Source organism: Oryza glaberrima, chromosome 3 (assembly GCF_000147395.1).
Source record: "Oryza glaberrima chromosome 3, OglaRS2, whole genome shotgun sequence".
NCBI classification, from domain to species: Eukaryota; Viridiplantae; Streptophyta; class Magnoliopsida; order Poales; family Poaceae; genus Oryza; species Oryza glaberrima.
The window spans coordinates 29,900,364-29,969,967 of record NC_068328.1 but is presented as its reverse complement, the minus strand read 5'-3'; the positions used below and the strand labels follow the sequence as shown (position 1 = coordinate 29,969,967).

The 69,604-nt window shown below is 42.8% G+C and overlaps 7 protein-coding genes and 1 pseudogene across 11 annotated transcripts; 3 read left to right on the top strand and 5 right to left on the bottom strand.

The window, feature by feature from the left end:
• Positions 1-14,970: 14,970 nt before the first annotated feature.
• Positions 14,971-17,551, top strand: LOC127766188 (auxin-responsive protein IAA13). Its single transcript, XM_052291258.1, has 5 exons — positions 14,971-15,381; positions 16,465-16,730; positions 16,844-16,937; positions 17,062-17,123; positions 17,208-17,551. Exons 1-5 carry the CDS (start codon positions 15,131-15,133, stop codon positions 17,243-17,245), a joined length of 711 nt encoding a protein of 236 aa, XP_052147218.1. The 5' UTR covers positions 14,971-15,130; the 3' UTR covers positions 17,246-17,551.
• LOC127766187 (protein transport protein sec23-1) lies at positions 16,613-21,768 on the bottom strand. Of its 2 annotated transcripts, XR_008016214.1 has the most exons (3): positions 21,043-21,768; positions 18,252-20,197; positions 16,613-16,752 (listed from the first exon to the last, which is right to left on the bottom strand). XR_008016214.1 is itself a non-coding variant. In XM_052291257.1 (2 exons), exons 1-2 carry the CDS (start codon positions 21,661-21,663, stop codon positions 18,536-18,538), a joined length of 2,283 nt encoding a protein of 760 aa, XP_052147217.1. In that variant the 5' UTR covers positions 21,664-21,768; the 3' UTR covers positions 17,679-18,535. The 2 variants fall into 2 exon arrangements, 1 of the variants encoding a protein (XP_052147217.1); XM_052291257.1 differs by lacking the exon at positions 16,613-16,752 and having other exon boundaries at positions 17,679-20,197.
• Positions 21,769-31,650: 9,882 nt separating this feature from the next.
• On the top strand, positions 31,651-36,906 carry LOC127768099 (magnesium transporter MRS2-I). The gene is made up of 11 exons (XM_052293622.1): positions 31,651-32,178; positions 32,617-32,646; positions 33,137-33,251; positions 34,133-34,254; positions 35,007-35,081; positions 35,526-35,753; positions 35,829-35,873; positions 36,028-36,072; positions 36,153-36,182; positions 36,454-36,573; positions 36,661-36,906. The coding sequence occupies exons 1-11, from the start codon at positions 31,918-31,920 to the stop codon at positions 36,745-36,747; spliced, it is 1,158 nt and encodes a 385-aa protein (XP_052149582.1). The 5' UTR covers positions 31,651-31,917; the 3' UTR covers positions 36,748-36,906.
• Positions 36,907-37,621: 715 nt separating this feature from the next.
• LOC127768386 (two-component response regulator ORR41) lies at positions 37,622-39,325 on the bottom strand. Of its 2 annotated transcripts, XR_008016579.1 has the most exons (5): positions 39,140-39,325; positions 38,895-39,050; positions 38,634-38,753; positions 37,960-38,155; positions 37,622-37,863 (listed from the first exon to the last, which is right to left on the bottom strand). XR_008016579.1 is itself a non-coding variant. In XM_052293962.1 (4 exons), the coding sequence occupies exons 1-4, from the start codon at positions 39,191-39,193 to the stop codon at positions 38,102-38,104; spliced, it is 384 nt and encodes a 127-aa protein (XP_052149922.1). In that variant the 5' UTR covers positions 39,194-39,325; the 3' UTR covers positions 37,623-38,101. The 2 variants fall into 2 exon arrangements, 1 of the variants encoding a protein (XP_052149922.1); XM_052293962.1 differs by having other exon boundaries at positions 37,623-38,155.
• A 6,217-nt stretch (positions 39,326-45,542) lies between these two features.
• LOC127765512 (E3 ubiquitin protein ligase DRIP2-like) lies at positions 45,543-50,619 on the top strand. Of its 2 annotated transcripts, none has more exons than XM_052290423.1 (7): positions 45,543-45,881; positions 47,825-47,924; positions 48,325-48,661; positions 48,782-49,239; positions 49,328-49,378; positions 49,751-49,823; positions 50,163-50,619. In XM_052290423.1, exons 1-7 carry the CDS (start codon positions 45,758-45,760, stop codon positions 50,337-50,339), a joined length of 1,320 nt encoding a protein of 439 aa, XP_052146383.1. In that variant the 5' UTR covers positions 45,543-45,757; the 3' UTR covers positions 50,340-50,619. The 2 variants fall into 2 exon arrangements, with proteins under 2 accessions (XP_052146383.1, XP_052146384.1); XM_052290424.1 differs by lacking the exon at positions 50,163-50,619 and adding an exon at positions 49,952-50,156.
• A 1,745-nt stretch (positions 50,620-52,364) lies between these two features.
• Positions 52,365-54,208, bottom strand: LOC127765513 (PRA1 family protein E-like). Of its 2 annotated transcripts, none has more exons than XM_052290426.1 (2): positions 53,229-54,208; positions 52,365-52,472 (listed from the first exon to the last, which is right to left on the bottom strand). In XM_052290426.1, exon 1 carries the CDS (start codon positions 54,037-54,039, stop codon positions 53,242-53,244), a length of 798 nt encoding a protein of 265 aa, XP_052146386.1. In that variant the 5' UTR covers positions 54,040-54,208; the 3' UTR covers positions 52,365-52,472; positions 53,229-53,241. The 2 variants fall into 2 exon arrangements, with proteins under 2 accessions (XP_052146386.1, XP_052146387.1); XM_052290427.1 differs by having other exon boundaries at positions 52,440-52,551.
• A 3,505-nt stretch (positions 54,209-57,713) lies between these two features.
• LOC127766400 (premnaspirodiene oxygenase-like) lies at positions 57,714-59,378 on the bottom strand (annotated as a pseudogene).
• Positions 59,379-64,813: 5,435 nt separating this feature from the next.
• Positions 64,814-68,026, bottom strand: LOC127768181 (protein WRKY1-like). The gene is made up of 4 exons (XM_052293720.1): positions 67,861-68,026; positions 66,264-67,182; positions 66,050-66,175; positions 64,814-65,415 (listed from the first exon to the last, which is right to left on the bottom strand). The coding sequence occupies exons 2-4, from the start codon at positions 67,157-67,159 to the stop codon at positions 65,274-65,276; spliced, it is 1,164 nt and encodes a 387-aa protein (XP_052149680.1). The 5' UTR covers positions 67,160-67,182; positions 67,861-68,026; the 3' UTR covers positions 64,814-65,273.
• Between the last annotated feature and the right edge of the window lie 1,578 nt (positions 68,027-69,604).

Sequence of the window (69,604 nt, the reverse complement as noted above, 5' to 3'; positions counted from 1 at the left end):
AACCACCCTCTACAGGAGGCCATAACTAGCTGCCAGTGGCTGATCGACCTGTCACGGCAAAAATACCCACGACGCGCGCGGTGATCAGTAGCTCGATCGGCCTCTACGAGAGAGATGAGCAGCTTCCTTTCCTGCAGGGCCCTGGTTACGACTACTATCACGTTGATCCACGAGCATGGCGCTAGCTACCGTGTACTGCGTACGCACGTGCGGCACCTCACGCACCGGGACAGCATGCAGGGAAGCAGGCGAGCAGCGGGCCGGGGTTCCACTCCCACATGAGAATCCATCCTCGTACGTCGTCCGGTGGCGAACTGATGGCCGGCCACCATGCATGCGCCTCGGCTCATCCGTCGTCATCGACACACTGTCACACGTGGGCGGGGCCGCGCTCCCGCTCGAGCTCCATCTATCCCGTAATTTTGACAAATTGGCCCTTTCAAAAAACTTATTTTAAAAATAAACCGTGCCAAAAACTAATTTCAGAAATAGGCCGTGGCCTCAGCGCCATTGTCATTGGCGCTGAGCTAAAGCGTATCAGCGCCACTGCAGTTGGTGCTGAGATTTCATCTGCCGTGGTACAAACTCGTCTTCTATGGAGAGCTCAGCGCCACACTCCACGGCGCTGACCTCTGTATACCATAAAATCGCATGGGTGCTTCAAAAGCAAGAAGTGTAGATAGCCCAGTGGTGATGTCGCGTAGTAGCAATCCAAGGCACGAGAGTTTGATTCCTGTCCTCTTCATTTTATTTATTGTTTTTCTCAACTTGCTCTTTTTATGTGTTCTTTTGAATGTTCACGTGCCTTTTACAACTTCATTTTATTTTTAGACTTAGAGGGAACGAATATAAGAACCAAAATTATACGATTCAAGTTTAAAATTTTATATTTATAATTCTTTGGAAAAGAAATTAATAGGACAATAATTCGTGGAGGATAAGTAAAAGAAAAACTGAAAAGAAATACTACACTAACGAGGTTTGAACCCGTGACCTTCAAGTTCAAACTTGTCGATACTACTACCAGGCTAGCTTCACTTGTTTATCTAATGTGAGCTAAAACGTCCCAGCGCCACCGGCGTTGGCGCTGAGATTTTTGTCCACCATGACACGAGCTTAGCGCCAAATGGGTTGGCGCTGATATCAGTGTTAAAACCGTGGGCTGGCGCTGAGGCCACGGTCTATTCCTGAAATTAGTTTTTGGCACGGTTTATTTTTAAAATAAGTTTTTTGGAAGGGTCAATTTGTCAAAATTACGGCCATCTATCGATCCCCTTCGGCAAGGCACACTGCACGCATGCGCGCGCCCAACCGGCCACGCGTGTGGGCGTATGAGCAGCTGCGCGGTATCACGGACGCGCGCGACGGATGCATGGATGGATGGATGTACGTTGCCGTGTTGGATCCTGTGTGGTGTGGTGTAGCGACTTGTTTTTGCTCAACGCGCCAAAGTTAGGTCCAACATGATGGGATGGCGTCAATGATGTCGGCGATGTTCTTCTAGCTCCTGATGGAAGCTAAGTCACTAATGTGAAGGGAAACGGCGTTAACATTATTGGCGCCAAGTACCTATTTAATTTGTATTTCTTTAAAATATAGGATCTATTTATAATAATAATATATTTACAAATAGGTCATTGGCACTAGTGTTTTATTACAAATAGGTCCTTTTCTGCTACAAATATGTCATTTTTATTTTTTTTACAAAAAAGTCCTTGGCGCCAACGAGATATTAGTGACTTAGTTTTCACCTGGGGATGAGGGGGACGGCGCCAACGTTATTGACGTCAATAACGTTGGCGCCGCGAAAAAGGTTCATTACTAGAATAAGTTTTTTTTAGGGATCTATTTGTAGAATAAGTTTTTCAAAAGGTGAAAATCCAGCCAATGCGACAATGTGATGTGCATTCCTATTTCTCGATCGAAATATTTCAGATGGGTTTATAGATCGATCTACCGAAAGCAAGTTTTATTAGATTGAGCTAGCACAGCTAGCTCCCAAACATATGGCCATGTCGAGATCTAGGAAGGGAGATTTGGCCTAGCTAATGAAGGGTTTGGTGGTGTCTTTCCGTGCAGCTGAGCTAACGAGTTCCATTCTGATCATGAAGATATCAAGTGGGACACACTTGGATATATTCGTTGATAGTTTTTATTTTACTATTTCTATGAATCCGTCTCGACAATGGATTCATCCATTCGCTGGTGATTGTGAATAGAGGAAGCTTAGCACTTTGTCTTTGGTGGCTACACATCGCAGATTGTGCTCATTTAATCTAGATGGTGGCACGGAGTAATGGAGATAACTCCAGGGTGAAAAATCTAATCTCTAGTTTACCTGGATTCAGTAATATCGACGTTTATTTGTATTTTCTTCGCATGTGTCTTCTCGGGCTTCAGATAAAAATCTCATGTTTCTGATGGCAATGATAGATAAATGTTGCGTTTTTTCTTGAAGGAGTTGTTTTGGAGTAGATGTTAGGGACTTTATATTCTTGTCTCGATTGTTTTTGAGTAAATTGCTATAAGATAATATGATATGTTCATATTTAGCTTAGGTTTTCATTTTCTCTAAAAACATATATATGGCCATCTAAGCGTGTGAGAAGTGTGTGTCGGCAACAACTTAGTTTAATTACCTCCTAACTCATGTAGCAACTTAACCTTTCCGGTGCTGTTCCATCATCAGGAACATGATAAATCCAGGTTGATGGCACTAGCTATCTGTCGGCTACAAGATTCGCCCTAAAATGGCGTTAAAATATACCACTCGTAAGCAAATCTCCAAAAGACATATAAACAAGACACAAGCACAAGTGAGTAGTATTACACACAATATATCGTCCATCTCGTCCATTCATGCGAGTAAAGAGGATGTTTCACTCTCTTCACTTTATTTTAGTGATGGTACATGTATTTCCTCTCCTCTTAATATATATTGACCACCACAACTTACTGCACAGTGTAACAGTACGCACACATCAACATATTCCGTGATGGATCTAAAAAACAATATATGGAACTTATCTCCTTCCTTGTCCAGTCCCCCTTCTCATCTTACGTACTCTCCCTTATTTACCCCCCCTCTCTCTCTTTCTATCGATGGTGATCTAGTGAACTTGTAGGGGGACCCGAGTCTTCCATCACCCATGCTAGATTCACCCCTAAACATGCTACTCCCTCCGTTTCAGATTGTAAGACTTTCTAGCATTGCTTATATTCATTTAGAAGTTAATGAATCTAGACATATATATATATTCCTAGATTCATTAGCATCTATATAAATATAGACAATGTTAGAAAGTCTTACATTGTGAAACAGAGAAAGTAGCTGGCAACCATGATCGCGCCGCCGCGCGCAGTGGAGAGAAGGCAAAGCGCGACGTACGTACAGACGACGGAAAATCACATCGCGATGGAATTGAAGCAGCGCGAGTGTGGGCGCCGACGGCGACAGCACGGGCGTGGAAATTGAGTTGAGGCGGCCGGCCGGCTGCACGGCATTGCTCCCCTACAGCCATATCGCGCGTGCGTGCGCCCCATGCGTTCGTTCGTTCGTTCGCCGCCGTATCGTCCCCACACACGTGTATATATCGTGTACGTTTATAATTCGTTTTGTTAGCTAGCGCTCGTCGACTCGTCGCGTGATCGTGTCATCTCTATCGCTCTATCAGATATAGATTATCTCGACATATATCGATCGATCGATCGAAGGCTAGGAATAATGCTGCGAGTGTGACTGTGTGTGTGTGCAAGTGCGGCACTGTATGTGCATGGCATGGGCGCCAGGCCACGCCAGTGCGTGCGCGTCGTCTGCCGGGCATTTGGGGGTGTAGTATTGGCAGGCAGGCAGGTCGGCCATGCCAGCTTGCTTCCTCCACTCCGCTAGCCTTTTTTTTAGGTAATGAAATATATTTCAGTCTTTACTTCGAAGAAACTACAACCACTCGTTACAAATATCCGTTCAATAATAAAAAAAAGCACAAAATATTACTTACAAAGAGCAAAAAAAAAAAAAGGAAGTGAAACATAGACTAATGTCAACCACCAACACTCAACGAAGAATCAACATTGTTGACGAAAATCTGTATATCCGTTGTCTCTCTAGCTTAAGGCATGCAGTACGCATGAGTTTGTTGTTCTCGTCATGTATTTGTAATTGTGCTCAGAACCGCAGCCTTTACGTTGCCATAAAAAGTACCTACCCATAAGATTTAAATGGGGATTTATCAAAGACCATATCATTTCTACTAATTTAGAAAAACCCAACATGTAGCAGATGTTCCTACAAGGATTAGTTTCATTGTTTTTATATCAATACCCACAAGTCAATTCTCAAATATATATGATATACTACTAGGAGGATATTAGGAGGATATAGACCAAAAGAGAACTGTACCGATTTTTAGAAAAATTTAGCAAAGTGGCAATTAAAAAATAAATAATGTATCGTCTTACTTTTCATGCAAAAAAAGAATCTCAAACTCATGCCCTTCTAATTTCTTCTAGCCAAATTATCCTTAGTTATAGTACTACCTTTTAAATCAAATACCACATAAAAATCTTATTCCTAAGCATCATCTTAAGTTTCCACGTAACTTTGCTCTCCTCAATATGACCATTATTCCTCTTCACTCCGCTTGCTAGCTACCTTCACACTTTTGCTCTACTTAATTTGCTGGTGCTAGCCAAGCTACCAGTGCAGAAGCCTGAAGCTGAATTTTGCCGTCACGGCCTGGCCCGTCTCAATCTGATGCGTACGCTGCGTCGTCATTCGTCAATGCGTACGCTGAGTGTGTTTAGTTCACGTTAAAATTAGAAGTTTAGTTGAAATTGAAACGATGTGATAGAAAAGTTAGAAGTTTATGTGTGTAAAAAAGTTTTGATCTGATGAAAAAATTGAAAGTTTGAAGAAAAAGTTTAGATCTAAACAAGAACTTATTTTCACCATCCTACATTAATATGATATGAACATTCTGACATCTACATACGCACATCAATATAAAATGAAGCCATGTCGCGTGCATAGATCTCAAAAGTCACATCTCAGCTGGTTATTAGCTCTACTGCTAACAAAATCTGCATTGTTTCCACCGTACCGTACCACCACACCTCAGTATCCAAAAGGTCAATCAGTAAAAAAAATACAATAAATTGGAGTGCATATGCATGCACTGAATGGGGAAAAAAAATCCAACACAGTAGTACTGTACGTATAGTACGATCCTGTGCGTACTCGGGAGGGGCATGGGCTCGTTTCCATGCCTCCCTGCTGCCTCCCGTAGACGACGACATTGCGACGTGCATCTGACGTCGCTGCACCGTGCTACTCGGACACCACATCTGCAGTGCGTGCGTGCATGCATGCATCCATCCGTCGTCAGAGAGCAGTGTAAAACCTCACTGGGAAACCAAGCTTATATGACGGCGGCGTCAGCTAGCGGCAGCTGCAGAGAAATGCAGCAATTTTCAGCTGATCCAAAGGCACAGCTCCCCAGCAGCTAGCTGGTCAGGGTCTGTGTACTGTACATAGTAGTATACAGTACTAATATTATGGTTGTGTTTAGTTCCACGCTAAAATTAGAAGTTTGAAGAAATTAAAACGATATCTACATAGTAGTATACAGTACTAATATAGGTGTGTTTAGTTCCACGCTAAAATTAGAAGTTTGAAGAAATTAAAACGATGTGATGGAAAAATTGAAAGTTTGTGTGTAGGAAAGTTCGATGTGACGGAAAAGTTAGAATCTAAACAAGGCCTTAGTTTCCTTCAAACTTCCAACTTTTCAGTCACATCAAATATTTGAACACATGTATGGAGCATTAAATGTGAATGAAAAAAAAAGCAATTGCACAGTTAGCATGTAAATTGCGAGACGAATTTTTTGAGCCTAATTACGCCATGATTTGACAATGTGGTGCTACAGTAAACATTTACTAATGACGGATTAATTAGACTTAATAGATTCGTCTCGCAATTTCAGGCGGAATCTGTAATTTGTTTTGTTATTAGTCTACGTTTAATACTTCAAATGTGTGTCTGTATACGTCAAAATTTTTTTACCAAAACAACTAAACACGGCAATAGCTATTAATTTATATCACAGTAGTTTGTTTTAAAGTTAGGTTTTTTTTCATTTATCTCCTACTCTCAGCCAATAATAATCATTCTTCTTTAACTGTTTTCTCTTTTCAACCAATCATATATTTTCTCCAATATTCCTATATGCTTTTTTAATACTCTTACCAACCTAAAAATACTTATATTTTACTTCCTCCGTCCCAAAAAAACTTAATCTAATACTGGATGTTAAGGTCTGTCCAAATTTATAATACTAGAATATGTCAATATTCAGCAATAGGTTGGTTTTTGTGGGACGGAGGAAGTAGAAGGGAGTACTTTTATTGAGTTGGCATTTGCCAGTGTGCAAACTTGTTGGCTGGGGCTGGGCTAGTTGCAGGTAGTTTTCGATCTCATTCTGAATGCATGCATGCATGCCTCTACATTGCCGTTTCTTGGATCGTGCAATGTATGCTACGGCCAGTAAGACTGATCGATCGATCGGTGTGTGTGTAGGCCGGGGGAGGAATCGGGCACATGCAACAGGAACGTGTTTCTAGACAGGTTAATACAATAATTAGGGGGGTTAGCTTAATTGGGAGTCATGCTACTTCTATGGATTATCTGTGGGTGTGAGCCATGCTACGGAGCATTATTGTATATATATTCATGAATCATGAGGTGTGTGCATGTATGTATTCTGCTCTTTCTCCATTCCCTATCACTTCCACATCATGTATATATCGCATTGCTTGTGATGAAAAGGATGACAATCATGTTGATCAGTTCATAATTAATGCTTGATCATAACTGCCACTCTGTCCGTTTCACAATATAGATATTTGTAGACTTTCGACACAGTCTTCGTACCAACAATATCTATAAAAATAATATATTTTAAATAAAAAGTTTTGCATATTATGATAGTTTGTTTAATGATAAATCTAGTGATATTAATTTTACATGATTGATCTTTTTTTATTTTTATTTTTATTATTAACAGTTAAAGTTACAAAGATTTGACTTGTAACTATTTTAAAAATTATTTATATTTTGAGACGGTGGGAGTAGTCTTGCTATAGATTCTCTAAATTCATCCCTGATTTTTTTTTAAAAAAAACATTTCTGCTAAAGAACACGTTATTACTAGCACGAATTACTTACTGGGATCCTATCATCGGTCAGCGTCGATCACCGGCAAAAAGCTGGCATCGTGTGTCGAGATCAGAGGTTCTCTTCTTCAGAGCCACTTGATGCGCCACTGGAACTTCCAATCTTCTGATGGTCCTCGATGTAACAGTCGGTGTTCCTGTGCTAAACTTTTTCATGTTAATCCCCAGGTCTTGACGATGAACGAAGCCCTAATTAATTAACTAACTACTCCCTCCATTCTATCATTATTTTTAAAAGATGTTCCATAATATAAGGCATAGCCACTTTTTTAGATGTTCTATAATATAAGGGCAATCCCAACCTTCCATCTAGGATGGTGTCTATGGCATTAACTACATTGTCATGTAGAACTTTTAGCTTATATGTCACTATATTAATTAAGAGAGAGAGTGAAGAGAGGAAGAAACTGGATCTCATGCAAGACACAGCTTCAACACAAGAACCTATGCACTAGACACTATCAAGTTTTGCATTGGGAGAGAATAGTGTCTTCATAACAGATGAAGAATAAATATGATTGGTAGAGAAGAGAGATAATGTATTTATTAATGGCCCACTTTAAGAAACCATGGGTTGTGGAGTGTAGTTTCTATTATGATGTCTTATTGACATGGCATCATAGACACTATTTATGGACACTATGGGTTGGGACTGCCCTAAAGCATGTATGCATGTAGGTAATTAACTATGATCCCTTCTCCATTAAATTATTACTTTTTTAAATCATCCACTTTCAAGTTCTCTAATTTTATTGGATGCATACATTGTATTTATTAGAATGATCCAAACTATAAGATGATAATAATTATTTTCTCGGTCTTTAGGTTAGGGGTGATTATGTCTTATATTTTGGAATGGAGGGAGTAATTAATAACTATTCCCTAAAATAAAAGGAGTATGTATGTGTGATGATTATTAATCACGATGGTGAGATAAGATTAGGATCCCTAACAGTAACAGGCAGAGAGAAAAGTAATGCTTTGGATAGGGGCTTAGCTAGGGCCTTTAATTAGACCCAGGCTAGCTAGCTAGCTAGTAGATGCAGAACAGAGAAACAACACGGTGCTAGCTACTCTCTAAAGTAGAAAGTAAAGAATAATTGTATTGATAGTAGATAAGATGGAAAATAGATTGTATTGTATCTTGATAAAATAAAGGATATTCTAGTGTTTTATCGGTATGTATGAGATGAGTGAAAAGTCCATTTATTTTGAGACAAAGAGAGAGTAGCTAAGCTGGGGGTAGCCACAGGCAAATGCAAATGCAACGGTCGTGAGGCATGCAGGAGTTCGTTTGGTACGTCAGGGGTGGGGGGGGGGGGGGGGGGGGGGGTGCACCGGCCCGGGGCACATGGCCGTTCGTGCCACTCCACGCGCCGGCGACACCCCACTACTCTCGCTCCACATCACATGCTCTCCCCCGCTACCGCCACTGCCCATTCACGAAGAACAGTATGCATGCACTCGAGAATTTCTCAGAGCCCGCGCGAGCAGAACAAACATCGATCTAACGGATGGTTAATTAGAGCATCCCCAGCAGATACGGTAACCAATCCTTCATCCCGGTTTTAGCGTATAGAGGCCAAAAAAGCCCTCCAGCGGATACGCTAACCCACAGGCCAATTTTGGCGGATACGCCATAGTAGGAGAGAGAAGCGGTAAAAATAGCGTATCTCTCTCCTCACGCCATTTCGCCCGAGCGCCTCTGGATCGAGATCCCGCCCCCATCCGGACATCGTCAACCACCTCCCCTCCGGCGCGAGCTCACCGCTGGCGTGCCACCCCCTCCATCACCGTCGTCCCCAGAGTTCCCCGTGCCCGTATTTTGCCATTTTTCAATGATTTGTGGAGCGGGACTTACCAGATCTGGGGCGCTGTCGCCGTGCGCCCGCCGCCTTCCTCCTCCGTCTCCCTGCGCGTGGCCGCCGCCCGGCGCCCCTTGCCTGTAAGCCGCCGCCGCCCCTCGCTTGCCGCCGTCGCCCCTTGCCTGTGAGCCGCCGCCAGCCCTAGCCAGCCGCCGGCACCCCTCCGCATCTCGCACCAACGCCGCCCTTGAGCAGCCAGCGGTCGGCGCCCCTCACCAGCCGCCGCCGCCCCTTGCCAGCCGCCGCCGCCCCTCAGCTTGCCGCCGTCGCCCAGCGCCGCACCTCGCCAGCCGCCATCGCCCAGCGCCTGTGAGGCGCCGCCGCCCCTCACCATCTCCCCCGTCCCTCTGCCTGCGGCTGTTTGAAGAGAAGAGCTCAGAGCAGAGAAAGCAGATAATGAGAAGATCTCATTTTTGTATACACAATATAATTGATTTATACACCACACACTTGAATATTGAAATATAAATATAGTATGTTGATTTTTGTGAATTTATGTTTATTGAGCAGATATATATAATAGGAATTGAGTATAAACTAGATTTATATTGCTATATTGCTTGCTTTTATGTTCGTTTTATTTAATAAAATGTAAGGTTAGTTGTAAGATATTAATAAAATATAGGATGATGGTATATGGATGATGTAGTATGGATGATCTGTTGGAGTTGGAAGGGATATGGATGATGAATCTTTTTTGGATGATACTCCATATGGACATTTGGAGGACCAAATATAGATGAGCTGCTGGGGATGCTCTTATATTGGATATATCATGCAAACACCACAACTAGTAACGTGGCACGCTGGTTTTATTGCATTGAGTTTTGATCAGCCGCAACTATATATGAATAAACTATTTTCATAAACACCCTCCTTTTTTTATATATAAAATGGCTTAAGTAAAACTTGTTGGTGAAAATACGGAGAACACACTTGATCAACATTTCCCTGTGAAAATTGATTTTCACATGAGATGCTTTTAGACAGTCTGTCTATGAAAATAACCTAACTTTCGCATGTGGTGGTTTTTTAGTTGATCTAAACGGCCAGACGCATCGACCAACGACGTACGACCACTTTAAAATCAAAGGGCGCATTGATCCCGCTCTTTCCCCCTAGTCTCTTCCCTCGGTCTCTCCTCCTCTTTACTCTATTCATTTTTCCCTCTCCTAAGCGGTGAGTCGACACCACTTGGGTCCTCTTTCCTCTATTCATTTTTCCCTCTCTTAAGCAGTGAGTCGACGCCACTTGGGTCCTCTTTCCTCTTTTCGTCAACGGCGGCCAACAACCTCAGGAGCAGCAACGACAACGATGCCAGCCTCTGGAATGATGGATCCACTGCCGATATGCATGCGAGCGGCAACATTGATCGTTGTGACCCCAGTAGTGGCGGCGTTGATGGTGCCAGTCTTGTGAAGGACGGATCCGCTGTCGGTGGGCACTGAGAGCAGAGACAATGACAGTGGCGGCGGATCTATGCTGCCATCAGCCTCCAGAGGTGTGGATCCGGTGGCTAGATCGGAGACGATATTGCCATCAACACGATCTAAACTAAGGTTTATGGAATATATTTTTAGACTTTTTATTTCTTACTAAAGATTCCTGCGGTCGGACATCGTAACGTGCTCACCAGGAAAAATCGATTTTTACAAACGGTTGTGGCGCCCGTCTATAAAAATCCTGGTTTGTACGTATATCTGATTTCAGGCGGTTGCTCCACCCACATGGGAAAAGTGATTCCAGCCGTCTGGAGGGGAAAAAAAGCAGTAGTGCCATCCGATGCCTCACCAGGACAGGGAATCCATTGCATATGGATCATGGATGTACTACTGATGCATCACTTCGATTTACTGATGGACTGAAACAAATCAAATGATATTGCTGGTTTAGCTAGCTAGCAATAGATGGTGGCGTATTGCTTTTGAGGGGACACGGGCATTTCGATCAGGACTTTTCTTGTACTTGCTAGGCATCACTCTGCCCTCTCATCACCCATCTCAATTAGCTTATCCCGGGGACTGCGCGACTTATATTAGTCCATGAGTTCTGCACAATTAATTCGATCTTTGCGTAAAACAGGGCGGATTATGTTCAAACTGATCATACATGCAGGGGCTTACAATTAACAAGCTCCATCAGTCAGTACTCAGTAGTAGGACATGGCAGATGTGTGTGTGTATATATATGCACCGTCAAATTCTGCATAGATTCTGATAGAGATTTCCCTGAACACACTGCCACTAATTAACAGCGTTAACTAATTTGCCTTTTCGAGTAACTATGTTCTGAGCAAACGGATTTAATTAAACAAATCAAATCGTGCTTCTCTTCTTACTACTATACTGCTACTAATAATTAAGTTAAATTGGGGATCGATCCATGGCTGGCTGGCTGGAGAATGATTGGAAGCCAAGAAATGCTGCTGCTGCTACTAAATTAAATTATGCAGCACTAATCCTATGCCATCATGTTAAGCTAGGTAGGCTAGTGCTCTCTCGATCGGTTTAATTAGTTGATTAATTTGGTTTTAGTAGTTGATTAATTTGGGCGGGAATATATAAGGTGGTCGCGTGGAGCTGAGAATCCGTTTTTCACAACCCACATGCACGCAGGAGTGGTGGGGCCGACACCTGAGTTGACCTGTCCCCACCCCTCCCGGCACGTGGGGCCCACCACCCTGGAGGCCTGGGAATCCAACAACTCCTCTTCTTGCTGCTGTGCTGCCCATCAAAGTCAGATATACGTCATGTTTTTTTTTTTTCACTTCGGTTTTTATTTTTTTATTTTCCTTCAGCCTACTTGTAGAGTATACAGTAGATCAAGGGTAGAAGGATAGAGCTACACCCTAGTACTTGTAGAGTACATGTGTTTTTCATACTGATTGTTTGTTGATCTTCTTCTTTTTCTTCTTATCAACCGCAGTAAACAAAATAAATTTTACGAACTTAATTTTGAGTTGATTTTGAGGTACTTATTTTACAACATTACGACGCAGTAGCTTTTAATTGACAAATACATAAACGTAGAAATTATACACATAAATTTTTTTATCGCTTTGTTCATTTTTCTGCTAGTAATTGTTGTTCATAATTTGTTTGGTGATTGAGACATTTTGGGCCTCTGCAGGCTGCAGCTCGCCCAAAAGCACAGCCGGCAGTTCACTATTTTTTGCCTTAGCTAGCACAAACGAGCGAGGCCTCCGAAGCTAGTATTAGTACACTCTAATCAAAGCAAAAAAAATATGAATTCTCACAAAGTTTCAAGATCAGTCCCAAAATATAAGAATCTAGAATTGGATGGGGCATTTTATGATAATGTAATAATATACTTCTAAATTCGTAGTATTAGAAAATATCCCATTTAATATTACATTCTTATATTTTAGTATGGAGGAAGTAAAAATCTATAAGGACAGTACCAATATTGAGACAAAAGAACTCGAATTTTGAATGTGCTCGCTTTGTTTGATAGTCCTACTCGAATCCATTTTACTTCCATCCGACGAAAACATATTGCTTTTTTTAGAGTGAATTAGAATCCCCGTCATAAAATATAACAACTTTAGCATTTAGAATGTGTCCCAAAATATAGCAACTTCTCCACCAACACTGTCTTCCCAACCAATCACAACCCTCCACCATTTACTTTTCCCACATACCTTCCACTTCTCAACAAATCACAACTCCTTATTTAATTCTATCTACTTTCTTAATAATCGTGTCAAACTCTAAAACTTTATATTTTTTTTCTAGGACGGAGGGAGTATTATTTTGGATACGACTGTGTTAAATTTCAAATTTTGACCATGCATTAGTACCTATCTTTTTTTGGTGTGGGCCATTTTGTACTTTTGAATTTACTTAGAGTTGACCCTTGACATTCATATTTTTTTCACATTATCTAGAACAAGAAAAAAAAACTTAGTAGCACAAACTGTACATGAATTCCTTTTAGATTTGCACGTACGCACATTCTTCCCTTGAGCCTTGGCTTCAGAGTTCAGAATGCATGCATGCATCTCTGCAAGTGGATCATCACCCAAAGAATAAAGAGAAGGTAGATCCTGCCGCGGAGGGGTGTGGGCCCCACACGCCACGGTGTCCCCACCTGCAGCCCGGCCCCACGGTGAAAAAATCCGGCGGTGACGTCAGGCATCGCGTCACGCCCTCACGCCGGAGGAGGGGGGAGACGGGGAGGGGGAAGAATCGGCGCCGTCCAGCTCATCAGGCGACACGTGTCGTGCCACCGGGGCCTGCGCGGTGGGCCCGGCGCCATATGGGTCCATGCACCGGCGCGAGCTAGGCTCCCCCGGATCCTCTACATCCTGCAGCCTTGGGATCAGTTGCATTGCCAGCAAGAAAATCAGTGTAATAATAACAGAGTAAATTTTATAAAACCACACGTATCATGATCAAACCTACATAAAACCAAAGAGATTTTAATACGTGCCACATAACTCATCCCAAGTATTATGAATCTAAAGTTTCACAAAACCACAACATTAACCAATTTAACATATTCACGTATCAAAATTTTATAAAACTTTACCTCCATGAAAGTAACAATTATTAAATAATAGATACAAAACTCATAAATTTGGGATGTAATTTTAGAACTTTAAAATATGGTAGATCAAAGTCTAAATGATTGATGGTATGGTTTTGTAAAACTTGATAGCCATAGTACCGGGGTTATGTGTCACGTGCCAAAATCTTAGTGGTTTTGTTCAACTAAGACTACATAATAGGTGAGGTTTTATGAAATTTGCTAATGATAATACTCCTAAGAACCAAGATCATTTCCCCCTTATTTTTGCACTCTTTTATTGATGAAAAAATATAGTTATAAAAAATAAGGTACATTCTTATGTTTATCCAGTATTAAAGTCAAACTGATTTTCTCTGTAGCCTTTGCTATGACTACTTTTGACCTCTGCTTCTCAATTTTAATTTTTTTTACAAGAAATCTGTAATTGGAAAAAAAACATGTACAATTCAACTTAATGTTGCTCTCATTGTTCAAGAGGGTGCGGTTCCTCCAATATTACTTTAACAATTGTTATATGTAGCATGAACATGAAATAAAAATAATAAAAAAACTCCCTTTGGTTTCCATAAATAAATACCACCATTGATTAACACGACTTTAACTTAGACTATCAATAAAATCTGAATGATTAGATCATAATGTATGAAAGTATTATGAATAGTTTAGGATGCAACATACTTCGTTAATATAAAATAATTTTGAAGTATTTAAATATTTTTTATAAAAAAGACGAGCAACCAAATATTTAAGATGAAAAGCGTCCAACGACAAGTATTTGAAGGCAGAGGGATGATACAATATGGAAATTGTTTTTTTTGACAAATAGTTTTTAAGGTGTGTTTGTTTGACAAATATATGTTTTTGAATACGTTTGAAAAAAAAAAACTCTAATTGCAAGCTTCCAGAAGTCATATATTTATGCACATTGGGTGTAGCTAGGAGCAGTTACTAACCACAGCTACAATTATGGCACAGGAACACTTCACAAATCCTGAACAACCATCCAATGGAACTTCACTAGTTACACACCTTGCTCTCTAGCCTCCTAACCTTGATTACTTGATACTTGTAAGTTGTAATAGAGAATCCAACCGGAGGAAACATGGATGCAAAAATTATTGTCTACTAACCTCCAAGTGGCCTCACTCATGCTCTAACTAACTGATCTCTTTCTCTTCCCCTCCAAAATAAAAAATAAAAAATAAAATAAAACTCATATTTCTTCTCTCTCTCTACCACCCTACCTAGCTTAGAATATTTACCATGCATTCTCTCTCCTCTCCTCTTCTCTTCCCTCTCTCTATATATATATACTCATCTCCAAGCTGTTCTTGGCTCCTCTCTTTTTCCACCACCTCCTAATCACCACAAAGGCTTAAAAATCTCCAGTCTCCATAGAGAGAAGAGAAGGCAGCTTGATTTGGGGCGAGGAGACGCGACAGCCGCGATAGGCTAAGCAGCTGGCAGCGGCGGCTGCTGCGATGGCCGGCGCCGACGTGGACGTCGGGACGGAGCTCCGGCTGGGGCTGCCGGGAGGTGGCGGCGGCGCCGCCGAGGCGGCGGCCAAGGCCGCGAAGAGGGGCTTCGAGGAGACCATTGACCTGAAGCTGAAGCTGCCCACCGCCGGCATGGAGGAGGCCGCCGCCGGCAAGGCGGAGGCGCAGGCCGCCGAGAAGGCCAAGAGGCCGGCGGAGGCCGCCGCCGCCGACGCCGAGAAGCCACCTGCTCCCAAGTATGTACTGCACCTAGCATGATTTTATTATTTTTTCATATATAAATCTGGCATTAATATGTTACAGTAGTTTCAATTTGATCCTTCGTATATATAGTTGCATCGTCTAATTACTAGTTTACTTAATAATTAGTGAGAATTTAGTGGGATTAGTATTGTTAATTTTTGCTAAAGGGATAAAAGATGAATTATTTGGTGTGCTGTTTGGAGGAACTTTATGCATGTTTAGTTTTGATTTATGGAAAAAGATCCACATATAGTAGCAGCATAATGGCATTTGGTGAAAAGGTGTATGCATGTTTAGGCTATTAGTTAGTCTCTCCCCCCCCCCCCCCCCCCCCCCCCTTCTCTTCCTTTCTTTTGGTTGGATTTATATATTTGGGAGCTTGCTGCATAAACTTGAGATGCCCATGAAGCAACACCTTTAAAAGAAGCACAAATTATCCATATAAAAGAGATCCTCTGGCAGAAAGTGCATATGGCGACACCATCGTGTATGTTCTTTGTCGCTTGCAAAGTGCTGAGCAGATAATTATCACTATTTTTAATCACCATTGGCTCATCTGATGCCTGCTTTGTGCAGCAGGTGTCAGAAATTGCTGGCGATGTAGTGGTACTACTATTGTTTTTGGTTTATTTTTTCCTTCATCTCCTGGCAGATTCCATCTGAAAAAGGAGTTGTTTTCGTATTGTTTTGATTTATTTTTTTCCTGAAAAGAAGATAGGATCACAACAAAATATTTAGAACGATCAGAAAAGGAGTACATCTGTATACAATTAATTCCTGAGATAATCATGGTGGCCATGATTCATGTGGCAATAACTAAAGTTGATGGCATTTTCATTATACACACAGTACTACCATAAAGTTGCTGCAGGCATACACACATAATACATTAGTTAACACAGAGTTGGTCGCCAGCAAGAATATTGTAACATGCATGATCTAGCTGGATGGAACTTCCAGTCACGAAAGTAAATCATCTCAGTTTTTTCACAGCACCAATAAGTTAGAACAAGATGTGAAAAAACTGAGCAAAAGAAAAAAAATCGATGTAGTAGCTAATTTCCAATGTACATCAGGGCGCAGGCAGTGGGTTGGCCACCAGTTCGGTCGTTCCGCAGGAACATCATGACCGTCCAGTCAGTGAAGAGCAAGAAGGAAGAGGAAGCTGACAAGCAGCAGCAGCAGCCCGCTGCCAATGCCAGCGGCAGCAACAGCTCTGCCTTCGTGAAGGTCAGCATGGACGGAGCACCCTACCTGCGCAAGGTGGACCTGAAGATGTACAACAGCTACAAGGACCTCTCCCTTGCTCTGCAGAAGATGTTCGGCACCTTCACCGCAACTGGTAAATCGCTGGCCACGGGAACCTGCAGAAACAGATTATCAACTAGTAATTAATGTGAATGCAAAGTTTGATCCGGAATTGATGAAAACACTGTGCATGAACCTCTCTGTCAGGGAACAATATGAATGAGGTGAATGGCTCTGATGCTGTTACAACTTATGAAGACAAGGATGGTGACTGGATGCTTGTTGGAGATGTCCCGTGGCAGTATGTTACTACTTCATTCTTGTGCCCCCTTAACTGTTTTCCTTATTTTCCACCTCATGATTAGAATGCGGTTTAGCGATACCACGTTCAAGTTTCTCGCATTAGCTGATTGGTTACTCTGCAGGATGTTTGTCGAGTCATGCAAACGCTTGAGGATCATGAAGGGTTCCGAAGCCATTGGTCTTGGTCAGTATCTTCAGCTAAAATTTGCTTTCGTGTCAAGATTTATATCTTAATTCACACCCCTTGTGTGTGTGGTTTTTCTTCCAGCACCAAGAGCAAAGGACAAGTACAAGAACAAGAGCTGAAGATGTTGCAGTATTAAGATGCTGAGCATGGTGCCATAAGAATGGTGTTCTTGCAGTGTGTTATGGTTTCCTTAGAAATATAAGGTTTTACTTGTTTAGCTGGATTAAAAGAAGGAAGAGTTGTCATGTTTAATTTGTTTATGAACCAGAAGCAATAATCTATTTGTGTGTAGCTGGATTGGTGTTATGTGATGTCCCCTACCGTGTGTCCCAAGATCTACTTGATGATTTTATTCCAATGTTGTTAATTTAAGTTTGTGTGATTGTGAAGTAAAGGGTATCAATGAGACTATTATTATTATGGTATCTGGTAAGTTAACATGTTTGTTAATCATCAGCACAATATTTTTGTAACCTGTTGTGATCAAGTGGGGGGAACAAGCCATGTGCTTGGTGATGGGGAATCCATTACTATAACTCTAGCCTATCTGTCTTTTGAGTTATTAAGAAGGTTGGGTCTTGACGCATGATGGTATGATCATAGCATGAAGCTTCCTTGCTCTTTCTAGAGCTGTGGTGATACCTAAGCTAAGTACATTGCATAAACAAACTAAACCATAATCTATTCAGCACACATTTATGACAGGGAAATGCTTCCAGCATATAAAGATGCCTATGTTATGTTTGGTCTATAATATGTCAAACATCATATGATAAACTCTAGGGGCAGTATTAAATAACAGACGTTCTTGAAGAATCACACAAGCAACACAGTAGTGAAAGTGTGAAACCGCAACCAAAAGAATTGTGGATATCAAAATTTTAAGTGTTTACAGATAATTAAATGGCTGCGCTTAAGAGCGTATGATGCCAACAGAAGAGTGACTTAAAATCCTCAATCCACCAGAAAACAACATAACGGTCCTATTGCATTACCAGAATTGGAAGGCAAAGGGTGTTTTACTGCTCAGAAATTAGCAAATGTCTCAAGAGAACTCCAGCACTTGTAGAGCATAAATAATAGACATTATAGCATTCTATACAAAAATATTAAGTGATGGCTTACATCAAACTGGAGCTGGTGAAATGTACAACAACTCGAGGAGATCCCATCCTTCCAAGCAGTAAAGCTCTCCCGGAACTTTCAAGATAACAGAAGACCAGAAAGTAACATATAAACAGTCCACATGATCCATCAATCCTGCACAGCAAATTACTGCAAGTGTTCAATAAACTTGCAAGCAAACATCATCTGTGAATATGACATTCAATCCTTCTGAAAGCTATATCTTCAGGATCAGAGGTGGGTCCAACTGCAAAAGTGGAAACATCGCCAGGCTCCATGCCTCACTAACCCTGAACAGCCAGCTCCTGCAAGTGTTCAATAAAAACTTGCAAACTAACATCGTCGGTGAATATGACTTCAGAACCATCTGAAAGCTGTGCTTTCTGTGTCACAGATGGATTCAACCGAGCTAGAAGAAACCTGGCCTGGCTCCCATGCTGATCACATTTTATGAGTTTTGGCACCGGGAAACGGTCTACCAATAGTGCCTCCGCATCAACTTCTGGGGCTTCAAGCAGCTTCCGCAAATTTTCATGATTTGGGTCCTTATGATAGCCAAGTTTCCTCCATTGAGCAATCTTTGAGCCATAATGAATAACAATATAGAAGTATGAATCAAATAGTAAAATGACATCGGGAGAGATGGAGCTGACATCTAGCAACACAGGAATAGGTGGGCCATCAAACGAGTACTGGAATAAAGTTGGCTGGATCATGATTAGGGACCCCACAACTCCTTCCCTATTCAACATCAACCGAAAGAAAGCAGTTTCGTCAGGGGAGCTATTGAAAACATCAATGAACTGTGACCTCCGCAGGTAGTACATGAATTGGGGATACAGCGAGAAGTTAGTTGACAGCCGGAATGTAGATGGATCTTCAGGGACATAGTTCCCAAACTTGGCAGTAAAGCGAATAAGCATCTTATCAAGCCATCTTATCACATCTCTAACATGGTATGTCTCTGCCCTGTGCACGGCAAGCCTGGCCATAACAGCTGCAGCAGCTTCTTGATCAAACCCTGCTGCAATCTCAGGAGAACGAGGTCCAGCCCATCTTCTCGCAACAGTTGTTACTCTTAGGCGATAGCTACCATCACCATGCCGGTACCTCGTCATGAACTGAATAAAGAAGACAGTTGGGGGCTCAGTATTATGGCTACAGTCCACTCGGAAGAAGAACACGATGCAGGTTTTGCTGTCCACTGTACTCATTTTCCAATAGTTTGTCCCACCCTCCCCAATTTCTTTATCACTAACAGAGCTGTTTTTCCTGTGAAGAGAGATGCAGGGACCAAGGGCACCACAAATTTTCACCTCCCTTGATGTTACTATCTCAATTGTTGCATTAAAGTTCATGTTAAGGTAACCAACACCCTCACGATTGAATATGTGTCTTAAACAGCTTTTGAACTGCTCAGACTCAAATGATTCTGTATGCACCATTAAGCCCCCAGACACTTCAATTGGGTATCTCAGCTCCGCAGCCCCAACCTGATCTAGAGAACAAGCAAATAGATCAAGAACTAATGCATGAGCTGTTAACCTGTTTGCAACTTTCTTATAGAATTCTCGGGCTTTGTCAATGAGAGGAGCATTGCCATTGAAAATGTCACGATGAGAACGAATTGCTTTCCCGAGATCGGTTTCCACCACAAGCCCTGGACCAACTGTTGTGGGACCAGATGTGAAGACCATGATCCGACCTCCGGCATTAGGTGAACAACAACCTTCTAGAAGAGCAACAGCTGTGGAAATAGCAGCACCAGTGGCTCTTAAAGGGCGATGCCCACGTGGGCAAGCAGACATGGATCTCAGGTCTTCTATCGCAGATGTGATGTTAAATTCACATTCAGAAACAGGCAGCAAAAATCTCTGCACTTTAGTGGACCTTGGCATAGCCAACTTATTGTATCGAGCATCACGAACACCTAGAAATTCCTGTATCTGAAACAATAAGAGAAGGTTTGTAAGGTAAACATAATGATGATAATAAATCCTAAAGCGCAAAGCAGTTGCATAAGTGGATCATTGATTGATATGAGCCTATGGGACAACTGAAAATATGACCACACAGTTTTCCTATCCAAACCAAACATCTTCAAACTTGCAAGTTGCAAGGACCAAATCTTCTAGACAACAGCAACATAGCAACAGCATATGTAAGCCAAATATTAACAAGATCCCAAGAGTGCCTTATTTAGATAGTGCCAAACTCTCTCCAGTCATACTACAATTATAACATTTCAGACATTTTTAGGCTACATAGAGTCATGGATACATTGTCATTTGTACATATCTAAGAGTTGCTGCCCTACATGCATAAATGAACCATGCATAGGGCAGGAGCAACATAGCAAACAAAGGTGTGGCATCCACTTAGGTCTGTTCACAGGCAGTTTCTTGAAACTGGTCGTATTAATTTTCATCCATGTCCCACTGACAGCTTAGCCTAATGCCATCACAAACTAAACTTGCTCATGCGCAGCTCTAGATGATTTCTTCTGAACCGTACATGAACACCCCTACATCCCCTGTTATAACTCCTATACACCACAGAAATTGTAGTGTGAATTTTGAACTCACATGAATTGGGAGAGCAGACTATTAAAGTTAAATGCACAATGCCCATTTTACTTAGAATATCGAGATCGATAGCTTTTACTCTGTAATATGATAATTTTTAAAGCAAATCCCATGCCTAGTGACTGGATCAACTTGAGCAAACTTGCCCAAACAACAGCATTGAGAAGCGGCTCCGTCAATTAGCCCAGAATTCACAGTTCACGAACCTTCTCCGACTCGAGCTCGCGCTCCCCGTTCATCACCACCACCCTGGTGCACCCCTCGAAGCCGAGATCGTGCACCCACACCGACGCCGCGAAGGAGACGAGCGCGACCCTGACCCCCTCGGGCAGCCCCTGCACGACCCTGAGCACCTCCGCCTTGAGCGCGGCGAGCTCTGGCCCCGAGGTGGCCGCGTCGACGACGAACACGACGGACGGAGGGCCCGGCCCGCCGCCGGCCTCGGCGGCGTCCGGCGGCAGCGCGTACTCGACACTGGAGTGGGTCGGGAAGAGCTCGGCGGGGAGCGCGTCGGGGGCGAGGAGGCGCGGGAACGGGTTGGCCGACGCGCCGCAGAACGGGCACGCCCACCGCGCTGTGGCGTGGTGGACACGCGAGAACGGGTTGAGCGCCGCGCCGCACCCTCCCCCTCCTCCGCCGCCGCCGCCGCCGCCGCAGCGGAGCGGCGCGTAGGGGAGGAGCGGGAGGAGGTCGGGCGCCGCCGGGTGCAGCGGCGTGCAGAGGACGGAGGTCGGGACGACGAGCGACGCGGCGGCGGAGGCGGTCGGCGGCCACGCGTGCCACGGCCACCGGAGGCCCTCCACCGCCTCCAGCTCCGCGAAGTCCATCGGAATCAATGGTGGTGGTGGTGGTGGAGTCGCGACTAGGGTTTGCTGCTTAGGTTCTTCCTCCACTCTTCTTCCCCCCTTGCCATTTGCCTTTTTCTCGCCTTTTTCTTTTCTCTTCTTTTCGCATTTCTTTTCTAGACATATACACAAAAGAAAAAAAAGGAAAAGGTAGATCTTAGGCGGACCGGGCCCATTGAGTGAAGGAAACTGGGCCGGGCCCATTGAGTGAGGGAAACTGGGCCGGGCGTGGTGGCCTTCTTGGCATATGGCCTCTTGCGCATAAGCATATTATTGTTTAGGCCGAGAGAATTCTCGAATAAACAATCCACTTCGAAAGTAGTAATCACTGATCAAAGTTGATTATACGTGTGATGATGAGGGATACCAATGACATTTTCATTTGCTAAAGTATGGTTTTAGCTTAAGAAATTATTTTTGGAATGATCTAATTTTGAAGTATTCCACTAGACCACTTTAACACTGCATCATCTTTTTTTCTTCTTGTTTTTAGCTATCGAACCAATAGTGTTCCCCACTTCTTATTTTCTCTCCGTATTAATAAAGTGTATAATAGTTTTTTAACCTTTTGCTTAATATCAGAAGCGGATTTAAAAGCTCTGTTTCTGTGCGTCGGGATGTTGAAAAAGAATATTTTCGCGATTTGGGCTGGCTACCAGGACCAGCCCACATGTCACAACCACGAAATTTGGCCCACGAAGAGGCATAGCAAATTTGGGCCGCTCTCAGGCCCAGCAAACATAACCAAGTCCACCACCGGACCAGCCGTCACCGTCGTCCTCTCTCCCCTCCTCCCAAATCGCGACTCCCCGATCTCGCCCTCACCCCTCCGCACTCGCACGCGCGGCGGGCGGCGGCTGATGGCGACGAGGCGGCGCGCCAGCAGCACGGGCGCATAGCATGAGGCCAAACAGGCGGAGGAGGAAGGACGGGAGAAGATCCAAGGCGGTGCGGCACAATGGCAGGCCTAATTTGTTCAGCCTCACCTGCTAACTTTTTCTTGATCTACTCCTGCTTCCTCCGTTAAAAAAAAAAAAACGAGACTAGGATTGAGTAAGGCTGAGTTTAGTTCTAAACTTTTCTTCAAACTTTCAACTTTTTTATCACATCAAAACTTTTCAACACACAAATTTCTAACTTTTCCGTCACATCATTTAAATTTCAACCAAATTTTCATTTTTGGCGTGAACTAAACACACCCTAAGATCAAGAATTCTACATTAGGTAATTGTCAACTCCACTTGTCTGAAAAAGCCGTATAAGAAACTGGCACATGCTAGTCTGCTATAGCAATTTTCATACTACTACAGTACTACTGTATAGTTCTCATTGCGTTTGTTAATTGCGCCTGTCAGGTTTGAGTTTCGCGCGGGGTTTTTCCACGAGCAATATCGTGTTTAGTAGTTAACTAATGACATTGGCATCCACTTGCAAAAACACATTTAGTTACGCCAAGTGCCATCTAGGGTCAACTCTCCTTTTTGCAGGGTACATTCTCCCGGTAATTAATTAAGAAAAGCCTTGCGATTTTTCTATGTCACTGTTGGTGTTGATGGAGACGTCGTAGAGTACATGATGACGCTCTATCAGATGGGGTCAACTGGTGGTTAACTAGCCTGAAGTGTCATACCTGGACCGCTAATCAGTGGTGGAGGCATCAACCATGTATACATACCTCATCCCTCAAAAGAAAATCGTTCTACTTCCTCCATCCCATAAAACCTGATGTTTAAAGGTTCTATCGGTGTCCCATAAAACATATTGTTTGAGCAATTTAATGGTCATTTGTTTTAAATTTTTGAATATGCTAATGATTGCTTTGCCATGTGCAATTTTTATGGCCATAGCTTTAGTGTGTAGAGGTATATAGGTATTATTCTTGTTGAATGCCCTGCACTCAGTGAAGTGACAGCTAATTTGCTTTTGAAACCTTAAAGTGTCCTGTTTTGTGGACGGAGGAAGTACCTTTTTACTAATGTCCTAAGAAAATATGGCTTGTTTGGTTTGATACCAATTTATTACCCTACCGAAATTTTGGTAACTTCAATAGTAGCAAGTGCATGTTTGATTTGCTACCAATTTTTAACCATAATAGTTCAAATTGAATACTACCCAATTTGGTAGTGTTCAATTTTTCCAATGTTTTGGCACTACCAAGATTTTGGTAGGGGAAAAATTGGCTCCAACCAAACAAGCCTGCAGAAACAAATTTGATTAAAAAGTGGGATCACCTGTCTAGTCTAAGTCATCTGGCAAGAAGCTTTGAAAGAGTTCATTAATACTCGCTCCGTCCTATGTTAAGTGTAGTCATGTGTTTTCATATCAAACGTTTGACCATTCGTTTTATTTGAAAAATTTATGAAAAAATCTAGAAAAATGAGTCACACATAAAGTACTATTCATAATCTGCCATCTAATAATAACAAAAATACTAATCATAAAAAATTTCAAATAATACGGATAGTCAAATGTTAGACATGGAAGCCTAAAACTGCACTTAAAATGAGACGGAGGATGAAAGCCCAAAACTGCACTTTAAATGAGACGGTGGAAGTAGTATCTTGCATGCAGGGGTTCATTATAACATGCTGAGTGCATGTAGACTCAATGAAATGACAAATTTAGTCATTTTAACCTGAAGCTAACTAGCTTAAAAATCTTAAAGCGTCAACATTTTTGGAACAGAGGAAGTACATGTCAATCTAGCTCATCACCCTGATTGCTTGTAGTGAAAAAAGTGGATATGAAATGATATGGTTTTAATTGTCTGTTGATTTTTGCATGGTCTATTTTATCTGGAAAAAAGGTAACATTAGATAGGTTTTGACTAACAGCTTATCAAAATATAAGTTTATTTCGCATATACAAATTTATACCAATCGATTTTTCGGAAGAAACCTTTGAAAAGGACATTGAGTTTCTACTTTTATTTTTTAAAAAGAAGAGATCTGATCTAGAGTAATTTACAAGAAAATTCAGGCCATAGACTCTTACAATTGTACAATTAACTGGAGAAAAAAAAGGGAACAAAACCACACAATTGTACCGATTGATCCATATCTTATAGAGTTGTAAAATCTGACATAGAAAACACGCCAGTGAAAAAATATGATAAGTCACAACTATTACCGTGAAATAGACATATCTCTACTTATTATAAAAATCTAAGATGTTTTTGCCGTCATCTTCGTACGTCGCAAATCTGTCATCCGTTCAGAATCCTAAGCATGTTTGTAGTTGGTTCTTTCCGCGCAAGGTGTTTTAAGCCGCTAATCGCTCGTGTATATCTCTTCATCAGTCCGATCCTTATCTGTATTCTTTCCAAAAACCACAGCCAAGTATATTAAGCTGGTACATGTTGCAGTCAAGCCCATGTTTCCAACGGCCCACGTCACGCAAGGAAAGAGCACACCCGTATATCATGCAAAGCTGCTTCTGATCTATCGCTATATTCTGCCTCACGTACGTACATGAATGTACATCTGTTTCCTATCGATCGTTATATCTGAAAACGAATTTGTTTCACACACAAATTAAGTATGGGCTCCAACAGCATCCACCGTTTAAGTGCTTTAGGATTCGTGCTACTTAAACCGGATTATAGACCTGTTAGCGGGTTAAACCCGATTAAATGTTTCCATTTTTACTATACCCACAGGATTGCATGCATGTACTAGTGAAATACTATGAATCACTGACGTGATTAACTCCCATCGTTTCCATATAAGCTTCCATGCACGTACTTAATTTCCATTTGAAATATTAATGTGATTGTGTGATAATTCATTTCCAAATTTGACATGATATTGAATCAAATCAACTAATTTCGATGTAATTGATTTATTTCCATCAATACCGATTTATACTTTCTATTCTTTGTGTACATATACACTAGTAGAGATGGCATTCCATATTTTACATACTGTTGTTGTTTCGACTCCATGCTGCTACACCGCCGGACGACGTCGGCGAGATTCTCCGTCGACAAGCCGTTGCATGAACGGACGTGCCCGAGCTTCTTCGTCGTGGGCTGCTGGTTGTTCGCCATATCCGACGACGCAGCCAGGCCTCCACAAATCTTTGTCGCTAATCTTCATGAGCACGTCGCTGGTCGTCCGCAAGCCTCGTCGTAGCCACGATTGTTGTATGCGACTCCGTCCTCAAGGCTCAAGCTCGTTCCTCGCCCCAAGAAGTAACTGGTTGCCACCTTTTTTAGGTACGTCAAATCAACTGGAACATATAAATTATCGCTTGTATTTTTTGGATTTTTTTTAGGTACCAATGATTATTGTTCGTATTCTCTGTGTGTATGTACAGATGATTTTCTATTTTTAAAGGTATTTTAGTAACTGAATCCATGTGAAATCGATCATCTGGAACCCAAACAAACATGATTATATTGGATGATTGTAGGTAGTGATATGGGTGTTCATTTCCGCTGATGGTTTGCATGTGAACTAGCTGACTGAATTCACCCCTCGATCACCACGTAGACGCAGTTCGGCTGCTTCCTATCTGCCGCGCCTGCCATCTCTCCATGTCCTCATCGTCGTCATGGAGATCAATTGCTTCGCGTTTCGTTCCCCATTGCAAGTATGTTCCTATCATCATAAAGCAGGCTTCTTAATTTCAAATGCATAGGTTTTTGCAGGGAGTTTGACATTTGGTTCTACCTGTGTTTTGTAGGATGATTATGTTATGCAAAATTCTAAAGAAGATTAGATGCTCTTTCATTCACCTGTCAATTGTCTGGACAAAACAAATGATCATTAATCCGATGGTAGAGATGTTCAACAATTTTGGACTTGCTGAACAGGGTTTCTCATCAAGACAATTTTGAATGAACAAGTCCGATTTCCAGCAGACCAATTTCTTTTTTTTCTTCAACAACCTAGCAATTTATCTAAATTTTCACATCTACCCCCAAATTGTTCTTTGGTTTATTAATTCCAACATAGTTAGGTTAATTTCTCCTTGTAACTTGATTTTCTTTTTGTGTATATACCCTGTATAATAATAATAAATTTTTAAGTAATCCCTCCGGTTCTATACCAATGAGTATGAAAAATTAAATAGGGTATATAACCAATTTGATTGATTGTGAAAAAATAGCTTATACCCAATTTAAGCAAGTATGAAAAATTAAATTGGTGTATGCCTGATTAATACGATTATATAAAAAAAGACTTCGATTAAATCGGGTGTATACACAAATTAAATGAGTATGAAGATTTAAACGTGTAAATACCAAACTTAATCGCTAACAAAAAATCGGGTATATACCTAACTTAATCGATAACCAAAAATCGGGTATATACACTGGCGTAGAGATAAACATAGTTGGCTTTGCCTCGTCTCAAAAAAATGCTATGAGAAACGAGCATACAATTCATTAATTCTTTTCAGTTTTAGTTAAAAGTGGAATATGGTTATAGACTTGTATGAGAAGGTATATTTGTCACATACTTAGCCATAGGAGATATAACCAATATACGGGTGAAATCCTTTTTTATAAAAGAATTAAGCAGAAGACCGATCTATAGGTTCTATACTCCATACTTTAAATAAATTTAACTATAGTTAAAATAAACTATGCAAAAGTTCTCATTTCTATATATCTAGCGTATTGAAAAGTATATGTGTACATATATATATATATTCGTCACACACGTAGCTAGCTAGCTAGCACGCAGTGATATAACCTATCTAATTGAAAGCAATTTTATTAGCTTATACCCTGACACAGTAGGTATATTATACATACACATAACGATACATAGCCAGATAAAAATAGAAGATAGATTATTCGATGGTCATGCAAACTATAATTTATTCCATGGTCATGCAAACTAATAAGGAGTGTATATATTACATGTATACACCGGTACTGTGTATATACCTACATGAATGTCACACCCGTAGCAAATTATATTACATATGTACATCGCGGTACTATGCATATAACTACAAGAATCTATTTCATGCCATATACGTATCCACATAAATAGGGGCAACTACTATTTTCACAAAACAAACCGGTTATATACCTATGTAAATCATAGCACAGAGAAACCAAATCATTTGTGAATAATGTAGAATTTACATTTATACCGGAAAAACAAAACATTAATAAATACTCTAATTATTTTTTCCTTGGCCGGCTGTGGGAATAGAATCTAGGTATATATTCTAATATAATTCACTCCCGTAATTTTAAGAAACAAAAACGGAGTACATATACTTTATATACGTTATGCATACCCAAAATTAAGGATTATGATTTATCTGTTCAAATGTTTCCTTGATTTGCCATAATTATGTAAGTAAATCAAAGGGCATTAAATACGGCTTAATTAGTACAATGCATGCGCCAGTTTTTTGAACAGGGCATTGCACCTTCCAAATAAGAAATTAAATACGGGTGTAAACCCGTTAATCTTAGAAACACATCAATCTCCTTGATCAAGGTCTCATCTAACGGTTTACACTCATGGAGCCCATACACCATGGTGCCCCATTATATATATATATATATATATATATATATATATATATAGGACACCTATTTCCTACTACCGGGAGTAGTTACTCCCTCTTCTTAATGGGTCAGGTTATGATCCAATAAAAAGGAACAGAACATCAGTTAGGAAGGAAGCAGAACATCGTTTGGAAATGGGGCAGAACATGAATTGAAAAAATCCCAAACCGAAAATGGAGCAGAACATCGTTTGAAAAAAAAAATGCATTCCGCTCTTCCTAAACAAACTCCATCTTCTGCTCGTCCCGGCAGAAAATGTATCTAAACTGAAAATGACAGAACATCAATTGAAAAAAATTCCACGGTAGAAAATTTCGCAGAACATCAACTGGAAAAATTCTCTCAAACCGAAAATGGAGCTATTAACCCGCCAATAAAGACTCTGAATTAGTGAGCTGGATAAGGTGGGAGTAGTTACTCCCGGTAGTAGCATATAATTTTCATATATATATATATACACACACGCGCGCGCTCGCACGCACACATACACATATACATATATATACACATATATATATATATATATATATACATACATATATGTATGTATATATACATATATATATACATATACATATATATATGTATATGTATATATATAAAACTCTATAAACATGCAAACCAAAATTCATCTTTTACAAAATATAAGAAAAAAAATCCCAGTCATCAAATCTCTACTATTATAAAAATTGAAATTGTTTTTGTCGGTACTTGTATGAGTCGGTTTTTAAGTTCATTCGCTTTTGGAAATACTTATCCGTATTTGAGTTGGGTTTTAAGTTCGTTCGTTTTTGAAAATAAATAAGGAGTCGTATAAGAAATCTCTTTAAAATAAACTCGCATGTTAACCTGATATGATTTTTTAGAAAAATATATATCCAAACAAATTCTTACAATGAATTCTTAGAAAAATATATATCCAAACGAATTCTCACAATGAACAATAATAAGATTAAAATAGCCTTCACTCGTTACAACGCACGGGTGTTTTTATAGTATCTAACAAATTATGAAAAAAAAGTATGACATGATAAAGTACGGTCCTGAATTCAACATCTTCTAGCCTTCTTAGGCCGTCTCCAATGGGCAGCTCTTAGCTAGCTCATAGAGTTTTTTAATTGATGAACAGGACGCGCTAGTTCTTCTTCAAGCGCTAGCTCACACGCTCACCGAGGCGGTGTCCTCTCACAGGCACGCTCGCCCAGGCAGTGGCCGGCACTGTACCGAGCGCGTATGAGCTAGCAGTCGGCTCGTACCACTGGATAAGGCCTTAGGTGGCAGTATTTGGCTTAGTACTTCACGTTTAGCGCCAATCCAGCCACTCCAGGAGGCGACCGTTCTTTTCTTCTTCGGCTGGGAACACGACGTCGACACACGTGTAGCATACAGCATGTCAGCATGCGTGTCATGCACGGCTTCCTCCGTCCTAAAATATAAAAATCTAGGATTAGATAAAATATTTCCTAATACTATAAATCATAGGTATGTCCACCGTCCTAAAATATAAAAAACAAGAATCGGATGAAACATTTTCTAGTACTGCATGCCTATTCAGATTTATAGGCCTTGGAAATGTCTCCTTCGATCTTAGGTTATTATATTTTAGTACTAAAGAAGTTTTTTTTTTACCGGAGATTTTCATGAGGCTTTTGTTCTCGTGGAATCCTCTTTCTCAACTTATCTGTCTGTGGAATCTATGCTCCTGCCATCTTTGTGCAGAGACGTTGTTCTCAAGCTCCGGTGAGAGTGATGAGTCGACGTGCACAAGCTGTATCTCACTTTGCTTTTGTCACTGGAATCTAGTAAGATCCCACGGTGCACGGACCGCTTGGTTGGATCTTGTCTCAGCTTTCCGATGCCATGTGTTAACAAGTACTACTACGAATTTTCCCTGTATCAATTTGTTTACGGTAAACCCAATGTCGTGCCAGAATGACTCCTCTCATCCTCTGGTACTACTACGTGCTTTCGTCGTCTGAGATGCTGTACATATACGGTACACCCTCCTTGTTGTGAAAACAGATGTAACACATAAATTTTATGGAAAAAACCACAGACGCCAACCGACAATTATCACTATTGAGGAGCCGATTATAAACGTTCGTAAATAAATTTATGGTTTCTATGTCCGACGTTTGACTGTCGTCTTATTTTCTAAAAATATGATTCTTTTTTTAAAAGTCACGCATACAATATAATCCATGTTTCATCATCTAATAATAATAAAAATATTAATAAAAAAAATTAAATAAGACTGATGGTCAAATGTGGGGGAAAAGGAGCTTATAAATGAATGTATTTCGGGACAGAGGCTGTAGTTAAAATCAATTCTTGTGATTGCACGCCGCGGCTATCATCTCATCATTTGTACCCGTGACATGGATACGCGATCCAGTACGTACGTAGTACGTCGCCAACGCCGCATGCAGGAAAAGCTGGCGCCGCACGGCGTGACCGCGCGCAGCGGTGCGTACGTACGCGCGCGCGCGCCGCCTCGCACCGCTCTCCGCTTGGCCCGGCGCGCGCAGCCGCAGGCCGCAGGCCGCAGCGTGCGTACGGCGAGGGAAGCAAAGCGTGGACCAACCGAACACACGGACGGGCGACTCCGCTCGCCGCTCGGCCTCGCCCGCGCGTCACGTAGGTACGCATGGCAGATTGGCAGCGGCATCGTATTCGATCTCGCCCCCACCGCGTCGCGTCGCCATCCACCCCCAAAGCATCCCGCATCCCGTCGTCCCCCGTGCTCTCTCTCTTCCGGCTCGATCGGCGAATCCACGCGAGAACTAACACACACAAAAGACACATTGACCCATCATTACTATACTAATCACTTTCATAAGCTAACCTAAATCAGAGTTACTCCTCCGTTTCATATTATTTTAACTTTTTACTAGTAAAACCTTTTCAAGTTTGATAAAATTTATAAAAAAATCTAGTAACATCTACAACACCAAATTAGTTATATCAAACTTAACATTGAATATATTTTAATAATATGTCCATTCTGTATTAGAAATATTATTACTCCATCTGTTCCAAAATATAAGTATTTTTAGAATATTGACAAATCAAATATTTTTAACTTTAGCTATTAATAGAAAAAAAAGATCAATCATGTAAAATTAATGTTATAAGATTTATCATTAAACAAACTATCATAATATGTAACTCTTTTTATTTAAATCATCTGATATTGTTGGTCAAATAACATCTCGGAGACTGTGTCAGAGTCAAAAAAAAAAAATGCTTATATTTTGGGACGGGGGAGTATTTTTTTACAAATTTAAAAATATTTGACTGGAGAAAATATCAAAATAACTTTAATGTGAAACGGACGGAGTAGTTAACAACCCAAACGCACCGACCGCGACCGGTAATCTCATGCATCCATCCATCCGCTGCATCTGCAATTCTGCATTGGCAGCATCTCTCCTCTTTTCTCTCCTCCTCGCTGTTTCGCACGCACGCACCGCACCACGCCGCCGTTTATCAACGACTCCTTTTTACCGCAAAGGTTTCGTTTCCTTTTTCCTCCCTCTCGTCGCGGCCGCACCCCGAAGCGGAAGGAAGGAACTCCGAGAGCGCCATCCATCCATCAGCACCACCGCGCGCGGGGGGCGTAGTGGCGGCGGCGGCGGCGGCGGCGGGAGTCGCCGGGGAGATGTGAGAGGGAGAACGACGTGGGGGCCGGAGCGGAGATGGCTGCGGCGGTCGTCGTCGCCGGGGAGGCGGCGGCTGCGGCGGCGGCGGCGGCGGGGGCGGGAGGGAAGAAGCGCGGGGCGTCGAGGAGCTGGATCCTGTTCGACGCGGCGGGGGAGGAGCGGGTGCTGGACGCCGACAAGTACGCCATCATGCACCGCGTCGACATCAACGCGCGCGACCTGCGCATCCTCGACCCGCTGCTCTCCTACCCATCCACCATCCTCGGCCGCGAGCGCGCCATCGTCCTCAATCTCGAGGTTCGCGCCCCCCAATCCCCCCGCCCGACTTCATCCGGGATTTTCGGTTCGATATGCGATGGGATCGTGGAGCGCCGGATTCGTGACGGCGAATTCCCGGGAATTATTACCCCCAATTTCGCATGTTTTTTAAGGATTTGTTTTCGGTGGGTCGGATTACGTTGTGATTCATGCTCTGTCTTGCTGTTGCGCGTAGAGTCAAGGTTGTACTAGGTGCACGTACCCGACTGATTCCATGATTGCCTACCTCATCCTCACGAGGACGATTTGATTGAACGGGTTTCTGATCCAAGTGAAGGGAGCTAGCGAATTGATACAACTGTTTTTTTTTTAATGTTTGAACACTGTATTTTAATGATTATTACGGCTCTATCGTGGTGATTTCTAACGAATTCCGTGTTTCTTCCTGCTGGAATTTTCCTTCGGTGGGTCGAGCAGCATATCAAGGCGATCATTACTGCTGAAGAGGTGATGTTTAATTCCTTTCCCCCTTCTGATTGTTTGTCATGTAAGAAGGTTCCATTTGGGTTGGGGGTGGGGGGGGGGGGGGGGGACTATGTGCACAATTCAACCGTCTCTTCACTTATTGGTTAGCTATCTATAATGTTGAAATTCTCATCAGGTGATTGGGGATTATATACGGATGCAGCACTACTTTGGAGTTTTGTCTCAATTTCTAGGAGTTGCAGGATGCTCAAAGGGGAATGATGCATAGTTTTCTGAACCTATAGCTCCATACAATGCTGATTTTCTAGGCTTCTGTTAGTTTAAGATTAAATTTGTTGCCACTTTGAATAGAGTACAATATTGCAGTTGTCTCAAGTCTGTTTTCTATATAATAAACTAGGGGCTATAGTTTATAATTTATATAGAACTGTGAGGATCTTAAATGTCATTTTCATAGATGCCAAGCGATGCTGGTGGTAACTCACAGTAAATGTTTTTATGCTGTGCTCAGGTTTTGCTCCGGGATCCATTAGATGATAATGTGATTCCTGTAGTAGAGGAGCTCCGGAGACGACTTGCACCTTCAAGTGCCACTCAACATGATGTGGAAGGTGCTGAAGAAGATGGTAAGTTTGGCTTGTGATTCTTTCTGAACTGCTGATGTTCATATTGGCAACACGATTCTGTCTGTATGATGTTTGTTGTGGTAACTTCTAGTATATGTTTCTTCCTTGATGGTGAAATGCCAATACCCTTTTGATGTCAAGGAATTGGAAAAAAACAACGCACAACATGTTTTTAAGAAATATGAAAGAATTCAAAAATATTAATTGGCCGCAAAATTCTTTATTGGGTTGCGGCCACACCATCCTGTTGTATTCTTCTTTAATTTGTGTCCTTTTCAGTTGGACATTCAGTTGAACAACGCGACCTGTCACTCCAAGTAGAAAAGTCCAAAGCATACAGTCATGAAACATAATTATTATTCTGCGATGTCTATTGGACTTTCTTGCACTAGATCAATATATTATGTGTCAGTCTATATTGGGATTTTGTCTTAAACTGAGATTTTGGGATAAATGAAAGAAAATTGAAGGACCCTGATATGGATTCAACTGGATTCACGAGCCATGACTAAATTAACACATCGTGGTAGGCATATAAACACAGAAACTTGAGAATAATAACATTGATCTATCACTATATGAGGACTTTCTGACCCTCTACAGAATAGTATTTGTTTGGTTTAATTTAGTCTACAGTATGTAATACATATTACAATTGATGTGCCATTTTATAACCATAAGTTGATCCCCTTGCATCAAATTGACTTGGAAACTTTCTATCTATCCTATCACTCCATCAATCAACACCGGCTGGTATGCTGATAAAATCCTACCAATGTCTAACAACTGTTGTGGTTGTTTTGATTGTAATATTCTATTTGTTGTTTGTGAACTCCATCAATAGTTTGTTAATATCCCGCAATACAATTTATGAACTCCAGAATCTCCCTTTGAATTCCGCGCACTGGAGGTTACTTTGGAAGCCATTTGCAGTTTTCTTGGTGCACGCACTACTGAGTTGGAGAGTGCTGCTTACCCAGCTTTGGATGAACTGACATCCAAGGTGACTGAATATATGCTTACCATACTGTATTCCCTTGTTATGAACTTGATTACTCCTAGAAACATGATATGTGTGATTTTATTTGAAGCAACAAGCATAATATGTTAATTGCTAGATGAACTAATTCCCCTTATTTTTCATATGTGAAATAAATATATAATTGGGTACTTGATTGGTAAAATAATGCTTCCACATCATATTTTACTTGTACTATAAACTGTTCAATTACAATTTATAAATCAAATTCTGATTCATAGGTTGTGCTAGTAACATTTTTCAGTAGGAATTTTTGCACAGACTGACCAAATTCATGCCACAGCTGTTACCTTGATTCTTTTCTATAGCTCAAATGTCCATATATGTTTCACCATCCATATAATGCCAGCAACTATGTGATAACTTAAGGTTAAGAAATTATGATATCTTGCAATTTACTGATGTAGTGAGCATATACTTGTCTGAACTTATGCTATTCACAATTTTAGCAGCATAATAGTGTAGTTTGCCCAAGAAGTGGAGTGCTGTATTATTGATTTCCGTTTGTTGCCAAACAAAATTGTAGCTAAAGTTGCATTAAGTAATTGTACGATGAACAGAAGTTACATTTGAGAATTGTATGGCAAATCTTCACAGCTATTCCTTGAAACTTCTATGCTTATCATATAGCCATTATAGGTCTCTTAACTACTTGTTACATTCTCAGCACATCAACTGCATTATGCATACTAACTTGATCTACTACAAACACACAGATTAGCAGCCGCAACTTGGATAGGGTGCGGAAGTTAAAAAGTGGTATGACACGATTGAATGCGAGGGTTCAGAAGGTCTGATTTCTTGGTTTGCTATTTGACACTACTGAGTGCAGTTAATTATCTTTATATTTTTCAGATAATAGTCATGATGTTCACTGTATTTTTATGCCATATTCTCATCTGATTTCTACTTTTGTTGTGAGATTGTTCTGATAATTAGCCATATTAGCTGAAGAATTTGTGCACTTCTGACAGGCATTGCCATGCTTTTAACATTTCTTTGCTATGTCATAGCACGTACATTCTTGTGTCCAGGGTTAGTTATTTTATAAACAGAATTAAAGAACCTCAATCATCTAGAAGAGCATTGGTAATATTATATACTATTCTATATTTGACAACATACAGTTCTGCTTTCTATTCTCTTGCATACTTGGTGTGTATCACCCGTTATTTACTAGCTTTTCTTGTTCATGCTTTCCTATTAGATCACAAAATGTTTGTTCTCTTTGCCAGGTGAGAGATGAACTTGAACAATTATTGGATGATGACGATGACATGGCTGATCTTTACTTGTCCAGAAAGTTGGCTGGGGCAGCTTCCCCTGTCAGTGGCTCTGGTGGACCAAATTGGTTCCCAGCATCCCCGACTATTGGTTCAAAAATATCAAGAGCAAGCAGAGCCAGTGCCCCAACTATACATGGAAATGAAAATGATGTTGAAGAGCTAGAGATGTTGTTGGAGGTCTTTTTTGTTTTTCTGCATCACAATGTCTTGTCATTCTCTGGCTGAGATACTAAAAGTTTCTTAAATTTGCAGGCATACTTCATGCAAATTGATGGCACATTAAACAAATTGACAACGGTAAGTTGAGGCAGCTAAGTCGAATTTACAATATCAAAATGGGCTAGCAAAACATGGCCTAAGGCTTTTGTTTACAACACAACATCGTTGAAAATTAATAGTACTCTAGGCTTTCACCCTTTGCTGACTGTATTTGTCTGCTATACTGTTTCAGCTGAGAGAGTACATTGATGACACAGAAGATTACATTAATATCCAGGTAACATTTCCCTATGATATAGCTGTGCACGGCATGCTGATCTTTTAATCTTGGCACTCACCTCATTACCTCTCGTGCAGCTTGACAACCACCGTAATCAGTTAATTCAGGTAATTTCTGAACTACAAGACCTCATGATTCTCTTTTCTTAAGTGCAAATTCCACAAAAATAGAATTGATTTCAAACTAGCATGCTGTTAAACCCACACTGAAATAAGCTAAATGTTTCATAAAACTTGGTTACCATTGATTCAGCTGATTGTGCTATTCTAGTTAGTAATGCTTGCAAGTATAAATTCTAGTAGTTATATAAATACTCTGTCATTGTGCCTCCCGACTTTCTGCAACAGTAATATAACTTGGATTTGCTTCTTCCTGCAGCTAGAGCTATTCTTGAGTTCTGGGACCGTATGCCTGTCGCTTTACTCATTGGTTGCCGGAATTTTTGGTATGAACATTCCATACACCTGGAATGACAACCATGGATACGTATTCAAATGGGTAAGTCAACCATTACAAAAGGGTCGTTTACCGTCAATAAATTGTGGCCTGTCTAACCAAGCTGTAAACTTTGTTCCTGCGTCACAGGTGGTTCTCGTGTCAGGACTTTTCTGTGCCTTCATGTTCGTCTCCATTGTTGCGTACGCACGGCACAAGGGCCTCGTCGGGTCGTGAACCTTGCCCAAACTGTAAATTTGAGCTAGAGCAACCTTGCGTATGATTAATCTCTTGTACCAAAATTCATCAGTATAAAATTGGGATGATGAAAAAGAACAATAAATAGGAAAAAAAGAGAGTAAATTCCAAAGAGATATATGATGCTTGTCTTCTTTACCCGTGGTTTGCCACTTTTAGGTGAAAAAGAGGCAAGCTGGTACCCTGGACAATTTTCTCGTCTGTCTCGCATCACCACATGCTAATTATTAATGCCCTGGTAACTTCAGAAGAAAGTGTTGCTACAAATGCATTCTTCCTTGCAGAAGAAAGCGTTGCCATTTTTCTGAAAGGTTTGTGGAAGACTTTTACCATGAGTTAGAAGCGAAATAACAGGACGAACAATTCTTAATGGGAAAAATCAACCAATCGCTTTCCCTTCAAGAAGTATTAAGGCATACATAAACATAAGCTAAATTACATTCGCGGGAGATTACCTGCGTTAGAGTTTAAATCTTGATACAAACAAATATATTACACATTCTCTATTTAAATAGACTTTAACAGGAATTTATATTTATCTAGATTCATTAATATAAATATAAATATGAAAATATTAATATAAATGTGAAAAATGTTAGAATGATTTATATTGTGAAACAGAGTAAGTATATGTTATATTGTTATGGTGTTAGGTGTAAAGTGTTGTGTGTTTATCGTGTAATCGGAAACAAAGAAACGGTTATGAATGATTAATTGAGATCACACCGCGGTCTCCAACAGTTCGGTTATGAGTAGTATGATCTTGTCGATAGTACACACAAGTAGTATGTTCTTGTCGAACGTTCAGGGGATCGGAGATTAATTATGTGCAGTAACTTCTTCACAGTTAGAAAAATCAACTAATGCCAGTATCTATCATGGACTTCACAGGTCAAGCACAAACAGTCAAGATGGTGTGAAACTCTCTCACATGCATACGCAAGGAAGAAATAAAAAGAAGAGGTATTTGCAATTCCACAAGGCCGTGAGAACGAGCATTATGCATAGCAAATCTTCGTTTAAGTAATAAATCCTATCAATTCTGCCAAGCCACATTGCAAAAAACCTCTCCGATCCGTTCATATGATCGTTGCCCTATAAGTACAAAGCCAGATACAATTAAGAGCTGAGAAACTCATCATGATCATAGTACTTTGTAAGGTAGTTCAGACATATATACACATTACACACCTTTTTTTTTTTGCGGAGATTACACGCCTAAAATTTTGTTCCTAAACGCAGCATCATATATACTCCATAAATCCCGTTTATTGGAGATCTTGATCTAGCAAGGCATATATACTAATTAAGCAGTACACATATATATACGTCGTTAAGCAAGTCTAAATTTGGCAAGGATGACTCCCAGCTTCTCCTTGGACAGAGGCTGCACGCACAATAGAACAAATTAAATTACCATATTTCATATATTACACTTACAAAGTATATATACTCCCTTAAAAAGTTATTTACACATTTATGTCATGTATTCCTCCCTGCATGGAAGATTGTTAGGAAAATGTAACTACTATGAAAACATTTTTTATAGAAGGCTAAAATGGATTACGTGGGTCTACGGGTAGTGGGCCACCTATGAAGATTATGTTTCATAGACAGCCTCCTTAAGTGAGCCGTCTGTCATAATGGATCTTCGCAGACGGACAGTTATAGAACCCCTAATCACAAATATGCAGGCGGGTTATCCCGGCTGAAAATACGGTTTGTTTCTAAAAGATCCATAGCCCTCACAGTAAAAAAGAAAGATCTTGTTTTCTAGTAGCGTGTGTGTGAGAGATGTACATATGAGACGGCATTCCCATGCCATTGCATGCATGGCTGTCCCTGCGCTGCGCGCAGGCTCTCACCTTGGACGTGAAGTCGTCGGCGCCGGCGGTGATGAACGCGTCGACGTCGGCGGGGAGGCCGTCGCTCGACACGGCGACGATCGGCGTGGTCACCCCCATGCCCCGGATCCGCCTCGTCGCCTGCACAACAACAACACACGCTAGCGCGCCGCCCGCGCCGCGCGTCAGCCGGCCACACCAGCCGCCAAATCGGCCATTATTTCATCCATCCATCCATCCATCCATGCGTCTCGTCAGAGATAGATCGATCGATGATCTCACCTCGTGGCCGTCCATGACCGGCATCTGCTTGTCCATGAGCACGAGGTCGTACGGCGCCGCCGCGTCCCGCACCCGCTGCACCGCCACCTCCCCGTTCTCCGCCTCGTCCACGACGTCGCCGCCGCCTGCCGCCTTCAGCGCTGCTCTCGCCACGACCTGCACTCACCACCAGCTCGATCGAGCCAGCCATTAACGACGATCTCTTAATCACATATTACTAGCTAATTAACTAAGCGATGAATTACCCTATTGATCTCCTCGTCCTCGACGAGGAGCACCCTGATCATCTTGCGAGCCATGAACTCTTACTCTGCTGCTCTGCCTGCAGCAGATCATTCGCCTAGCTGCTAGCTATATATTACTCATAGCAAGCAGTAATTAACAAAGCTCGATAGCTAGTAGCTAGCCTGGTTGAACTGAACTAGTAGTGGAAGATCATGAGGAGAGATCGCGCTGTCCCTGTTAGACGCGCTGGGCTTTCACGAAGTTGCATGGGTTGCGATCCACACGCGATCTGCAGCTGCTTGGCCTATTTCCTGCAAGAATCTCTCTACCTCCAAAACGGCAAAACGCAACTACGTGCCACGCCAGCCTTCCACACCGCCGCTGTCCGGTTTAACCTTTCATCTCTTACTAACAACTTGTGAACACACATTTCATACCGCTGAATGGTACGTTTGGTAAAGAAAATATTTTTATATAATATATAAGTTTATATATTATAAATTTTTTATAACATAACTTCAATTTTATACTAACTCTGTGGTTTTACGATAACTTTATTGTTAAATCTGTAATTTTACGATACTTCACCTTAAACTTGTATATTTGTGATAAATTTAGTGTTAAATCTATAGTTTTGTTGTAAATATAGACACATATTAATCTCGGTGTTTCAACTAATCGGTGGTTCTCTTTTCGTCAAACAAACCGTATTCCATCTTTGCTGGAAATTGCACACTTCCGGAAGTTATAGTTAGGTTGCATTAATCGTTATCTTGGTTTGGAGGAAGATTTTCAATGCACGTAAAATTTAAAAAAAAACTCATTAACACATAATTAATTAACTATTAACTATTATAAAATATTCTAATAGAAAACGAGATAGTTAAAGTTTGAAGTTGAAGAAAAAAATAGAGTCTTAATATCTCGCGTCCACATTGTTGCGATTGCAACAGGGATATGTGTACACGTAAAACCGCTTACGAGCTTAGCCAAGCTTTGGGGTTGGTGCAATTGTGCAGAGATCGTGGTGCTAACATCGTCGATCGGATGGCTGGGGATTGGATCAGATCCACGGCACGTGATTATTCTTGCGGAATAAGTTCACCGGAGGTCCCTCGGCAGTATTTTTGTCCGGTTTTACTGACGTGGCATCCTAGTCAGTAATTTTTTTTAAAAAAAGGTACTTCGGCCCACATGTTAGCTGCATATTCTCTTTTCTCTTCTCTTCTTCGGAGAGGTGGGCAGATGCGGGTGCGGCGACCGGCGGCGGTGCGGGCGCCGCGGGGCGTGGGGAAGAAGCGGGAGAGCAGGAGAGGAGGCGGGCGCGGCAGGCGGCGGGCGGCGCGGAGTGAGCTGCGAGTTGCCACTCAGGTCGAGCTTGAGTAGCTGCGTGAGGTCGCCAATCGGCCAATGGCGGATGGAACCACGACGGAGCTCAACATCACGTCGGCGAACATGTTGCCGTCGAGGAATATCTCAGCCAAGGCGTTGCAGTTGGTCAGGCTGTTCAAGAACTCCCAGGCGCCGCCGTCATCGGTCGGCGTACGGCTCCGACGAGATGGACACCCCGCTCCTGCGGAGCCTCCCCTCCCTGGGGCGGGCGCTCCTCTCATCGTCTCCCGCGCCCGCGCGGATGCTCTCCACGGCAACGTCCGACGCCCTCGTCGAGATCAAGCCAGGCGAGATAAGCATGGTCTCCGGCATCCCCAAGGAGCACCTCCGCCGCAAGGTGCTTCTTTGGACTTACTCTGATTTATGTAGTGTCGATAGATTCGCTAGCCCTCGTAGATCCATGTGGGAATCGCTCGAGATGTCCAGGTTTGGTGGGTTCTTTTGGTTGTTACTCGGGTTAGGGATAGAGCCTGGAGGTGTCGGTTGTGAACTCGTGGTACAGACTACAATGCTATTGCTAGTTGACGTTCGAATCATGGAGTAGGTAGAAATGCGAATTCGGTGATGAAGTTTTACACTTGTATGGTTTGAGTTTAGAACTTGGGAGGAATGTGCTGGTCTGCGCGCGCCCACGTCGATCGGCTGGGAGCTCGCCACGGAACACGTTGTTCGCGAGTGCGAGGCCTCGCAACAACGTCATGTTGAAGAAACTCGGCGGGATCTCTCCGGTGAGGCTGTTCTGCGACAAGGCTAACATGCGGAGCGCCGGGAGGCGTGACAAGCCGTCGGGGATGGAACTTTCCATAAGGTTCTGGTCGAACTCGAGCTGCACGATCTTCGTGAGGTTCGCCAGCGATGGCGGGATGTGGCCGGAGAGCGAGTTGTGGCTGAGCCAGAGCACCGTGAGATTCGGCAACGCGTCGAGCCACTGTGGAACACCGCCGACGATCGAGGTTGTTGTTGTTGAGTTATGCGACGTCGAGGGCGGTGCAATTGCGGAGCGCGTCAGGTATCTCGCCGGCGAACGCGTTGTCGCAAAGGCTGAGATACCACATCCGCCGGAGCCAGCCGAGGCCATCGGGGATGCTCCCGGAGAAGGCGTTGGAGGTGAGGTTGATGAGTAGCTCGAGTTGCGTGAGGTTGGCGATGGCCGGTGAGAGCTCGCCGGCGAGGCGGCTCATGGACACGTCCAGCGACGTGACGCGCCCCGCCGCCCGCTTCTCTGCCTGCGGCCGCGCTCGCGCCCGCCTCCACTCTGCTGCTGCGCTCGCCCTCCGCTGCTCCGCCTGCCGCCGCCTCCCTCGCTAAAGAAAAGGAGAGAGGAGAGAAAAGAGAAGAGAAGGAAAAGAAAAAGAGAAGAAAAAAAAATATGTGCAGCTGACATGTAGGCCCCACGTACTTTTTAAATTTTTATTTGCTGACTAGGATGCCACGTCAGCGAAACCACCCATATATAGTGCTTAGGGACCTTGAGTGAACGACTTTGTATAGTTTAGGGTGGAGATTTCTGGTTTTGTGGTTAAGGAACCTCAAAAAATCTCGCTGTTAAGTTGAGGGACCTCCGGTGAACTTATTCCTATTCTTGCACATCCCGGACACAACCGGGCCAGTGTTCAACTCGTGTATACGAATGCGTGCGGCAGCCCACGGGCCAAGGCCCATAGTTGTTGGGCCCTAACCCGTCCGTACTCGTACAGGAATAAGTTCACTTTTGGTCCCTCATGTTAACATCAAGTTTAAAGCACGTACTTCAACAGCGATATCGGGTATAGCACATCTCTCATTTTATAAAAACCGGTGTAAATAATATCCCACGGTAGTGTGGGATCCGGTACCGGTATTAACTGACGTATGTTAGTGGGTGCCAGTCAAAAAATTGCAATGAGCTCTCCTCTCCTCTCCTCTCTTTTCCCGCTTCCCCTTCCTTCTCGCCGGGTGCTTTCGCCACGAGTGCGGCGTGGTCGGTCTTCGCCGCGCACGTCCGCGGCTTTTCGTCGACGAGAGTGTTGCACGCCTCGTTCGATGTCTACGTTGTCGACGGAGACGGCCGCATCACAGCTCCACCCCGTGTGCCGCTGTACGAGCGCCGAGGGTATCGGCGCCGGCAACGACGACGCAGAGCGCGAGGTGGCCGCGCGCTGGCCGCCGCCATCTCCTCGTCTCCTCTCTCCCCGACGCCACAGCCGCAGCAAGGAGAGGCGCCGCCGCCTGCGCCGCTCTTCTCCGCGTTGGCGCCGCCGCCTGAAGAAGAGTGGAGATCTCAGAGGAGTGAGACGAAGTCGGAGGAAGAAGACTGAAGACATGCCCCTGACATGTGCGCCCCACTGTAAATTTTCTCTGACTTGCAAGTGTCAGCTAGATATCACATGGGACGAAGACCTAATTCATGTCACGTTAGCGTCAACGTCGGTTAAAACTTGAAAGCGGACCCAATACTATTATCAACATCATATCGGTTAAAATTGGACTCAATACTATCTCGAGACCTGATTTACATCGGTTTTGAAAAATGATGGATGCGTTATACACCAATATTGCACTTGAAGTATGCGATTTAAACTCCATGTCAAAATGACATGAGGGATCTAAAATGAACTTATTCCTACTCGTACGTGTACGGGGGCCTCTCTGGGCTCTGCTCTGGCCACTTGATGCTGCTACTGGAATTGGAATCTCATTAATCCTGACAGGCTGGGAGTAGGAGTATCAGACAGACAGCTCATCACAGTTGCTCTACTCTTCGCAAACTGGCCGCTGCTAAAATGGAATATGAGCATTGAAACAACAGCTTTGTTTGCTTACAGAGTAGGGAAAATGAAATAAATAAATGTCGATGAACTCGTGTGTATGTGCTTTTCGCGGTTTTAGTTCCAAAGTTATTCTTTAAATTTCTAACTTTTTCATCACATCAAAACTTTCCTACACACATAGGGTCTCATCGTTTGACATATTCATATGTTTAACAGCCAAAATTTGAGTTTTCAACGTAATATTTAGAGTTGATTTTGGGGTTTTTTTTTATCGAAGTTTAGTTTTCAGCCTTTACTTTTAGATCGCTAAGAACATATATATAAAAGTTTTATTCACAAATTGATTTTCGTTTGTAAATATGCTATTTGGCATATTCAGAAAATATGCCAAACGATGAGGCTGATAAACTTTCAACTTTTCCATTACATCGTTCCAATTTCAACCAAACTTCCAATTTTAATTTTAACCAAACTTTCAATTTTGATGTGAACTAACATAATCTTTATTTCCAAATTCATAGTACTAGCTAAAAATTATTCTTTTCTGAGAGGAGAAGGTACAATTGCTATGAGCTACGGTTTGGTTCTTGCAGGCTTGCATTGCAGCATCACTCCATCTCTGAAGTCTGAAGTCTGAGCTGATTACTGAAGGTGAGAAAGGGCTGTGTCAGTCAAAAGCTCTGCTGACTCTGCTCCTATGCTTGTTGTAGGAGTACTAGAGGACATCAGATGGCTGGCGTTGAATCCATTGGCTTCTATCTGTCTTCCTTGGGAACCAACCATACATTAATTGCCCATGTAGAAACAAACGATTTATGGACAACAAAAATAAAACCCACTGGTTAAAAAGCATTTTGAAGAATATTAAGGTGATTTGATCTAATATGGAAACAATTTTGTCGTTACGGCGATTGTGGCGCGAAAAACACCTTATTTCTGATAATAAAAATGGAGGTGGAATTCCCCTCCGATTAAAAGAAATACTAACATGAAAATATTAAATTACACGCGAAACCATGTTAAATTGGCGCGAAAATTATAATATCACGTCGGTGTCGGTTAATATAATTTATCCCGAATATAAAGTGTAAATTGACAAAAAAATTCTGTGAAGCTATCACTGTAACAACAGGTGCTTGGGAAAGCAACTTTCTGGCAGCTGCCGCAAGCACGAAGATGTCATAACCTTACAAGGGAAACCACCTGCATTTTCTACTGTTCTGGGTTAGATCAAGCTGATATGTGCAAAACTACCAACAAACAAAAAACTACTACTATACACTAGGAGAAAAAATGATTAAACGAAGCTGTCGCGACTTCCCAAAGCAGTTTGGTTCTTCTAGTATCCGTGTGACAATTCGTGTTCTTGATAAAAAAGACCTGCATCATCGTCTCATCCGACGTTCGTGTCACGATCAAGTTGACACTGACTCGATCTACCAACCACGGGATAATCGAGTTGATTTGATAATCTTTCACCAAGATAGTTTAAAGTTTCAGCAATGTTGTGTGTGTACTATCTCCTTTTTTTTATCCTCCCAGCTATTAAATAGCCCCCCGATATCTTGCTATTTAGAAGTATTAAATGTAAATTACTGACAAAACCTATTCCATAACCTCTAGACTATTTTGCGAGACGAATCTAACGAGGTATATTAATTCATATTTAGCGGATGATTACTCTAGCATCACTGTAGCAAATCATGGATTAATATACCTCGTTAGATTCGTCTCGCAAAATAGACCAAGAGTTATAGAATGGGTTTTATCAGTAATCTATGTTTAATACTTCTAAATAGCAAGATTCCGGAGGGCTATTAAATAGCCCTCCGGATCCAAACAGGGCGTATGAAACTTTCAACCAATGATTTCTCTTCCCTCAGACAATGGAAACAACATGATATATCGGGTAAGATGTAAGAAGCTACTCGCTTCTTCAGTCCCAAAATATAACAACTTATCAATAGATTAGACACTATCGTTGCTATATTTTTTTGACGGATAGAGTAGCCATCATTTTCTTGTATGCAGTACTCCAGTTATTTTTTGTTGTGAAAAAAATAAATAATTGTGAATACTACTGCAACTTAAACGTGCATATACTGTAATAATACTGTATACGATACATATACGGAGAAAAAATACGGGGAGCTGAAAATTCTCCCAGGTGCCTCTCGGCTACGCGCACCCGGCGCCGCCCACACGCAATCGCCTCCTTCTCCTCCTCTCTATTTATACACACAAATACGCCAATAAAAAATTAGACTTACTTCCTCAGCCTCCCCACCCACGCGTCTCACCGGAGCTCCGCCGCCGCCGCCGCCGTTTTCTCCCGTTGTACGACGCTGCGTGTTCCCGAGTCTCCCTTCCGCGGCCGCCCTCCGGAGCCGGCCTGAGTTTGGACGAGGTTGGGAGGGAGGTCGCCTTGGACGAGGAGGGGGAGGAGGAGGTGGTGGTGGTGGTGGTGGTGGTGGGGCGGCGCCGTCGCGGGGGGAGATGGGGGCCGCGCGTGGCGGGGTGCGGCGCGTCCGGCGGGAGGCGCTCGTGGCGTGCATGACGTGCCCGCTCTGCAAGGGGCTCCTCCGGGAGGCCACCGCCATCACCGAGTGCCTCCACACCTGTAAGTTCTCTCTCTCTGTCTCCCATCTATCCCGTGTCTCTCCCATGGCCGTCTCTCCCTGCGCCCGCGGTTCGCCGCGCCGCCGCGTTTGGGGGGCGCGCGCTCCTCTCATGGCTTTCTCTCTCCTGGCGCCGCCTTGCGTGGGTTCTCGTGGCGTGGCGTGTCGACTGCTTGGGTTTCGGTGTCGGATTCTTCGTGTTTGATCGAGGCTAGTGGTGCCCCGTGCGAGTTTCTCGATCCCGGGAGAGCGGCGGCGGGGGGAGCGCCGCCTTTCGCCTGGATTTGCTGCTTCCGGTTGTTTTGCCTGCTTCGGTTTCGCGTCGCGTTCCCTCCGTGGTGTTCAGCTCGACGCCGCGTTCGCGCACGAGCGCGCGCTTGCGCTTGCTTTCCCCGTGGCCTTGGCTGGCCGGCGTTGTGGTTGGAGCTCACCATGCTTCGCGCGTGCGTGCGTCGTGTTCAGCCAGCGTCGTGTCGGGCGATGGCTCGTTCCACGTCGCCATGCCTCCTCCGCCTGTGTTTCTTGTTCGAGTTCTCTCCTCGAACGTTCTCGAACATCCCATGGCGTGCAGTGGTAGCTCCAAACGAGCAGGTTTGTAACCATGGATTCGGTCTGCTTTGTCGTCGTCGGCAGAGTAACAGTTCTGCTCTCCGGAGGCCGCGGTCGCCGGAGCCACTCCGGCAACGCCACTCGCCGCCGCCGACGCCACCCTCTGACTATAGTTTTCTCCTCATGCTCTTGCTCCATCGCGTGCCAGCGTTTGCCCCTCCGGCGCTGCCATGACCGCGATCCTGTCGACTCGACAATGTAGCAAAGCTGCTGCCTTAAGCCAATCCAGGCAGCCTCTCATCACCGCGGCCAAAGCCTTCTTCCTTTGAGTAGAGTTCATCGGCGGTGGTCGCTGTTGTCATCCTCGTGATATGGCGTTCGGGTCCAAATTCCCTCAAAGTCTGAAGTCTGAAGAAAACTTTCGATACATGTTTTCTTTCGGAGCTTTTTGGTGCTGGGAAAAAGCTGTAAAGCGTCAGCACTTGCTGCAGAATGTATGGGGGTTGTGCGGTGTTGGCGGGGTTCCAGTAGCTTCCTTACTGTTCGTGTTTGCTAACGGTGGGGGAGCTTGGAAATGGTGGGCATTTTTGCACTGATTGCGATTAGGAACACGTTATCATTTTGGTTAAATGACCGACACCGATGATGGATTGATGGGAGTTCAGTGGAAAGCAATTGTGCCATGGAATATGGTTTTCCCGGTGTTCTGGTCAGTGTGACCAAATGAGTTTGCGTTAGGAAACTAGTTCAGATTTATGCTTTCTTGATTGGTCCATAATTTGTATCTGTTAGCCACTTAGCCTCTTGGAATTTTTCTTGTTCGTTAGTCGCATAAACTTGCACGCTGTTTAAAAATGCAACTTTTGTGTAACTTTACTAAATGTTTGCTTTGGTCTATGTTTTGGCTGGTTCACCTGGATATGTTTTTTTGTGGTAAGTTAGAAATAAATGTAATGTAATTATGTAAAGTAGCGAGTTGTCGGATGTTGATCTAGTGGTAGAAAAGGTGATTGATAGATAAGAAAAAATAATTGCTTGATTAGTGAATGCTCACTTGTTGGTATCATTGTTGCAATTGGAAGTTTGTGTCATTTGTCATGCTACGAACCAGATGATTGCTAAGTAGGCCTAGTGCTTCTGCTGCAGTGTAGATGTTAATTATTGATGCATGAAGCCATGAATACGTTGTTAGGAACCAGAGTAGAGGCAGTGCTATGCTAGAGTTTGCATGTTTTTACCAAATCACAAAAATCAACTACGTAGTCTTAGTTCATTGTTGCCACTTGCTGCTAAAGGAGTTCTCATGCTTGGTCTGAAATATGGTAGTTCTGTTTTACCTCTGTTTGAAACTGGCATGTTCTCTTTATAGTTACTCGTCTGACCATTTCTTAAACAGTTTGCAAGGAGTGCATTATGGAGAAAATAGATGACGAAGAAGTCGATCACTGCCCAGTATGCAACATTGATCTTGGCTGTGATCCTGAAGAGAAACTCAGGTGAAGTCATTGTTAGGTTTCTTCTGTGAAACATTGTCTGCTCTTTTTACAACGCATTCTCGACTTCCATTTCGTGTACAACCCATTAAGAATCATCATCATTTGAACCTCCAGAGACCAGAGGCCATGCTATCTCTAATTGATTGTGATAACACAGAACTTATCTGACAAACTTGACCAGAGAGGATAAAATGGTGATAGACCATTTTACCCATTCTTGAGTTCTCTAGCAAACTTGGCCAGAAAAATATCATATTTATTGTTAGTTTGTTGGTTTGTCCTCAAATACATCCTTGCTTGTATTGTAAAGCAAAACTGTCAAGATTATTCATGTTTAATGTGTTGTATTCATACCTAACTTTGGTTTCTCTAACATGATTGATTGTTTCCTTGTTTGAAGGCCCGACCATAATGTTCAAGATATCAGGAATAAGGTTTTTCCACTTAAAGTGAAAAAGGTTGGTGCTCCTAAGGCTCCAACTGTGACATTGCCAGTAAAGAGAAAACAGAGGTCACTTTCTTCCTTGGTTGTTGACACTCCGAGGGTGGCAGTACAGACTGGTTTGACAGGACGGAGAACCAAAACTGCGAGAAGGACAGCAGTCTCCCATGTAAACTCTCCTGGTAATAATGGAACCATCAAGCTAGCAAATAAATCTGAAGGTCGAGATCATAAAACTCAGAAAATCTCAGCAGCACAATCTGCCAAGATGACAAAAACTGGCAATAAAAAGAAGGTAATATCAAAGTGTTAATTACCTGGTTTATGTGTAGAATCAGATGGTTTCATGCTTAAGTTTGATCTGAACTGTCTTGTATATTGGATTAATCTAACTAAACATTCCACTCCCAAACAGAATAATACTGATGTAGATGCCACAATCCAGTCATCTTCTGAAGATAGGAAGGATGATCATACAATTGACAAGGAAGATCTCAAGAAGCCTTTAAATAGCTTGGTTGACACTGCAAACAGGACGAAATTTTTTAGATCAGGTCCTAAAGGCCAGGCTGCCAAGGAAGACAAAATAAAAAACTCAATTAAGTTACTGGCAGAAGATGACACAGAAGACAAACTGGTAGTTACTGGCAGAAAGGTTATGCCATGCTCAAATAAGTTAAAAGTTAAAGAGGAAAATAATCGCAGTCCTTCACAATCTGCATCATCGAAAGATAAAACCACCTCAGACTATGAGCTGAGGAAAGGACAACATGCTGATTCACAGCAGGGACAGATTGGTTCTACAAGAACTGGTGCTTTGCATGATGGAATAACTAGACCAGTATGGTTTTTGCTTGTCCCTTCACCTGACCAGTAAGTTTGCATCATATCCAATATTTGGGTTCTCATGGGAATTTCTTTTCTCCCCTTAATTTCATATCAAATGTAAACTATTTTTCAGGAAACAAGATCCCAAGCTGCCTCAGCTACCAACATATTACGTGAGAATTAAGTGAGTTCCCCTTGGTCCTGCAGTTTCTTATGATTTTTAATATGCTACAAAGAAGCCTGTTGGATTTAGGATCCTATTATTCCTGTGTGGAATGTTAAGCTGCTTGTTTTAGGTTGTCCAGTGTGGAATGCCAATAGTGTTATTTCCTTGTTCTGTTGTCCACTAATTATTGCAACTGCGTCCTACTATTTCTTTATATAATTTAACAGTATATACTTACAAAACAAATTTGCTCGAGATGAAGATGTTTCCTTGAAAAATATTACATACTTTTTTATCACTACTACCAACGATCTGAGCTATACAAACATGTGTCCGATTTCCAAGAACTTCTATTTATTTTCTTCAATTTGTGTTTTGTCCTTGTTTCAGAGATGGAAGTCTGCAGACTTCCTTGATCCAGAGGTACATCATGAATAAGCTTGACCTAGCAAGTGAAGATGAGGTAAGCTTTCAGATTTCTCTTTTCAGTTCAATTGCTATAAAGACATCAGTTATGCAACATCACTCACTAGACTGGTATATACGCAAAGTAGACGGTTGGCAAACAACTCACAACTATCTTTGCTACAGAGGCTGTTGATTTTGTAGATTTGGATGGTGACATATGACTGGCCTACAATCTTTAGCTATCTCTACCCTTCAAAAGTGGGCTCTGAATTTGTCCTCTGTAAACTAGCCTTTCTGTTCCATGTTTCTTGACAACAACAGCAATGCACATGAACAGCTATGAATCTGCTCTTTTGCCTGATCCCTCTATTCTAATCTCTATCCGCAAATGCAGGTGGAGATCACATGCCATGGCGAGGCAATCTCCCCCTCGACCACATTGCAAGGCCTGCTCGAGCTGTGGCTGAAGAGCTCGCCGGTGGAGCAGGTCCAGGCGTCGCTGGGCGCTCAAGCCAAGGAGTTCGTCATGGAGCTCGGCTACCGCCGGCCACAGCGGCCTCCTTCCTCTTAGCTAGCTGCAACCTCTACTCCTCCAGTGCCACAATCCATCTGCTGCAAAATCTGCAGGCAATTGCAGGAGGAAAGAAGACTCTGAAACTACCGATTCATCAGCTCATATCATGTTCATCCGTCAGTCAGACTAGGGTAAAAAAAAAAGAGAAGAAAAAATTACACCTTTCTCATTTCTTAGATCATGTAAAGAGGGACAAAAGATTAAAAAAAAAGGTAGAACAGTGCATTAGGCTACTAAGATAATCTAAAAGGGTACCCTAACTATGTCTTGTTTACCATCCGATGAAGTTTTCAGGTGAAGTCCCATCTCCTGTGTTAACCTGTGCTGGGCCTGTGTGCGCGCGTGCTGTGCTACAGTAAAATAGTAATTATAATTACTGTAGTAAATTAGTCAGCTGAGTGAGATGGTCTATGCTGGTTTTGTAGAGTTGTAGTAGGAGTAGCAACTGTCCATCAGCTTGTCTCGTAGCGTTCTACTGGTTTGGCTGGTTTGACCAGTAACGGTCTCTGTCTGGGGCTATATCTGTGCACTGTGCTGTGCTATACTGCTGTATAAGCGTACATGGCAGCTGTGCTGTGCTATACTGCTGTATACGCGTACATGGCAGCGACTGGCTACTGGCACACAGCTCATGCTCCTCACGCACTGAACACCAGGGTTCGTACCGCGGTTACCGGCCTTACCGCGGGAGTACATTAATAGAAAAACCACAGTAACCTCTTTAAATTCAAATAAATTTAAAAAATAATTTAAATTTTTGATAAATTTTACACGGTTTCGTACGGTTTTTCACGGTTACCGCGTGGTAACCATGCTTACCGCCAGGGCACGGTAACCCCAGCCCCGACGGTTTGGGAAACCCTGCTGAACACGCAGTTCTTTTCAACTAATTTAGTGGATTATCATTGTCACAGGATCTTGAAATACATTTTCTTTTTTAAAAAAGCTAATTTGTATTACTTGGTTTTAATCCATTTGTTAAGTTTTTCCTTACGATCTTTAATTTATTATCCATACGATCAAGTAGATAATCTACAACAATAATCTGATGAATAATTTGTTTCAAACGGTCCCCCGTGTTTTACCCTTAGACTCCCTCTAGAACAAGGAATTCCGTAAAATTTAACAGGTATTGAACTAATTCATATAAAATTTTCACGTTGCAAAAGATACCTTAATTTGTTATATAACGTATCTATTGTTTTACTTAACATAATAGAATCCTTGGAGTCAAACTTTGTAAAGTTTGGTCTCTGCTATATTTGAAGCCATCTATTTTTTGTTGTATTTTTAATTGAATAACTAGAATTCTGGTTAGAGATGTTTTCACAATATTATATTTTATCATTATATCATACGGTTTATGCATGCTACGAACAAATGGCTCGTATTCTGGATTATAGGCTGTCCATCTGAAAGAAATTGGCGACCAGCTTTCAGGTGCTTGTGCTTGTAGTAGGACCTGTTCTGATCTGAGCAGCTCGGCTGGTCCAGCCGTCCAGGAAACAAAAGGCCAACATCATTCATTCTCGCCCAAGAAAAGAGAGGCTTTGTTCTGAGCGAAGCAAACATATGCTAAGGACTAAGGAATAAGGATTCATTTAGAAAAACAAAACGAAACAAATGCTAAGCAACGTGCATACAACACTGCCACGGAGTGGTTTTGACATGATCATTTTTGGTTACTTAGATCATACAATGTGATGGCATTTAGACCAAAGCAGTAGAACAGCACAGAAGAAGTTTCTTTTCGCTGAGAATAATAAACACCAACTAGCTGGAAGATTCTTCAATGATACACCCTTGTGATCCAGCCAAAACTTAAACTTTTTTCTTTTCTTCCCTGCAGCAATTCAATTACGCTTTCTATATTGGTACAGCAAATTGCAACTACAGAAAATTTGAGAAAAATGACCAAAAGAAAGTTTCTTTCTTCCTTTTCCTTGGTTCAGAAATTCAGCCGTTCTCAAGATACAGGTGATAAACCAGACCACCATTCAGGTGAACTAGCAAAAGTGTGAACAGTGGCATATGAGGCACCATCAAACATTCAAGCTGCAACAAAGTTTGCACAGTGAAAAGCCAACGGAGCAAATGGGGCATAGGCACTAATCTGCCTTCAATCTTCTCCTGTCCACCAGATCGAATCTTTAGTGATTCAGACCAAGAACAGTAACAAGTAGAAATGGATGGATTTTGGCATTTCCCCCTTGTATCCAAAGCCATAACATTGGAAAAGAAGTCACATCAGAACAACACAATCTCCACTGATGCTTCCCCAAAGCAGACAACGAGAGAACACAAACATAACTGAGATATTTGCATTGCCATGAGTCCATGACAGTTACCACACAAACATAGATGGATCGATGGACATGCACCAAACATTACAATTTACAAAAGATTATGATGCATCCTATCAAGCAGATTTCACTTTCTATGTTTCAACAAGAGGCACAAGCACATCATACATGTGCAGAAAAAAAAAAGAGAAGCATAATTCACAAAGCGAACCACGCCATAAGCATGAGCGTTAGCATTTGCAAGATAAAGAATCAGATTCAATGGCCACTGCCCAACATGTATAGCGTATTTGCAAATTAACACCACCACCATACTAATTTACTCAATTCAGTTGCGACTCAATGTGTTCATAGTATGATCACACGCAAAGCTAGTATTTGTACACGCTAACAAAAGAATCAACAAACACCGTACCATATATATCATCAAAGATCAAATCAACTGCTAGGTTTGATAATTACACAGTATAAATTCCAGCCAGGAGACACACATAATCATTCATAGCTAATTTGCAAGGCAAGAACATCAATTAGCTAGTGTTGGATAAAGAGATTGATGCATCTTGGGGGGATATCATCATACCAAGCCGAGTAGATCAAGCGATGCGAACGTAGGTGGGCAAGATTGGTCCGGCGGCGCTCATGCCGGCGGCCACCAGGCCGTCGCCGGCGGCCTCCTGCTCGGTCAAGAAGAGGTCGTCGGTGGAGCGGAACGTGGCGTGCGCGGCGACGAGGGCGGCGCCGATCATGACCGAGCCGATGACGTTCCAGCCGACGTTGGTGAAGAGCAGCGCGATGACGGTGACCCCGGTGAGCGCGGCGAGGACGGTGCCGTCCTCGAACTCCATCCCGAGGAGGCGGAGCGGCTGCCCCGCCGACGACGCGGGGCGCGCGAAGTAGAGGAAGAACCAGGCGGCGCAGAGGGCGAGGAGCGCGAAGAGCGTCCCGGGGTGCCAGAGCAGCGAGGCCGCGACGACGGCGAGCACGGCGAGCGCGTAGTTGGCCCGGAAGTAGGCCGCGTTCCGCCGCGCCCTGGCCACCGCCTCCCCGACGCTAGGCGGCCTGGAGAAGGCCGGCGCCCGGAACACCTCCCCCCACGGCCGCCTCGCCGCGATGAGCGCCTGCCCCTGCTCCCGGAACCTCGTCACCAGCTCCGCCGCCTTGGCGATCGGGGACGGCGGCGCCGTCGGGTCATGCAGCTGCGCGGGCGGCGGCGGCACGGGCTGGCCCATCACCGGAGGAGGCGGGGCGGCGGGGTAGGCGGAGGGAGGGGGCGGGTAGGTGGGGATCTTGGCGTACCCTCCTGCTCCCGAGGAGGGTGAGGCGTAGGAGCCGTACATGGCGGCGGAGGCCGGCGCGGGCTGGGCGGCGGCGGAGGAGGTGGAGTTGCGCATGGTGGCGGCGGCGAGATCGGCGAGCGGAGACAGGGAGAGGGGATCGGATTGAGGAAAGTTGTGGTGGATTTCGCTGGATTCGCGTTGGGCTTTCGCTTTGAGTTTGCGTTTGCTTCGCTGGGATTGTGGGGGGAACGGACGGCGTGGAGCTGTGGAGTCGCGCGTTTTTAACTACGGGGTTTGCTTATCGGCAAAGCACCTTCTGTCTGGCTCGTCTTTGGTCATCGCATCGTATCGTGTTGACGTTAACTAGAGTTTTTTTTTGTTTTCCCTCTTCGACTTGAATTTCCCATGAAGTTACTAATTTTCCATGGAAAATGTCCCTTTTATGTCCCTCAACTTCGGGTTGAATTTTGTTCGCATTCCTCAACTGTAAAACCGGATATAAAGCACCCCTTAACCATTAAAACCAGTGTAAATCGAATCCCTAGGTGGTATTATTATCTATCAGTACAGAGAAAAAGTGAGATGTCATGGAAGAAAAATAAAAAATAGTGGACCTTCGCGTCAGCCCTAATTTCTTCCCTCCCATCTCTCCTGCTCTATCTTTTCTAACCAGTCATTGCCAATGCCACCTGACGGCCGACAAGGATGGCTTCAAGGAGTTGAGGTGCCGAAGCAGTGCGAGCTCACAGAACGTGGTCACCACGGCTGCACGGTTGTCTTCCTCATTGAGCTCAACAATCGTGTCGCCCACGATATGGACAAACAATGTGCAAATTGCAAGGGAGCACGACGCGGCACGCAGTGTCGCTGGGTCGAAGAGAAAGTAGAGTCACCGGAGTCGATATGGAATCTCGCTGGCGGCGCTCCTCCCTTCGAATCTCACCGTCTTCCCAGAACTTCATCGCCTCGCCTGCCGCCCCCTAGCTTCACCACCAAGACGCCTCGGTCAACACCAATGATGACGGTGTCATGCTGGTGTTGCTCCCGATGTAGTGGGGCAGGCGGATGTCTAGAGTTGAGCCCGTCCCCATTGTAGGCTCGCATTTGTCATCAAGGGCCGCTTGCACAACGACGTGGGACAGATGCAGGGCCGTCTTAGGGACATAGGCTAGTTGTGCGACCACCTAGGGCCCAAGCCGGTATTAGGCCCATCACCAACCAACCACAACCAGTACCACACCTTATTTCCTCATGGCTAGGATTTAGAGTGAGATCTTGTGATCATCTCATCTTCTCATTTGCATCTATCTAATCCGAAAGTTACAGCATAATTTTGTTTTGTTCTCGTTCATTAATTTACATTGTAAGTTTATGTATTTATAATGTTTATTCACATTATTTTTCAATGGTACATGATTTATAAAAGTATATATATATATATATATATATATATATATATATATATATATATAAGTAAGTAAAAGTATATTTAGTCTTGAGGAAGTTTGTGCCCTCTAGAACTGGCCCTAGACAGATGGACGGCAGTGATATGGCGTGGTGTGTGGCGAGGGCTCACAGCGCTGCTGAGGAGAGGATGAGATCCTATGTTCTATCGTCTCTTCTGGTGAGGCTTCGACGAGGACCTGGCCTTCCTGTTGCACCCCAGCGGCACCACGGCTTCCCAAGGTGAGGCCCGCTGCTGCGCTACTGAGTCAGCTGGTGCTTGATTATTCTAGTATTGCTGCTAATGACGATGGTGGACTGGTGGTATTCACGTAGAATTGATTCTCGTCCAAGGAGGGGGCTTCATCGGGGAGGAGAGAGAGGCAGAGAGGAAGAAGGTAGGGGAGGATTATATATTTTTCTTGTGACTGACATATGGGTCTCAATATTTCTTTTTTTTAAAAATTTTTTCCTGATAATAATGCCATGCAAGCGCCATATAGGATTGAAGACCAAATCAAATTGCCACATAGGAAAAAATCACTATTTAAACCGCCGAGAGACTCAATTTTCACTGGTTCTGATTGGTGAGGGATGCCTATACCCAACCCGGTTTCATGGTTGAGGGAATAAAGCTTCGCCTATAGTTCAGGGATTAACAATGAACCTTTTCCATTTTCCTTTAAAAAGATGGAGGTGGATCGGTGATTTAGCCCAAATTCTCGGCCCATTTATAAGGACGGGACGAAATTAGGGCCCATTATATTCAAGTCTTTGCGCACTTATCCCGAACACAGAAAACGCTCCTGTCTGGTATTGTTCAGAAGTCCACCGAGAAAACGCTTTGTTCGGGAACACAAACGAAACTTCACGCTATGTCTCCAACCTGCTTTGTTTTTGGACTGGGCTTCTAGCCTCCTACTACGCTGCTTGGTTTGATTCTTGTAGTGGAGTAGTACTTTTTTTTTTTGACCGTGATGATTCTTGGAGTAGTTATTATTAATTACTAGCTCCCTCGGATGAAGCTACTGACCAGATCTGATGTGCCTGTTTGACATTGTTTGATTGCATGGTTATTTGTTAGCTACACCGACCGACCAGAGCAAGTCCTCTTACCTCAATGTCAAATGAAAATTTTATGAGTCACGACCGAACCAAATAGTCATTGTTTTGTTTGTAATTCGCGTCAACTCTGGTAACTTGGCATTTAATTAGAACCTATGAAATATACCAAGAGTACTTGCTCTGGAGGGGGTTCTAATCTCTCGAAGAGATGTCCTATCATTATTTGTATGTCACTCCAATACTTACGAAAATTTTTAAAAAGATGTATTAATACGTGATATATCACTCCACAAACATGCAACTTAAAATTCAACTTCTACATGTCTCAAATTGTTTTTTTTATCGTTGTGATAAAAGTTGACTTTTAAGTTGTATGTTTGTAAAGTGATATATCACATGTTAATGCATATTCTCAATTTTTTTTCATAAATATTTGAATGACATGCAAACAGCTACTCCCTCCATCCCATACAATAAGGGATTTTGAGTTTTTTTGCTTCTACTGTTTGACCACTCATCTTATTCAAAAAATTTGTGCAAATATAAAAAACGAAAAGTTGTGCTTAAAGTACTTTGGATAATAAAGTAAGTAAAAGAATAAATAATAATTCCAAATTTTTTTAAATAAGACAAGTGGTTAAACAGTGCAAGAAAAAGTTAAAATCCCTTATATTATGGGACGGAGGGAGTAGTAGGAGACATCTCCTCGAGAGTTTAACACAAAATTAAATTCTTTATAAGATGGAGTTAGCAAAATTAACATATACTGCATTTAACACAGCCCAGAAAACCAAATACCGGTCTTAATTTTGGTACCTCCGTCTCAAATAGAAAAAAAAACATGAATATTAGGGAACGATCTAATATTAAATAATTAAAAGGGGTAAGGCTCGAATTCAGATTGCTAGCCCACCACTTTGTGAAGCTAGCCAGAAGATCCCTAAATGTTTATCCCTCCGTCTGACATCGTCGTTATTTTGTTGGAGTACGTCTTGTAGATACTGGTCACAGTTTATCGTGTTTAATTCATTACCACCGCATATATAGCATACACATATCGTAGTAACTATTACAATTAACAATCTTGATTATTAAACTTACAGTACACACTGTAGTACGTATACACTACAGTACACATGTAAATCGACACTGTATAGTACGCAGGTACTGCTGATCAATTTACAGAGCGCGAGATTTATTTAGAGATCATACTAGGCAAATCGTATGAGTTGAGAGACGTGATGAGCGCCATTGCAAGGTAGCGACAAGCTACGTACTAACTAATAATCGGCGGAGACGGCGGCCGGAACAAACGGGGTGGCGCAGAGCAGCAGCGGCGTGCGCCGCCGAGGCCCGGCGCCTCCTCCATGTCAACCTCCTTGACACCCACCGGGAGCGACCAATCGAAGTAGTAGAGCATGGCAACGAGCACGAGCTCCATACTAGCGAGGCCATAGTTGAAGCCAGGGCACATCCTCCTACCAGAACCAAATGGGATGAACTCGTAGCTGCCACCCATAAAATCGATAGCATCGTCATCGAACCGCTCTGGCTTAAACTCCTCAGCATCGTCCCAGTACTAGTACTTAGGGTCTCGACCGATAGCCCACACGTTAACGATGACACGTGATTTGGCTGGGATCGTGTACCCATCTAGCTCACACGTGTCGATGCTCTCCCGCGGCACCAACAACGGTGCCGGTGGGTGCAGCCTGAGCGCCTCCTGGATCACCAGCTTCAGGTACCTCAGGTTGCTTGCCTGCAGGTCGGCCTCCGTCACCACCGCCTTCCCGTGGAACGCCTCTCGGATCTGCCCCTGCAACTTCTTCATCACCGCCGGGTTCCGCATCAGCTCTGACATCGCCCACTCCAACGCCGACGCCGACGTCCCCGTCCCGCCGGCGAACATGTCCTGCACGTCAAGTGTACATATCATATGTGTTACAATGACCCATGGAGTAGTAACACTTTTGCCTTCATGCACATGCAATCAAAGTATAGGGTTACCAAAATGATGGCCTTGATTTTGTTGTCGTCGAGGTGGAAGCCGAAGCCGCCTTTCCACCGAAGCCGCCCTTCTCCTGCAAGGCGATGAGCACGTCGACGAGGTTCTCGTCGGCGTTCTGATCATCGGCGGCACCGCCGTTGTTGATCTTGTCACCGCGGACGCTCCGCCTCTCGTCGATGATCTCCTGCAGGATGGCGTCGACCGTCTTGTGGATACCGCGGAGGCTGCGCTTCATGCCGGTGACCGCGGCGAGCGCGGTGGTCCACGTCGGGAAGAGGTCGGGGATTTTGAAGCCGCTCGACAGCCCGACGCCGGCCTTGATGGCGGCCATGAACTCCGGCGCGCTCTTCCGCTTCCTCCCGAACGCCGCGCGCGCCACGATGTCGTTGGTCGTGCTGTGGAACAGCACGCTCAGGTTCACCGGCGTCGACGGCGCCGCCACGGCGCGGATCTCCTCCACCCGCGCCGTCACCTCGTCCTCCCTGATGTGGCGGAAGGAGAGGACGCGCTTGGGGCTGAGGATCTCGGCGGCGCAGAGCTGGCGGAGCTTGCGCCAGTAGTCGCCGGAGGGGGAGAAGAGGATGTCGGCCCAGCCGTAGCCGACGATCTCGCCGGCGAGGAGCCTGGGCCTGGTGGCGAAGTTGGCGTCGTGGGTCTTGAGCACCGCGCGCGCCGCCCCCCTCGACGACGCCACCACCACCGGCGTCTCGCCGAGCCGCAGCATCATCAGCGGGCCGTGCACGCCGGCCAGGTCACGCAGCGCGCGGTGCGGCAGCGCGTTCACGAGGTGGTGCATGCTGCCGATCACCGGCAGCCTCCATGGCCCCGGCGGCGTCCTCGGCCGCCGCCTCATGGTGGCGGCCACCTTCGCCAGCTGCAGCAGCGCCACGGCGGCGACGCAGAGCAGCAGCGACTGGAGGAAGAAGTAGTCGTCCATGGCTAGCTAAAGCTAACTAATTAAGCTAATTAATTAACTAGCTAGTTATAGCTGCTAATTAAGCTGATTAATCTTACAGCAGCTAGGGCTAGCTAGCTTGTACACTGCTTTTAGTGCAGTGCTGATGAGTGATAAGTTAATTGCAGCATGGCTTGGACAGAATAAGGGTTTATATAGGCAAACAAGCTAATTAAGGAGAGGATTGGGCCATGTAATCGCGGATGCTGAGATATAATTTTATGTATTGTGGGAACTAGCTTCTTGGTTTGTGAAAAACGTGTGGCCGGTTGGCTAAGCTAATCAAGTATCGTTTCTCCCCCTGTCAAGATGGGATAAAATGGCTAATTAATTAATTCCCACCACAATAATGGTTTAAATCCTAATTAAGGACAAGCTTAACACTTTGAGCATGCATGGTTCAAACTCATACTCAGATAGATATAGTCCATGTTTTCATTTGATGACAGCTCCACAAACGTGTCATACAATGGTTGCTGACTCTAATCAACTCTCATTTTTTTCACCCTTCTCTTCTCCCGTGTTAGTTTTTTTTTCTAGCCTATATCTATCTCACGACGAGGGGGGGGGGGGGGGGGGGGGGCGCTCCGCCTATAGGCACTCCTCCTACTTCTCCCTTTCCTCCTCCCGTTCTTCTCTTCCTATTACATTACACCACAAAAAAAATTTAAAAAAAAATAAAAAGTTAGAAAAATTTATGTATAAAAAATTTGAATTCAAATTCAAATTTGAATCGGGTATTTAAACTTTTGACTTATAAACTTTGGATCTATAAACTTTAGGTGTATAAACTTTAGATGTATAGAAATACTATATTAAAAAATATTTGAATTCAAATTCAAATTTGAATCGGATATATAAACTTTTGGTCTCTAAACTTTAGATGTGTAAACTTGAGGTGTATAAACTTTAGGTGCATAAATTTACTAAAATAGGAAAGTAATACGGTGCCAAAAAAGGAAACCAGGTGGAGGGAGGGAGGGGGAGGGGGGAATCGATCGCCCTGAGCGGGCGAGCGCGCTCACCCAGTAGCATTTCCGAGTTGACTCTCCTCTCTCATCCATATCAACACTCACCTATATTTGACAGGGTCATGTGTAGATTCATTTATTGCTAATGTAAATGCCTTAAGTGATGTTCAGTACCGCTCATCTGTCTGTGCTAATATACGGGTTTTGTGTTGTCGGCAAATATATATTGTTTTATTTTGTTAAACCATTACTCTATACACGTTTATATATTTTGTACCATTGCTCCCTTTAAACAATTAAAGTAAAATAACTTTCAGTTCTCTAGAGGGTGTGATATAGATAAAAAGTATTTCCTTCGTTACATAAAAAACCAACATAGTATAGGATACGACACATTCTAGTTATATGTCCAGATTCATAGTATTAGAATATATCACACGTGGCCTGGTCTTAGATTTGTTTTTTACGGGGCGGATGGAATAGATCTAATACATTCACATGTAAGGAAATGGATCGGAACAAAGGAAGGCGTCACGAAGACCTTAATTTCCTATTGTCCAATAGCTCAATTTGTCTATGTAATGAAATTAGCAAGTTGGTGCTCTCTTGAGTTTGTGCAGCTAGATTTGGTTTGTATATTTTAACATTTTTTTTAGCCATTCGTGTGCTTGTGGAGAGCCTCTGTGATGTATTAGGGAAAACAAATTTAATTTGCATATGCATGCGTTTATTACCATCCCTCTTCTTATATATATATGCGTGTGGTGTGTAGTGTGTATTTCACATAACAGCCATGACATATATACCTTGTATGTCTGACCCAAACTTGTAGTAAAATGAATTCCAGTAGCCCAGTAATTTCAGCTTTAATTTACCATCACAACTTCCTAGTTTGGTTGTGATTTCAATTTGCTACGTTTAGGAGCATTTATTTTCTTTTCAAATTGTTGCACACAAGTACTTAATACATTTTTTAAGTTAGAATAAGTTACTTTTAAAAAACTAAACATGTAAGTTGTTGTATTATATACGTGGTTGTCAATCTAGTGGCCAAAAAGAAAAACAAAGAAAGACTTAATAGACAGGGCAAACCAATCGATGCCACTATGAATAATAGGCATAAAAAGGAAAACGAATCCAAGCGATATATCTTAGGTTAGAACCCTTTGATGCCCAAATTATGGGGTTCACTAGCCTTGTACTATTAGTTTGGAAAATAAAGTTGTTGAGTATTGTTCAAGTTGTCGAAAACAATGGCCTATATACGTGTATGTAGGAGTATAAAATATAAGACAATTGGTCAGCTATGAATCTGTAGGACGTCCTGACAAAGAAAGGAAATCTAATTGGCCACTACATTGTCAACCATAATACATCACACATGCATGCATCAGTTCATATTTTTAGCTAATTAACTTGACTTTCTCTAAAATAGTAGTAGTAAGTTAGTAACTAGCTAGATACTCTGTTCGATATTGCTAAAAAAAATTGTCGCCACAATTTTCGATCGATTTCAATCGGATCATCGAATCATTTTTGCCCAAGGAATTTAACTTATGTACATGCGGGGCAGATCTAGTTCCTTTTGCTGTATTATCCTACTGAATTCAGTGAAATTCTATTAAAAAGTTGCTAGTTGCTACAAATTTATAAAGATGAACCTATAATTCAGTACAGATGATTTGAACTTTCGAAGATATATTTTTTTTTTATTCCTTGAGACATCGTCTTGTCGTTTCTACATCACTAGAAATCATAGAAAAAAAAAGAGTTGTCCCTCTTCGGACGATTTTGTAGCCTTTTGATACCTGTCACAGGCGAAGTCAAGCTTGTACTTTTACTGTTCAAAATAGTGATATCCTATTCCACACTGTAGAGTAACATGATCCGTACACGTGGCATATGTTCGATGGGGTCCCATATAATTTTTTTTCTCGATTTTCTCGTGAAACTAATGGTGCCGGATCGCCGTGCTTGACAGGATAGTTAGCCCTATGGCTAATTAGGGTCACCAAAATGATTATCAGGTGATCAATTAGGCAATTAGCGTGTCTTAAGCAGGCATGTTGGACACGAAGTGTGTGTACGTGTACTACTGTGCTTTGATATGAAAAGATTGAATCTTTTTGGGTTGGGGTCAGTGTTTAATCACCAACCGGTGGTTAGATGGGAGCTGGCTAATTCCATTAGTGTACCTGCACTTGAGATTGCAGTAAACGAAACTCAAGGCAAGCTTGATGTTTTGGAACTTCAGTGCATGAATGAGTTCATCTTAACTAAACGTGGAGCACATGTTACTACGTATTCAGACATGAACAATTATCTTCTCTAGGAAAAGGCTAGTCCCCCATCCCAAAATAAATTAACCTAGGCCTTGTTTAGATCCCCTGACAAAATTTTTCACCATGTCACATCGAATGTTTGGACACATGCATGGAGTATTAAATATAAACAAAAAAAATAATTAATTACACAGATTGCGTGTAAATTGCGAGACAAATCTTTTAAGCCTAGCTAATTGCTCCATGATCTGACAATGTGGTGCTACAGTAAACATTTGCTAATGACAGATTAATTAGGCTTAATAAATTCGTCTCGCAGTTTACAGCCGGATTCTGTAATTTGTTTTTGTTATTAGTCTATGTTTAATACTTCAAATGTGTGTCCGTATATTCGATGTGACACGCCAAAACTTTACACCGCTGGATCTAAACACAGCCCTACTGCCCTAGTATATGATGTGATATTTTCTACTAAGTACTGTGATCTGTACAGTGCATGATTCGTAGTTTTAAAAAATATCATATTTCATACTAGCTAGGTGAATTATATTTATTTTGGGATGGAGGGAGTATTAAAGTGTAAAAAACAACATGAATTTGCAATAATTCTACAGACGTACATAACTGAGACATGTCAAATTAAGTTCAGGTGGGGGGTCACTATTCCTAAGACGATGAACTTCGAATGACTTTTAAGACCATATGAAAAAAAAGATAGGGGGGAAAGGATAAACACATGAAAAACAGGTAACTAGAAAACATGAAAACACAAAAACAAATACGTACTATTCCTAGAAAAAGCTTGATTCTAGTATAAAATGATCAGTATGAAGAATTTGAATAAGTAATTACGAATATTCATGCCAGAACATCCCTTTTCTCATTTAAAACAAAAGGTAGAAAAACACGTTTATTCTGAATAGGATGATAAATACGCTGAAAAACCATTGTTTATCATGCCCCCGAATATTAATGTGGTAATCTTCGTTGATTAAAAAACAATTATTTATGGATATTGTCAGTAAAAAGTTTCTCCGTGTCCTGCGAATCGACGAGTTGACACATGAAAAACAGTAAATTATTTCACTAATAATCAAATAATCAAAACTACACAAAGTGAAATCTTCTATTTATGGAGTACTTGGGGCGGTTGGGCCTTGAGTATCTGGCATTAGTTCAAGCTTGCCTAGTGGGCTAGTGGCTACAAGGAAACAGGCCTTTATCACAGCCCAACAAGAGAAATGCTTAGTGCTGGACATGGTGCAGTTGCACTGTACCATTTCAGACTTGCACGGTTTGGACTTTGGACAGAGTAGAACGGATACGAATGGTTGCCTGTCACTGCGCTTGTCAGTCCGATTACAGATTTCAGAAGAATGGGAATGGAGATATTCTCTGTAATCGAATTTCACATTAATAAGAGCACAAAAACAGAACATTTTCTAATGACCTTTTTGTTTTCTTTGTGACCATAATACAGCACACATTCCGTTGTCTTTTCTGTTATACCAGCCAACTGCACAACAGTCTACAGCTTGGAGGCAAGCAACCAAGCATTTGCTTCAAAAACTGAAATCTATCAAACCCCATTATTGCTTACAGCCTTGCCACATTCACACTGGAGGCCACTTCTACAAATGTGTCATATAGGCTTAAGCCACATGTGTAAAAAAAACTTATTTTTCTTTTAGAATGTAGGTGTTTAAGTGGTATTTTCAATTTTTCTACTCCTTTTTTATTAGCCCCTTATATTTTCTATTTTAACCCTCATATTTTTCCAATTAAGAAGCCACAACTGGTCTTTTTAAAAAAGGAATTTTTAACCCTACATGGCAAGAGTTCGGAGTCCAAAAGGAATTTTTTTTTAAAAAAAAATCACCAAATCTTGGCATAGACCGAAGAAATCCCGTGAACACCATGATCTCAGCAAGACCTCCAAACAGAGAGATCAACTGGCCTTCTGAATCGCTACATGGACATGTCAAAGAATCAAGGGACAAGAGAGGCACTAGGTACAATGGCTGCATGCGTTTTCAGATCGCCCAGAAACTGGCCTCTGAAATCTGAATTTCGCAGGACAAAACACGGTCAGAATTTTAAAGCCTGACGATCCCGTCGCAGGATCACACTTGTGCTAGCAAACACATCACAAACAACCCGATGCTTCCCATCACAACAAAGATTGTACTACCATTCCAGACTGAAGATGAGGGTACATTTTGTTCCTAGGTGTTGCCACTTTTACAGGCACTGTCCTCTCCAATCCTCTAAACAGTAAATCACCTTCACCACCACCACACCCCCAGACATATAACTGCAGCAGCTGAATGTCACACTGCAACACAAGATAGTTTCTAGGACCAACATGAAGAGGGCAAAATAAAAAGGAGAGAAAAGGCTACAAAATTACGAGTCTCCGATGAGAAAATACTCCATCTATGCGGTAAATTCCTTTCGCCATGGATTCTTCTGCAAGAGCTGTCTCTACCACCCAACAGTTAGGAACAGAGCAGTATGTACAAACTAGGCTCCTCTTGTTCTTTTTTTTTTTTTTACTTTTTAATCTCTTGTCTAGAAAGGGATGTTATCGAAGTGATCCGGCGACTGAAAGCCTGAAATGTCGATCAGGCTGGCTGGGCAGCTAGGACCCGGTTGTGATTGTGATCACCTTCATAGGTAACAATCAACATCGAGGGGTCGTCGACGCACCTCTCAACATGCTTCCTGGCTGGGCATCCTCTTACACTGCTACACTTATAGTAACCCCTGAAAAACGATGAGCATACGTGAATATACTTCAGCAATCTCTTCGACAAAAAGAATGAGTAATTTGTATAGGGAAAGGTTGTTAGCTGTAATCTTTCTTGGATTGCAACAGGCATGTTACCAAAATTAGAGCTTGGCATTCTTGTAACTACATGTGTGACTGAAGGTATCACCAACCACATGAGTTGCTTAAAACCAAAACTATAACTTTCTCGAGATCCCAATCTCCCTTTGCTATAACCAGCCTCTAAACAGATGTGGAAAGAAATCTAGCTTGAAACTTACAGCACATAGTATCATGAGCTACAATCATTTATTGCTGTCCAAATTAGAAAACCTTTCTGGTGAATAATTAATGGCATATCATGCATTCTATGAGATGTGCATATACTTAAATCTGCTAAGAACAGAGAAGATAAAAATTTCATGAACAGAAATAATAGCTCAATGTAACCAGGCAGGACCGTTTCCTAACATACTAGTACTGATTACTGAATAATAGTGACAAGTCAGCAAAGCACAAGTGTAGATATCATGTGCAGTATGAACTAGCAATGGCACCCAATTGTACCAGAAAAAACACCTGGCAACATAATGACTAAATGACTACATGAGATTGAGCATTTAGCTATACCTAGGATGTGGGGATCCTTTTATTGGCTTCTGTCCATACTTCCTCCATGAGAACTCATCAGCTGGAATGTCAGCAACCTTATTACTGATTGCAGGGACTTTGATAGACCTCCTTATCCTCAGCTTCCTGCAATTACATACAAAAGTGACTTAAGAAAAAACATAAGGTTAAGATACTCATATCAATTTATCACAAAAAGAAAAAAAAATCCAACCTTTTCTTCGCACAGTGACATCGGCTCCCAGTTGTGCATCGTCCACTACCATCCTCCCTACCAGTGCACCTCCTCCTCTGCATGAGGCCTAACTCTGGAGTGCTTGACGTCTGTGACCCACTAACTAGCTGGAATGGACGACTGGAGCGGCTACCGTCCAAACTCGCAATGCTCCCCTCCATACTCAGAGACGACAAGAATGAACGGGAGGATGATGCCGTGCAATTAGAACTGTCAAACTTGAGATTAACACCCTTACCACCACCATTGCTACCACCCTGTTCACCAAGGCCACTCCTCTTTATCATCTCACTCTGCATCTTCATCTGCTGCATGAGCTGAAACCTCTGGTAGCTCTGGTGCTGCTGGATGAAATGAAGATGCGCCGAAGGCAATGCCGGGTGAGGCGTTCCAGCTGGGGGCGCAACAGACACCGGCTGGATGAGCTGGAGCGGTGGCCCCCGTGATGGCCCATCCGAATCAACCGCAGGGTTATCTAGAAGCAACCTTTTGGGGAATTGGGCAGGGATCCTAACAGGATCCTTTGAAGAAGAGCCCTCCATCTGATGGTACCTCGGAAACAGCTGGAGGCTAGTGATCGGACTCGAGTTAGGTGTCTTGGCTGCCGTCGCCACAGCCAGTGCAGGGCTCTCCAAAAAGAGGTTGCTATCAAAGATAGGCAAGGGCTTCTTGATCTTTCTAACCCGGGCATGGCCCTGGAGGCCATTGCCATTGTTCAGCCTGGATGCCACGGAGCAGAACTTTGCAACAGCCTCTCCCGTAGCCGCCGCGAGATCCTTGTTAGGGACAAGCTGGCTATGGGGGCTGGAGAGGAGGGTGAGCACCCTGTGACAGCTCTGCACTGCCTCCCTGTTTGCTTCCTCCATCCCCTCCATGAATCACTCCCCTCCCACCCTACCTGCACAAACAAATCAATCACCTCTTGACTCTGATCATACACACAAATCTATCAAGCTCACCACCAAATGCTCTAACCTAGAAATTCTTGAGCCCCAATATGCAACTCTAACACAGGGATCACATCACATCATGAGCATTTTCCATATATAAATAGGAAACAAGCAACACATGGGTAGATTTGCTGATAGCCCTAATCATTCCATTACCATATATATATTAAAAAAAACAGCCACCTCACTGGATGATTTCAAGAAACAGCACCACCTGGGCGATGCAGGGGGGGAGATTCTCACAATCATGCGGCGCACACGGGTGCCATTTCCGACGAGCTGAGCTAAAATTGGGCACGCGGGCACGCAACATGGCATTCCCGGTGGCCTAATCAATACTACCAAAATTAGGCAACCTGACACAATCCAAGAACCACCTGAGCCTACAAGAACAGAAAAAAAAAGGGAAAAAAATCACCACACCCCACCACTCCACTCCACAGCCATGGCCATCACCCCTGCAGCTGCTCCCCCCTAAAACCAATCCCCAAAAACCAACAGAAATTTACTCCCCCATAAACCCCAAACAGCTGCCTCTGCTACTACTCGATCCACGGAAACAAGAAACGCATACGCATGCATGATCCTACCAGCAAAGGGCAAGAACAGCAGAGTCAAAACCTCACCTCGCTGGAGCCAGGGCTGAGACCTCCACCGGTGGAGACGACGACGACGAGGAGGAGAGGGAGTGGCTGCCCCTCTCTCTCTCTCTCTCTCTCTCTCTCCCTCGGCTGGTACAAGCAGGGAAGCGCAGCAGCAGTAGAAGTAGAGTCCAGTACTAGTCCAAGCAAGCCACTGAGTGAACGAAGAAGAAAATAAATAAATGAATAAATAAACAAATTGGTGGGGAAGAGGGTGGGGCCAGGGCAGTGCTCTCGCTTTTTTGCCCCTTCTTTTCTTTAATTTTCTTTTCTCCCTTTGTGCTCTCTGGTATTCCTCCTCGGGCGGATTAAAATAATAATAAAATAAAAAATAAATACCGCGGGCGGGGCCACCGAAGTGGGCCCCAGGATGATCTGCGCCGTCCATCGCGCCCGTCTCCGTCCTGCGCCTTGGACTTTTTCCTTGTCCCCGATTTTTTTTTCTTGAGTTTTTATATTTTTTATTTTATTTTATTTTCCTCTGGGGTGTGGGGGTGTGGTGGGCCCGGGGGGCTACGGGCTGCCGTTTCGTCAAAGGTGTGAGCTGTGTCAGGCGCCACAGTGGTGGGCGCGGGCCCCACGCATTCTCTGTTTTTCTTTTCTTTTCTTTTCTTTTTTCCTTTTTTTTTTCTTCTCTCCTTGCTGGGCTCCTGCTCCTCTCGTCGTGTGCGCGCGTTTCCAATGCTGTGGTGGCTGCGCGCGAGTGTCAAACCAGGGGTGACGTACAGCAACGACGATTTTTTTTCCGATGCTGCTGTGATGGGAGGAAGGAAATGAACCCTCAAGTCTGAAGTCACCTTGTTTTGTTCGTTTGTCATTTATAGCATAAATCTTTGCTCGGTTATGATGGTATCTCTTAAGTCACAGTGTTTCGTTCGTATGTAGAGTCCTATTTATAGCATACATATTTGCTTAGATATGATGATATCTTTTAAGCTATAGTGTTATGTTTGTATGTAGGCTTCATTTATAGCATAAATCTTTGCTCAGTTATGATGATATCTTTTTAAGTCACAATGTTTTATTCATATATATATAGCTCATCTATGGCATAAATATTTGCTCAGTTATGAAATGATATCTTTCAAGTCACATTATTTTCTTCGTATCTATAGCTCTGAAATCACTTTGTTTTGTTCGTTTATCATTTATGGCATAAATCTTTGCTCAGTTATGGTGATATATTTAATCATTTATAGCATAAATCTTTGCTCAATTATGGTGATATATTCAAGTCACAGTGTTTGATTCATATATGCAGCTCATTTAGGCCATTCCCAACCCAATGACTAGGATGGTGTCCATAGCATTAAATAAGCTGTCACCTAGAATAAAAAATGATGTGGCAAGTGAATAAATGAGGAAAGAGTCTTGTATGAGACATGGTTTCTACACAACATCCAAGACATTATGTGAGGTAAGTAGCATTTAATTTAAGTATGGAATAGTGGTGTTTGCATTGGGAGAGTAGTGATACTAGTTTCTTAATGATGTGGAGTTTATGGAAACTATGTCTAATGTCTTGGGTTGGGAATGGCCTTATAGCATACATATTTACTCAATTATGAGATGATATATTTCAAGTCACACTGTTTTGTTCGTATCTAGAGCTAATTTATATCATAAATATTTGCTCAGTTATAGTGATATATTTAAGTCACGATGTTTTCTTTGTATCTATGGTTCATTTATAGCATAAATTTTTGCTCACGTATGGTGATATATTTAA

Excerpts from the sequence above, each read along its gene's own strand:
- LOC127766188 (XM_052291258.1), top strand. The coding sequence starts at position 15,131 with ATGGCCGGCGCCGACGTGGACGTCGGGACGGAGCTCCGGCTGGGGCTG. Across the intron at positions 16,938-17,061 it reads GTTGGAGATGTCCCGTGGCA|GATGTTTGTCGAGTCATGCA; the intron begins GTATGTTACTAC and ends GTTACTCTGCAG. Across the intron at positions 17,124-17,207 it reads TTCCGAAGCCATTGGTCTTG|CACCAAGAGCAAAGGACAAG; the intron begins GTCAGTATCTTC and ends TTTTTCTTCCAG.
- LOC127766187 (XM_052291257.1), bottom strand. The coding sequence starts at position 21,663 with ATGGACTTCGCGGAGCTGGAGGCGGTGGAGGGCCTCCGGTGGCCGTGG. Across the intron at positions 20,198-21,042 it reads GCGAGCTCGAGTCGGAGAAG|ATACAGGAATTTCTAGGTGT; the intron begins GTTCGTGAACTG and ends TTATTGTTTCAG.
- LOC127768099 (XM_052293622.1), top strand. The coding sequence starts at position 31,918 with ATGGCTGCGGCGGTCGTCGTCGCCGGGGAGGCGGCGGCTGCGGCGGCG. Across the intron at positions 32,647-33,136 it reads CGATCATTACTGCTGAAGAG|GTTTTGCTCCGGGATCCATT; the intron begins GTGATGTTTAAT and ends TGCTGTGCTCAG. Across the intron at positions 36,574-36,660 it reads ATGGATACGTATTCAAATGG|GTGGTTCTCGTGTCAGGACT; the intron begins GTAAGTCAACCA and ends CCTGCGTCACAG.
- LOC127768386 (XM_052293962.1), bottom strand. The coding sequence starts at position 39,193 with ATGGCTCGCAAGATGATCAGGGTGCTCCTCGTCGAGGACGAGGAGATC. Across the intron at positions 39,051-39,139 it reads AGGACGAGGAGATCAATAGG|GTCGTGGCGAGAGCAGCGCT; the intron begins GTAATTCATCGC and ends TGGTGAGTGCAG. Across the intron at positions 38,754-38,894 it reads CGGTCATGGACGGCCACGAG|GCGACGAGGCGGATCCGGGG; the intron begins GTGAGATCATCG and ends GTTGTTGTGCAG.
- LOC127765512 (XM_052290423.1), top strand. The coding sequence starts at position 45,758 with ATGGGGGCCGCGCGTGGCGGGGTGCGGCGCGTCCGGCGGGAGGCGCTC. Across the intron at positions 47,925-48,324 it reads GATCCTGAAGAGAAACTCAG|GCCCGACCATAATGTTCAAG; the intron begins GTGAAGTCATTG and ends CCTTGTTTGAAG. Across the intron at positions 49,824-50,162 it reads ACCTAGCAAGTGAAGATGAG|GTGGAGATCACATGCCATGG; the intron begins GTAAGCTTTCAG and ends CCGCAAATGCAG.
- LOC127765513 (XM_052290426.1), bottom strand. The coding sequence starts at position 54,039 with ATGCGCAACTCCACCTCCTCCGCCGCCGCCCAGCCCGCGCCGGCCTCC.
- LOC127768181 (XM_052293720.1), bottom strand. The coding sequence starts at position 67,159 with ATGGAGGGGATGGAGGAAGCAAACAGGGAGGCAGTGCAGAGCTGTCAC. Across the intron at positions 66,176-66,263 it reads TGTCACTGTGCGAAGAAAAG|GAAGCTGAGGATAAGGAGGT; the intron begins GTTGGATTTTTT and ends ATGTAATTGCAG. Across the intron at positions 65,416-66,049 it reads AAAGGATCCCCACATCCTAG|GGGTTACTATAAGTGTAGCA; the intron begins GTATAGCTAAAT and ends ATCGTTTTTCAG.